At 42.6% G+C, this 72,089-nt stretch overlaps 3 protein-coding genes across 3 annotated transcripts in view; all 3 read right to left on the bottom strand.

Annotated features, from left to right (window-relative positions):
• Window positions 1–12,656: 12,656 nt before the first annotated feature.
• Window positions 12,657–13,661, bottom strand: LOC110288222 (olfactory receptor 2A12-like). Its single transcript, XM_021154625.1, has one exon. It carries the CDS (start codon window positions 13,659–13,661, stop codon window positions 12,657–12,659), a length of 1,005 nt encoding a protein of 334 aa, XP_021010284.1.
• Window positions 13,662–34,081: 20,420 nt separating this feature from the next.
• On the bottom strand, window positions 34,082–35,068 carry LOC147004223 (olfactory receptor-like protein OLF3). The gene has a single exon (XM_085838408.1). It carries the CDS (start codon window positions 35,033–35,035, stop codon window positions 34,082–34,084), a length of 954 nt encoding a protein of 317 aa, XP_085694534.1. The 5' UTR covers window positions 35,036–35,068.
• Window positions 35,069–71,899: 36,831 nt separating this feature from the next.
• Window positions 71,900–72,089, bottom strand: part of LOC110293490 (olfactory receptor 2G3-like) — a 984-nt gene continuing 794 nt past the window's right edge. The window contains exon 1 of the mRNA XM_021161322.2: window positions 71,900–72,089. This exon is cut by the window's right edge and continues 794 nt beyond it. Within this exon, the coding sequence (XP_021016981.1) occupies window positions 71,900–72,089 (190 nt within the window).

Below are 72,089 nucleotides of genomic sequence, written 5' to 3'. Positions count from 1 at the left end.
TGGCAAATGGGCTCTCAAGTGGGAGGTGAAGGCAAAGTCTTCACAGTGTCCATCTAGTTGAGCACAGACCAGAGCTCCTAGGACAGAGGTGGATGACTAGCCACAGACCTGCTCTCCTGGGGAGATTTCCCTAGTGTATGGGTGTGGGAGGATATGGTGGATGCATTGAAAGGCAGATTGAAACAATGGGAAACTTTTGGTAGACTCTAAGCATTTTAAAGCTAAATATGTTTTGGTTAAAACTCTCTTCTTCTTCTTCTTCTTCTTCTTCTTCTTCTTCTTCTTCTTCTTCTTCTTCTTCTTCTTCTTCTTCTTCTTCTTCTTCTTCTTCTTCTTCTTCTTCTTCCTCTTCCCCTTCTCCTGCTTCTCCTTCTCCTTTTCTTCTTCATCATCTTCTTCTTCCTTATCGTCACCATCTCCTCCTCCTTCTCTCTCTCTCTCTCTCTCTCTCTCTCTCTCTCTCTCTCTCTCTCTCTCTCTCTCTCTCTCTCTTACAGAGTCAGAACTATCAATAAGACAAAAAAGCCACCATTAAATTGGGAAAATATATTTACCAATCCTAAATCCAATAGGGGATTAATAGCCAATATATACAAAGAACTCAAGATGCTGGACTCCAGAAAATCAAATAACTCCATTTAAAAATGGGGTACAGAGCTAAACAACGAATTCTCACCTGAGAAATACCGAAGGGATGAGAAGCACCTGAAAAAAATGTTCAACATCCTTAATCATCAGGGAAAAGCAAATCAAAACAACCCTGAGATTCCACATCACAACAGACAGAATGGCTAAGATCAAAAATTCAAGGGACAGCAGATGCTGGCGAGAATGTGGAGAAAGAAAAATACTCCTCCATTGCTAGTGGGATTGCAAACTTGTACAACCACTCTGGAAATCAGTCTGGTGTTTCCTTAGAAAATTGGACATAGTACTACTGGAGGATCCAGCAATACCTCTCCTGGCATATAACCAGAAGATATTCCAACTGGTAATAAGGACACATGCTCCACTATGTTCATAGCAGCCTTATTTATAATAGCCAAAAGCTGGAAAGAACCCAGATGTCACTTAACAGGGGAATGGATATAGAAAATGTGGTCCATTTACACAATGGAGTACTACTCTGTTATTAAAAACAATGAATTTATGAAATTCTTAGGTAAATGGATGGATCTGGAGGATATCATCCTGAATGAGGTAACCCAATCACAAAAGAAGTCACTTGATATGCACTCACTGGTAAGTGGCTATTAGCCCAGAAACTTAGAATACCCAAGATACAATTTGTAAAACACATGAAACTCAAGAAGAAGGGAGACCAAAGTGTACATACTTTGTACACTTAGTACATTCTCCTTAGAATGTACACTTAGTACATTCTCCTTAGAATGGGGAACAAAATACCCATGTACGGAGTTACAGTGACAAAGTTTGGAGCTGATACAGAAGGAAGGACTATGAAGAGACTGCCACATCCGGGGATCCCTAACATAATTAACCACCAAATGCCGACACAATTGCATATGCCAGCAAGGTTTTGCTGACATGACCCTTATATAGTTGTCTCTTGTGAGGCTATGCCAGTGCCTGGAAAATACAGAATTGGATGCTCACAGTTATCTATTGGATGGAACACAGGGCCCACAATGGAGGATCTAGAGAAAGTACCCAAGGAGCTAAAGGGGTCTGTAACCCTATAGGAGGAACAGCAATATGAACTAACCAGTACCTCCTGAGCCCATGTTTATAGCTGCATATGTAGCAGAAGATGGCTGAATCGGCCATCACTGGGAAGAGAGGCCCCTTGATATTGCAAACTTTATATGTCCCAGTATAGGGGAATGCCAGGGACAAGAAGGGGGAGTGGGTGGGTTGGGGAGCAGGACGGGGGAGGTTATAAGGGACTTTAGGGATACCATCTGAGTTGTAAGTGAAGAAAATATCTAATAAAAATTGTTTTAAAAAAGAAAATAAAAAGGAGAGAGTCAGAGACAAAAACAGAGACAAAGAAAGACAGAGACTCAGAAAGGCAGAGACTCAGAAATAGGAAGAGACACTAAGTAAGAGACACACACACAGAGATGGACTGACTCACTGACTGACTGACTGACAACAGTACAGAAAGAGAGACAGATACAGACAGAGCTTTAAATAGATAGAAACAGAGGAAAATAATTTGGTCAAGTCTTTATTGACTTGCCTGTCCTACAAGTCTGTGTCTTCCTTTATAATATCCAACTAAGCCTGGTGATACACATCATCAGTCCCAGCATTTTGAAAGCAAAGACAGCCAGATTATGAGTTTTAGACCAAAAATTGGGCTACCTGGCAATACTCAGTCTCAGGAAGAAAAAAAAAAAACAGAATCCTACCCCTGGATTGCTGAAAATGAGAATTTGGAGTGTAGCATCACCCACAGAGCAAGACAACCAGCTCAAGCAGCCTGAGATACATCTCACAGTCAAAACCAAACTGTCCATCCAGCTGTCCTCCTACATGTTGGAAGGCTTCACTGTTCGCATGGCTATGGCTTTCAGCCTAATGCACGATCTTTGAGCTCAGAACAATATTGTATCTTTCTGTCTAGTACTGACCTAGAGCATGACAGGAAACAAACTGTCAGGCTAAGTTACATGTATAAAGGAGGAAGGAAGAGGAAGAGGAAGGAATAAAGGGCATGAGGGTGAAGTAGACCAGGGTTAAGGAAGAAGAAAAGGCAATAAGGGGCAGGGTTGCAGATCTATGGTATCAGGTACCCAATCGAAAGGAGTGTCTGGCTACTTCTGATATTCAGTTTCACATGATGCCTGCATCCTACCAGGAAGTCCAAGACTAGTGACCAACTTACCACTCATGGGTCCAACTAGGTGTCAATGAATGGTTGCTTCTTGCTCTTGTGGAAGTGACTAACCAGGAAAACCCCTAAACAACTGGATCCAGAGGTGTGATATTGTAGGCAGCCAAGAATGCAGAACATATCCAAGGTTTCTGACAGTTCAGCCAGCTGAGTCTCCAAGTGGTTTAGGTTTGTTTTCTGAGGATGGTGAACTTGGCAACAAACTGAGTCTCAGACTTGTCAACCTTTTCCCTGTGGTACAAGCTGCAGTGACTTTATGATCCTGCCTTCTCTCTTAGCCTTCCCAGGTGAGTTGGGAAAGTGACATTTCTGTGCCCAGTAGGGATTCCCTGAATGCTCTCAACAAGCACACTCCTTGGAAGAGACTCTTGGGGGTCAGAGCAGGAGAAAACATCAGGCAAATGGAAGGAATGATGACCTTCATTTTAGACCTAATTGGTGAAGATGCACAGCTCAGGGCAAAGGAGGTGAAAGAGTCACGGCCTGACATTCTCAGTCACTGCCCAGACCCTCCCACACTCCCAGCGATACCATGTTTAGTGTCACCTCTATTCCTTCCTCAATTGTGTATCCAGGACCTGAGCCAGGACGGCCACATGGGCATTTAAGGGTTCTCCATGACAAGTCATCACTGGTGGTCAGCAGTGCCAGTGCCCTAATGGCTGAGTAAGGAATCTCACCCAGGGAATTATAGTCCTTTAAGAACATACTGAAAATTGGTATCCAGATATATCTTGTTCTCGAGCATTCTCACTTAAATTCACTGTGTCCCTGCCTTGGCTCTCTCTTCTGTAAACTGCCAACAGTTGCCTCTTCCAGTCTGGGGTTGCTGGGAGAATTAAGTTTGCTTATGCTGGGTACTTGGAACTATTACTCCTGAGATTCATAGGTGAGAAACAAGTTTCATAAAGTTGAGCTAAATTTACATGAAGCTTTAATTAAAACCTGGCCAAGTAAAAAGAATTCTAGACACATCTGTTTGTATCAGGAACTGACTTTATGGTTACTGATTGCATCTGAATCCAGTGATGAAGATGAGGTCACCCATAAGGGACAGGGACCAACAGCAATCACCATACATTCCTAGCATCCACCTGCTTTACCTCCCACCTCTTCCTTCGAGAGGTTATATCTCAGCCTAAATAAAAGGAAGACCCTCTTGACCTTTCCTCTCTCTTCGTTCGTTCCCCCCACCCTTCATCTCTGTTGCCCCCTTTGCCCATTTCTCCCACAATAAATCTGTATCATGTGGAGCTGTACTGGCTTGGTGTGGTCTCTCCCAACACAAGCCAAGTTTCTAACACAACATCGGTGCCTAGACCCCCAGCTGTGCCTGCCAGTAGCTGCTTTGGTGGTCTAGGTGACTGGGCATTGGCAGGGCCTGTGGCCAATAGACCATCACTGAGACTGCGACTGTGGCTTCCTTTTGTGTATGGGTTCAGACCTCTGCTTTCCTGCCACCTCTGCACTCCATGTGGATTTCTGACACCACAGCTGCAGACCACTGCCACCTGCTGCTGTGGGACTCACAGACTTCCAGAAGAGCTGCTGCTGCTGCTGCTGCTGCTGCCACTGCAGGACTTATGAACTTCTATCAGGTGAGCTGCTAATACTGTGGTCCACCACGTGGGCTAGCTTTTGCCATGTGGGTTATTCAGTTAAGTGGGCCCACACCAACCATACAGTTTCATGTTTCCCGCTACCAGACTGCTAAATTTCTCAAACAAACATCAGCATATTAGAAGGTTTTTCCTCAAGACCATCCAGAGACTGTCCCACCTGGGGATCCATCCCATATACAACCACCAAACCCAGACACTATTGTGGATGCCCACAAGAGCTTGCTGACAGGGGCCTGATATAGCTTTCTCCTGAGAGGCTCTGTTAGTTTCTGACAAATACAGAAGTGGATGCTCACAGCCATCCATTGCACAGAGCACAGGGTCCCCAATGAAAGAGCTAGATAAAATCCCCAAGGAGCTGAAGGGGTTTGCAGCCCCATAGGAGGAACAACAATATGAACTAAACAGTACCCCCAGAGCTCCCTGGGACTAAACTACCAACCAAGGAAAACACATGGTGAGACTCATGGCTCTAGCTGCATATGTTGCAGAGGATGGCCTAGTTGGTCATCAATGGGAGGAGAGGACCTGTGAAAGTTCTATGTCCCAGTCTAGGGCAATGCCAGGGCAATTGAGCAGGAGTGGGTTGGTTGGTGAGCAGGGGATGGGGGAAGGGGATAGGGGGTTTTCAGAGGGGAAACCAGGAAAGGGGATAACATTTGAAATGTAGATAAAGAAAATATTTAATTTTAAAAAGGAGGTTTTTCCTCCAATTGTCTGGGAGAACCCAGATTTCTCAAAAATGGCATGGTCAGCCTTTATGGGTAAAGGGATTGGTATTCCGTGGCTGTGGTCCTTATGATCATCTTCCTAGCTGACATACAGATGGGACTTCAACCCTTGGGTGATTATCCCCTCAAAAGCAGACTCCAACCCCCCGCACTCCCCCACTCTCCAGGCTCTTGCAGCAATTCAGGAAACCCTAGGCATAGGTATAGATACTTTCTGGCAAGTCTTAGATTCACTGTAGCCTCTAGAAGGTCTAGGTGATGGCTTGGACATCTAGCCTGGCTGAAATTTCATTACTGAGTTTTTCTTAGGACATCGGTATGAATAATACAATAACTCCTCAATCAGTGCTTTGTTGTCTTTGAACATACCTCCAGATTCCCCACTGGAATGTCTCCTGAAAAATCTCAAATCTCTGAAGTTAATGCCCGACTTGAGACCATCAAAACTAGTACACCTCTGCAATAATGTCTGGATTCAGTACCCATTAGACAATATCTCCAAATGGCCACTTAATGGCACACTAGGTCCAATTATTTTACCAGCTCTTCATACATACTGTAGGCAGTCTGATAACTGGGAACGAATAATCATCAAGTTTTTGGTGCCCAGAAAGGAACCCAAGAATCAAGGCCCCTGTGATGGCTTACAATAGTTAATAGTTATTAGTTCTTCTATCTAGGAGAAACCTGCAAATGAGAATGGGTCCAATCATTTATTTCAACGTAGGTCTCCCTTTTGTGATTTTTAAAATTAGGCCATATTATAATCCTGAGTGTTTTGTATATAAACAATAACTATCTTTTAGAGGCATAAAACACCTTTTTATTCTGCATAGAACAGGCCAACCCTGCGATTCCACCTCACACCAGTCAGAATGGCTAAGATCAAAAATTAAGGTGACAGCAGATGCTGGCGAGGATGTGGAGAAAGAGGAACACTCTTCCATTGCTGGTGGGATTGCAAGCTGGTACAAACACTCTGGAAATCAGTTTGGCGGTTCCTCAGAAAATTGGACATAGTACTGTAGGACCCTCAAGGGGAGACCCTCACTCAAGTCTCAGGGATCTCGAGCCCAGAAAGCCACAATAGTCAAGCTTGCTGCAAACACACGAGGTTTTAATGGCACACAAACCAGCATGCTGAGGTCGAGACCCATACACCACACAGGGGTAGAGGAGTCTGACCCCAACCCTATTTTCCAGCAGGCTTATAAAGGCAAAAACCAGAACCTCTGGGGAGGATCCGAGAGGAAATAGGGGAAGTCTAGGGACGGATATTTACTTCAAGGCACCTGGGACATTGAAACATTTTGTGGTTGTTTTTCCCAAAAGTTCCGGGGAATTAGGCCATCTCGCTTGGGGCCGGGACCCATGTTCTCGGGGCAGTCATTATTTTTTTTTTACTCTTCAGTACTACTGGAAGATCCAACAATATAACAGTTTCTTGTGTGACTCAGTTTGCCGAAATAGCTACAGCTTAGCAGTGTTAGCCAAAAGAAGGCTATTAGACATACATTCATAAGTAAGTCTCTGTTATCCTGACTTATAGGAGGAGAGACCCTTTGGCATACTTCTTAAATAGGTGATTGTCATAAGATAGGAATATCCCAAAATCTGTTATTCAGCATTTGGTGATCACAGCTGTGGCCCAAATTCTTTAGCCTTTTATCTGTCTATTTCTCAAGATTATATATCTATATAGAAATTATAAGAAAAATATATTGAAATATAAAATGTTCCTTTGCCTTCTATATTTGAATATCTTAAGAGGTCTTACTTTTAAAATATTCAGTTTTTTATTTATTTTTTCTATAGAATTCCACTGTCTCCTCTTTAAAAGTTTAAAGTATCTTATCTGTGTACTTGGCAATATCAAAATGAAGAATCTTTTTTATTTCAAGCGTGAACATAGAAGGTATAACCATAATGCACATGAGACAACATCAAGCTCTAACAATGCCAACAATCAAATGCCCAATATTTGCAATTCATTCACTGTACTTTTGGGCTTTTCGAAGCAACCTGAGGGGATAGATGTTGAAGAAGCCCAACTCACATCTCAGGATTTGGGCCTGGGCCTGCCAGCTCCCCTGGACCTATCCCACCAGGGCCAGATCTACTTTGCTTCCCAGGTGAGGTGTAGGGATCACTCTCCTGCTCTCATGACCTTGGGAACAACTCTCCTTTTCCCACAGGCTGGGAAAGGAGAGAGGGGCAAGGGAGGGCATCATTCTTGTGCTGATGTCACAGTAGGGCAGGATAAGGCTGGAGCCAGATCTCCCCTGTTCGTGCCCTTGTTGGAGGCTCACCCATATCCCTGTCACCATGGCCAGCTCTACTGTGCTGCCCATTAAGGGACAGGGCTGCATTCTCACACTCCCGTCATCAGGGCACCTCTTATGAACCCACCCACCCAGTCCCAGCTCTCCCAGGATGCCCAAGGCAAAGGGGCAGGAACAGCTCTCCCAAGTTTGATGACCAGCAATGGGCAGGGCTAGCTCAGAGCAGTGCTTGGACATCCCCATGGGCTTTTGTGGTAATATGGGTCTGTGATAATATCTATCTGTGATAAGACCACTGACCTGGATATGGTCCCCAGAAGTCTGAGTCTAGATATCATCATAGCCTTGGCTGGTTGAACAGGCTTCCTCTATCTCCTGTTCTTCACAGCTGTCGATCACTTTCTGTTTCTTTTCCACAGTGTACAAACCCCTGGGCTTCACATTCTCTCCTGACTCTCTTCTACAGCTCCATATTCCCTATCTTTCCACCATTTTTACTCATCTTACGGGTGCCTGCCACTGGTACCTGGGTGGCTTTTTTCCAGCCAAACCCAACAGATTTTTTTAAGCATAGAAACGTCATATAATACTTTTAGGCAGCTAGGTGAAACAAGTAATCCCTTTAGCTATTCTGCTTTGCTTTTTTTTCCTATCACAACACTTGACCCCAGATATAGAGACTTCAGCTGGTTATATTGCACCCTCAGCCAGGAAACAGACAGACATATTCCAATGCTCAGGCCAAACTCTCCTTTTCAGATCGTCTAGGACCCTATGCCTGGGTTGCTATGGTGGTTTAGATGTCCACATGGTCTAAAGAATGGGAATACTTTGCCCCCAGTTATTAATACTGTTTGGATAGTTTCAGGAGATGTTGCTTTAATGGAAGAACTGTACCACTAGGGGCAGAAGTTTACAAGTCCATCATCATTCTTAGTGTACACTCATTGTTGGGGTACAAGATGTCAGCCCTTAGCATCCTGGTCTAGTTGCCATGGGTCCACTCTGCCATCACAGCATTTTATTTCTCTGGAAAAGATGATGACACCCACAATCAGGATTGGTCACACCTCATCAGTTAACCATTTCAGGAAAAGTCTCATAAACTGCCCCAGAGGCATTTTTCTACAGTGGTTCTGAATGCAGCCAGGTCAACAGTGAAGATGGCCATGGCCAGCCATGAGAGGATGACCAGTGAAGGAGGATGGCAGGTGTCTGCAGAAAATGTCATCCCATCCCCTGGAATGTTCAAACCCTGTCCTGTTGAAGAACATTTCTGCGTGAGAGAACATGTTCACATTATTTTCCTTTTTTGGTACTGACTGTCATCTTTCATGAGTATTTCATGCATATTTCAAGGTAACTGGATCTATTTAATGCCAATTGTTCCCTAAGTTCACCAGTACCCACCCACAACTGCCTCCTACCTTGTGGACTTTTAAAAACTCCACTTGGTCTAATTTATGCTGGCCAACTAACATGATTGTAGGGCCATACGTTGGAGCTTGACAATATGACAGGTGTCATTTCTCTGAAGAAATCTGACTCTAACTCCCCTAAAACTTATCAATTGTCTAGAGCAGATCAGTTAAGACTAGTGAATCAAGGGACCACAGTGAATTCTTGACTAAGTCTTGTGAAAGCAACCACAGCTGCTGTGAGATATGGGTTCAGCGTCCTGTAGTGTCCAAAATACATTGCTTTGCCTTAGTCTTCTGCAACCTCTGGGTCATAGAGTCTTTCTTTACAATAGTTTGTTAGTTTTTGGTGGAAGGTGACAAAAATCTATCACTGTGACAGAATACTCAACAGCATTTCTCTACACTTTGACTACTAGATTTTCTGTGTTAACCAGCAACCATTACACAAAAAAAACTTCCTCGGAGGAGGTCTGGGAGCTGCACTTAGCTATGGGCATAGAGATCCAGGAAGGAGTTTTACACATTTCAAGATAGCAGAATAACCATAGTAAATCACTAATGAGCCTATGTGCCCTCATCCATCGACTTCTAAGAAGACTGTCTATATCTTACTCCCCATACTCATTCACACCATTTTTCAATTGTGCTCTGTAGACATCCATGACCATATAACCAACCCACAGACCAGAGTGAACTAGTCAATATTAACCCTCATCTGTTAGCCCGTTATCCCTCCAAAACAAAGAGACACCAAAATATCCTGCACAGTGTTCTGTCCCCTGAAAGGCTTTCTCTTCAAGACTGTCCTCAGGCAAATCCAAGACACACAACTCAAAGCTCAAGCTATCCACTTTCAGGTGCAGCTGGCACATCATACAGAATGTTCTGTAACCAGCATGAGTTTGTGCCTCTCCTCAATCCACTGTAGGGATCTGACCATAGAGAGAATCAGTTCAGACTTTGGAGGAGATGTAGCATCAGTAAGCCACTTGGGCATCTTTCTGTAGCAGTCTCCCTGGGTTTACAATGACTGTTAGAGTTAACTGTGTTTGTACACTGGCATTCTCTGGTGCACACCTCTATGTACCAGCTTTGGGACCTTATATGATAAATTACACCTAACTCATCATGGGCAATGGTAACATGTGGTCATGTAATGCCTTCTGATTTCTTCAATGCTAGAAAGCCTATCATTAAGATGCCAACACATCCTGAAGTTCCCTAAAAATTTTATGTAACTCTATCATTCTCCTAGTTCCCACTTTTTTGAAATTGCCAAATCCAAATGTCAATGGAAGTTGCAAGCACCTCAAAAGAGGCAAACAATCTTGAGAGAAGAAGATTGAAGTGCTCCTTCCTGATTTCCAGTTTCAAAGGCATGGCAACCACGCAGGAACGGCATCAGCAAAATGTTCACATGGCATTTAGTAAACTGAATATAACACTACAGATCTTGTAATGACACACACCAGAGTATTATTGACCACAACATTGGTTGAGCAATTAAAAGTTGTAAGGCCTTTTTATTGATGGTCAGACCAAGAGTGAGCTTGAGCCTCTGAAGTACCTCCTGATGCTCAAATTCAGAGGTACAGTTTTTAAAAGCAAAACCCATTGACATAGATCATGGTTAGACGATGATCAGAGGAACCTTGAATTTCTTTTTCCTGAAGAGACTTGCAGGCATTTTAGACATATCTTGACAACATTTTGGTCAATACATCTGTCCTATAGTCAAGGACATGAAAATCTTAGATATGTGGGTAAGGCAGATGTGATGGATATTGGGAGGAATAGAATATGGATAACTAGGTAAACAAACATGAAATGTAGTTACAACAGGATAGCATTATGTTAGTCATATCAATATAAGCTCTGAAGTGTATTGTCAACCAATAAGAATCAAGGATGTAAATATCACTCAATGAGACAAGTGTTGTTGTCAAGAGGCAATGATAAGAAAATGTATATCCCTACACAAAATGATGAAGTTGAACCCTGGCCACATACTGTACACAAAATGAATCAAAATGTGAGTAAAACATCTAAAATATAGTAGAATATTTTATGAATGTGCATCAGGTAATGACATGTGGACTATATTCCAAGAGACAGATGTAAAATTGGTGGAGAAGGATTTTTACCAAACTGAGACCTCTGTGATACAAAGGACATTGTTCAAAAGCTGAAATATCAGCAGGTCTTGTGTCATAAGCACATAATAATAGTAACTTGGAGGTGGAGACTGGAAGAATTGAAATTCAAGGCTATTTTTAGGTACAACAACAGATTGGAAAAGGATCTTTACCAATGCTGAATCTGATAGCTGACTAATATCCAATATATATAAAGAACTCAAGAAGCTGGACTTCAAAAATTCAAATAACCCCATTAAAAAGGGGGTCCAGAGCTAAATGAAGAATTCTCAACTGAGGAATACTGAAGCCCTGAGAAGCACCTGAAAAATGTTCAACATCCTTAATCATCAGGGAAATGCCAATCAAAACAACCCTGACATTCTACCTCACACCAGTCAGAATGGCTAAGATCAAAAACTCAGGTGACAGCAGATGCTGGCGAGCATGTGGAGAAAGAAGAACATTCCTCCATTGCTGGTGGGATTGCAAGCTTGTGCAACCACTCTGGAAATCAGTATGGCAGTTCCTCAGAAAGTTGGACATAGTACTACCAGAAGATCCAGCAATACCTCTCCTGGGCTTATACCCAGAAGATGTTCCAACCGGTAGAAGGACACATGCTCCACTATGTTCATAGCTGCCTTATTTATAATAGCCAGGAGCTGGAAGAACCCAGATGTTCCTCAACAGAAGAATGGATACAGAAAATGTGGTACATTTACACAATGGAGTACTACTCGGCTATTAAAAACAATAAATTTATGAAATTCTTGGGCAAATGCATGTATCTGGAGGATATCATCCTGAGTGAGGTAACCCAATTACAAAAGAAGTCACTTGATATGCACTCAGTGTTAATTGGATATTGGCCAAGAAACTTAGAATACCCAAGATACAATTTGCAAAACACAAGAAAATCAGGAAGAAGGAAGACCAACATGTGGGTACTTCATTCCTCCTTAGAATAGTGAACAAAATATCCATGGAAGGAGATACAGAGACAACATTTTGAGCTAAGATGAAAGGATGGACCATCTAGAGACTGCCCCACCTGGAGATCCATCCCATAATCAGTCACCAAACACAAACACTATTGCATATGCCAGCAAGATTTTGCTGAAAGGACCCTGATATAGCTGTCTCCTGTGAGGCTATAACAGTGCCTGGAAAATACAGAAGTACATGCTCACAGTCAGCTATGGATGGAACACAGGGCCCCCAATGAAGAAGCTAGAGAAAGTACCCAAGGAACTGAAGAGGTCTACAACCCTATAGGTGGAAGAACAATACAAACTAACCAGTACCCCCACAGCTCATGTCTCTAGTTACATATCTAGCAGAAGATTGCCTAGTCAGCCATCTTTGGGAAGAGAGACCCCTTGGTCTTGCAAACTTTATATGCCCCAGTACAGGGGAACGCCAGGGCAAAGAATTGGGAGTGGATGAGTAGGGGAGCAGGGCTGGGGGAGGATATAGAGGTCTGTTGGGATAGAATGAAACATAAATGAAGAAAATATCCAATAAAACAATTGAAGGAAAAAAAAGCAAAGGCACTGTCTCTTTTTAAACAAACACCATTTTATCCAAAGTTTATCTAAGAATTCACCATTGTGGTCCACCGGTCCTGTCATAAAACATCACCTTGAGAAATGCCCTCTTGATGTCCTTGTTTCTAAGACTATAGACAACAGGGTTGAGCAATGGTGTAAAAGCAGTATAAAAGAGTGAAATCTGCTTGTCTCTTTCAGAAGAGCTGTTAGAGTTGGGTCTCATGTAGATGTAAGTAGCAGGAAGATAGAAGAGTGTAACCACAGTCAGGTGGGAGGCACAGGTAGAGAAAGCCTTGCAGCGGCCCTGGGTGGACTTGATCTTGAGAATTGCCTTGGCAATATGAATGTAGGAAGCCACAATGAGGGAAATTGGAGTAACAACCACAAAAACACTCAAGACCAAGTCCACCATCTCTACAAAGTGAGTATCCATGCAAGCCAAGCTACGTACTGACGGTCCTTCACACAAGTAGTGGTTGACCCTGTTGGGCCCACAATATGGCAGGCTCATGGTGAAGAAAGTATTCAATAAAGAGGAAAAGAAACCACAGATCCAAGACCCTGCTGCCAACCGTATGCACAGGCCCCAGTTGAGGATGACAGTGTAATGCAGTGGATAGCAAATGGCCACATACCGGTCATAAGCCATCACAACAAAAATCATGCACTCAGTTATACTCAGGGCACCAAACACAAACATCTGCAGCCAGCAGCCAGCAAAGGAGATGATCTGAGAGTGAGCAAGAAGATGCACCAACATCTGGGGCATGGTGGTGGTGACATAGCTCATATCCAACAGGGAGAGGGTACAGAGGAAAAAGTACATGGGAGTATGCAGCTGTGTGTCCAGGCAGACCAGCATGATGATGAGCCCGTTGCCCAGGACTGAGCTCAGGTAGATGAGAAGAAAGACAATGAAGAGGATGCTGTTGGTTGTGGGATCACTGGAGAAGCCAATCAGGATGAACTCAGAAACCCAACTTTGGTTTTGTCCTAACATCCTCCACATGGTAGAGACTGTAAAAGAATCCATTATTCCATGTGTTACCTTACACATGCCAGCAGTAGAGGCAGAAAGGGAAGATACAGACTCAGGAGATGGTTCAAACATGAAGCACTGATGCTGTTCCAGGGTACCAGACAGCTCAAAGCTATCTAGGCCTACTTCTCAGGAGACTGATGCCCAGCTCTTACCTCAGCAGTCCAGACACACACTTGGTGCATAAGCATGCATATACACAAAATCCATATACATAAAATGAAACACAATTGTTTTTATTCAAAAATAAATAAAGACTGGAATGTGGCTTCTGAGCTCTGTGATCAGTTCCTGTACACTCTTCTCACATTACTGAAGCTCCCACTGGCTCAGTTTCTTCAGCTATCTAATGAAGCTGATTACAGTCATGGCTTGGGATTATGATGAATATCTGAAGCATCTCACGTAACTCCTGGAAACACCATACAACACATTACAGATCACATGTTGTCTCTCACACTCGATCTGTCTCTGGGAAGGCAAAGAAAGGGGATCCCTGAGTGAGTTGCCTAGTGACACTGAAATGATGTGCACTGGGTTCAACTGAGAGACCCTACCTCAATGAAGGAAGAATCCCATGTCAGACTCCAAACACACTCACACACACTTACACCGACACACACATGCACACTTTTGCATACACTTATACACACACACAGCCAACCACACACACATACACACCAAACATATGCAAAAAAGAGCAAACAAACAGATGAAGCAAAAAGTACCTGTGTGAATTAGACACAGGCCCTCACACATACAGACATAATAGTAAGGATAGATATGTTTGCATGTAATATGCTGCAGACATTGTAGTCTTCTCAGGGAATGCTGGTGGATCCTGACAGTATTCACACTGGAGAATCCTTTCTTCCTTTTTTACATCCATTTCCTCTACCCACTAAAAAGTCAATTCTGGACATACTGTAGATTTGAGTGGTAATTCTACAAAAATTAAATGTTTAGAATCAAACCTGATAAATATACATATCATATTAGGGTATGACAAGGTAAAATGTCTTTAAGAGAACTTTCCATGGAGGAAAAAAATAACGGTAAGCAATAAAACCAAAAACGATGTACTCAAAATATTTGTAAAAAGACTTAAAAAACAGAACATCAGACCCTCCAGGAGAACAGAGAACACTACTGAAGGCAGTTCACGGAGGCAGCTCTCTATTGGGCACTGATGAGGGTAAGAGGTTCTCAGCACCATCACTCATCTGGACATTGCAGAGGACACTACAGAGCCATGAGGCTCACATCCCCACACACCTACCAGCATGGCTGCAGTAACCCATGTCTAGTATTAACAGGGGTAACTAGATCCAATGAGGGATAAAATGAAAGTGAACACTTTAGTGGTGCTTGGCTGTGCTCCATAAGGTTCAACACATTCAATGCATTGTCCAACAATACAAATAGTAAGTATAATTCTGAAACAATATGTAAGCACATAGACATATACAAATATATGACCAAGGAATGACATGATAAGGAAATTTCCAAACACTACTCTAAATAGTCTGAAGTAGGGCTCCCCTCATATGCTGATGAGAAAGACAGTGCTTAAGGCAGGAGTTGCTTTTGATAGGTATAGAAACATGAAAGAGTCATGCAGCCATCCCCAGGCTTCACTTTCTATGTCCTGATCCTTTCCCCTGGCCAGTCAGTGCTCGTCACCATCACAGCTGTCCTTTTTTCACCCAGGTCAGAAGACCATCTTCTCCTCTGGTATTTTTGTATCTGTTTCCATGTGACCCCTACCTCTAAATTTTCCTTCTTCGATGTAGTTTTTCTTTTTTTAATTCAAATAATAATTCAGGGGCTGGAGAGATGGTTCAGCAGTGAGGAGCACTGACTACTCTTCCAGAGGACCTGAGTTCAATTCCCAGCAACCACATGGTGTCTCACATCCATCTATAATAGGATCTGATACTGCCTTCTAGTATGTCTGAAGACAGAGACAGTGTATTCGTATTAAAAAAAATAAGTCTAAAACATATCTTACCAACTTTTGTTTTGTGCAATGTACTTTAACCTTATTCTTCCCCTCCCCCACTTCTCCCAGATCCTCAACACTGAGCTTCATGTTCTTTCTCCTCCCAAATTCTCTTTCAAAACAAAAGATAAAAAAGAAAAAAGAAACAACAAAAATTTACAAAACAAACAAAACCAACAACAACAAAAAATACCTACAAGAAAGAAACCAGCAAGCAAATAAAACAAAAGCAATGCCATGGAGTCACTTATTGGTTTGCCAGCTTCTCCTGAGGATGTGGCTTACCTTCGGGTGTGATTGATATACACAGTGAGACTCTCCTGGAGAAAAATATCCTCCTCATTCCTAGTGGGTATCAATTATAAATAAGTTCTTGTTTAGGGGCAGGATTTTGTGTCCACGTTCCTCTCTCAGGGCTGGGCATCCATCTGCCTCAACTCATTATTCATTAGACTGCTACAGGATTTATTCAAGAATTTTCAAGCTGGTCCTATATGGCCCAAGCTGAAAGACTTTTAATAGCTCTGAAGCCCCATCATTTGAGGCAGACATACTGCTCATTCTTAACCTGCCTGCTCTGTGAAGACTAAGCCTCAGGATGCAGCTCTCTCCTCCATTTCCCCTGTCTCCAGGCACAAATCTCCATGCAAGGACTCTGTGTGTTCTGTACATCTTTGCTTCTCTCCCACCTTAGGGCACAGCTCTGCCAGGAAGCCTTCCCTTCTGTGCTACCACCTTCCAACCCTAACCCAAGTAGGATACATCCTGTATTTCCTGTTCATTGGCTGGTTACAGTCTGAAGAATCCTAGATGAGTCTTTCTTCCTCTCCTATTGGCTAAGTTCCCAGACTGCTAATAAAGAATTGTTTAGAGTAGGGTGTGACTGATTGGATGATTTCCTAGCCTTTGTAATAACAAAATTAACTAATATTAATTTTGAATAATTTCTATATACCAACAATAGTTCCCCTAACTTTAGGCTAACATAACAACACACTGAAAGAAGTGTATCATTTGTGTGTTGTAGGTTGAAACGTAAGGACTGGAAAGGAGAGTTTGCTCCAGATTACAATATTGACCTGAGAGAAGTGGGAGGTTAGGTGGTCCAGCCTTAGAGCCTGGCTCTCAGTCACTGCCTTCTCTGCTCTGGCAAACAGGCTCCAATTGGGACATGAAAATTGTAGCCCTTAGTGTCCTCTAGTTGTGCTCATTTGATTCAACACAGATCAGAGCTCCTAGGACAGAGATTGTTGGCTACCTACAGAACAGCTCTCTTGGAGAGATTTCCTTCTGGTTTGAGTGTGGGAGACCCTGGAGTGTACTGAAAGGTGAAGAATCGAAGGGTAGAGTATCTGAGGTGGGGTCGCTGCAGCATGGGAAAATCATTTAGTCATCAACAATACTTTATATATTATACTTTATATTTTCCCAGCTGAGTAGCCTCAGATTTAGCAAACAGTGTTCCACCAGGGCTGCTGGGACAAATCTATTAGCACAATACTGCTACACATGGTACTGGTACACATACTGGTACACATGGTAGCCCCAGCCTACAAAGCCAGCATCTGGAAGGCTTAGAATTAGTAGTCTAAAGAAATTCTATACTATGTCATGAGTTTGAGGTCAGGTTATGCTACAGCAGACTTACATTGCCTCACCTCCAAAATGAAATAATCATGACCATGATCGTGGCCACAAAGAGCATCAAGTCGTGTCTCTGTGCTTTGGGGAATTATCTTCAGAGTCACTGACCTTCACTGCTCTCTTGTGTATAGGGGTTTTGCTTGGCTTGAGATCTTTGAGCTCAGACCTGAGCATTTTTTATTTATCAGAATGATTTGAAACAGACAAACTCTCTGTAAATATTCATTAAGATAGTAATGGGAGGAAGGAGGAGAGAAGGGTGAGAAACAGAAGAAAGAAGAAAATGGGGGAAGACACCTGGGAGCTAGAGAATTATGCATAGAGGAAAAGAATATGTATGGCTTGCCTGCTACTCACTTGCAGTCCATCGTATGTCCGAACTCCACCCACAAAACAAACACCAATGACCATCTTACCACTTGTAAATCCAGGGATGTGTCACTCAGTGGCTTTTTCTTGCTCTTAAAAGAATAAGGCTAAGGGTGAATTTCCCCCAAAGGAACAGAGTTGAGAAGGGCAGCATGATAGGCAGCCCAGACTCCAGAACAATGCCAAGTTGCTATGGAGTTTGAGGGACTGATTTTCTCAAATCCTTTACAAAGACCAGGCAACCCAGGCATCTGAAGATGGTATCTATAAAATCCTGATTAACAAAGGCAACCTCAGACATCTTCACTTCATCACAGTGGGACCAGCAGCTGAAGTTTTATGATCCAACCTTCTCCTTTAGCTTCCCAGGAGAGCACAGAAAGGCTCATTTCTGTTCCCAACAGGGATTCTAAGATGATTCTCAGGATGATGGCAATGAGCACGCTAAGGGTGGGACCCTTGGGAGGCAGAACAGAAGAAAACAACCCATGGGTGAGGGGGTGGTGACCTGTTCACTTTTCTAGGCTAACTAGGGAATACACATCGATCAGAGCACAGCAGATGGAACATGATCCCTTGATACACAAGTCAAGAACACAAGGTCTAATTGTGCTTCCTTTTGCTGTCCAAACTTGGAGCCCAAACTCTGATGAGACTATGTTTGATTCACACTCCTCTACCTTCCTTAACAACTTTGGGCAAAACAAACTCCTTCCTCCCTGCTGTATATGTAGCCAGTTACCCAGCCACTCTGGTGCCTATGAAGAGGTCACAACAATGACTAGAGAGTAGCTTTCAGAAAAAGACAATTTCTTTCTCAGGCAGAGGTCCCAGTGTGGTTTCCAGCATGCAAATGGAAACTCACAACCATCTATGTCATGAGTCATAGAGGATCTGGTAGCTTCTTGTGACTTCCCCAGGGCTCAGGCATGTGTGTGGAGTTGGAGACAACATGCTCATACACATAAGCAGAAGAAAAAGAGTCAACCAGGAAACATCAACATGGAAGTCGACGTGACATTCTCATGACACTGTACAGAGAAAACTCTCCAAAGAGCTCATGTCTCTTGGATGCAAATAATAATTGGGGACCAAAAAAAAAAAAAAAATGAAACTGCTCGGGCAGTTGTCTACACAGAATGTTATCTTTTTAAAAATTTTTAATATTTTTTTATTACGTATTTTCCTCAATTACATTTCCAATGCTATCCCAAAAGTCCCCCATACCCTCCCCCCCATTTCCCTACCCACCCACTCCCATTATTTTTGGCCCTGGCGTTCCCTTGTACTAGGGTATATAAAGTTTGTGTGTCCAATGGGCCTCTCTTTCCTGTGATGGCCAACTAGGCCATCTTTTGATACATATGCAGCTAGAGACAAGAGCTCCGGGGTACTGGTTAGTTCATAATGTTGTTCCACCTATAGGGTTGCAGATCCCTTTAGCTCCTTGGGTACTTTCTCTAGCTCCTCCATTGGGAGCCCTGTGATCCATCCACTGGCTGACTGTGAGCACCCACTTTTGTGTTTTCTAGGCCCTGGCATAGTTTTACAAGAGGCAGCTATATCTGGGTCCTTTCAGCAAAATCTTGCTAGTGTATGCAATGGTGTCAGTGTTTGGAAGCTGATTATGGGGTGGATCCCTGGATATGGCAATCTCTAGATGGTCCATCCTTTCGTCACAGCTCCAAACTTTGTCTCTGTAACTCCTTCCATGGGTGTTTTGTTCCCAATTCTAAGAAGGGGCACAGTGTTCACACTTGGGTCTTCATTCTTCTTGAGTTTCATGCATTTAGAAAATTGTATCTTGTATCTTGGGTATCCTAAGTTTTTGGCTAATATCCACTTATCAGTGAGTACATATTGTGTGAGTTCCTTTGTGATTGTGTTACCTCACTCAGGATGATGCCCTCCAGGTCCATCCATTTGCCTAGGAATTTCATAAATTCATTCTTTTTAATAGCTGAGTAGTACGCCATTGTGTAAATGTACCACATTTTCTGTATCCATTCCTCTGTTGAGGGGCATCTGGGTTCTTTCCAGCTTCTGGCTATTTTAAATAAGGCTGCTATGAACATAGTGGAGCATGTGTCCTTCTTACCGGTTGGAACATCTGCTGAATATATGCCCAGGAGGGGTATTGCTGGAACCTCCGGTAGTACTATGTACAAATTTCTAAGGAACAGCCAGACTGATTTCCAGAGTGGTTTTACAAGCCTGCAATCCCACCAACAATGGAGGAGTGTTCTTCTTAATCCACATGCTCGCCAGCATCTGGTGTCACCTGAGTTTTTTCTCTTAGCCATTCTGACTGGTGTGAGGTGGAATCTCAGGGTTGTTTTGATATGCATTTCCCTGATGATTAAGGATGTTGAACATTTTTTCATGTGCTTCTCTGCTATTCGGCATTCCTCAGGTGAGAATTAATTGTTCAGTTCTGAGCCCCATTTTTTAATGGGGTTATTTGATTTTCTGGAGTCCACCTTCTTGAGTTCTTTATATATATTGGATATTAGTCCCCTATATGATTTAAGATAGGTAAAGATCCTTTCCCAATCTGTTGGTGGTCTTTTTGTCTTATTGACGGTGTCTTTTGCCTTGCAGAAGCTTTGCAGTTTCATGAGGTCCCATTTGTCAATTATCAATCTTACAGCGCAAGCCATTGCTGTTCTATTCAGGAATTTTTCCCCTGTGCCCATATCTTCAAGGCTTTTCCCCACTTTTTCCTATATAAGTTTCAGTGTCTCTGGTTTTATGTGAAGTTCCTTGATCCACTTAGATTTGACCTTAGTACAAGAAGATAGGAATGGATCAATTCGCATTTTTCTACATGATAACAACCAGTTGTGACAGCACCATTTGTTGAAAATGCTGTCTTTCTTCCACTGGATGGTTTTAGCTCCCTTGTTGAAGATCAAGTGACCATAGGTGTGTGGGTTCATTTCTGGGTCTTCAATTCTATTCCATTGGTCTACTTGTATGTCACTGTACCAGTACCATGCAGTTTTTATCACAATTGCTCTGTAGAAAAGCATTAGGTCAGGAATGGTGATTCCACCAGAGGTTCTTTGATCCTTGAGAAGAGATTTTGCTCTCCTAGGGTTTTGTTATTCCAGATGATTTGCAGATTGCACTTTCTAATTTGTTGAAGAATTGAGTTGGAATTTTGATGGGGATTGCATTGAATCTGTAGATTGCTTTTGGCAAGGTAGCAATTTTTACAATGTTGATCCTGCCAATCCATGAGCATGGGAGATCTTTCCATCTTCTGAGACCTTCTTTAATTTCTTTCTTCAGAGACTTGAAGTTTTTATCATACAGATCTTTCACTTCCTTATTTAGAGTCACGCTAAGATATTTCATATAATTTGTGACTATTGAGAAGGGTGTTGTTTCCCTAATTTCTTTCTCAGCCTGTTTATTCTTTGTGTAGAGAAAGGCCATTGATTTGTTTGAGTTAATTTTATATCCAGCTATTTCACTGAAGCTGTTTATCAGGTTTAGGAGTTCTCTGGTGGAATTTTTAGGGTCACTTATATATACTATCATATCATCTGCAAAAAGTGATATTTTGACTTCATCTTTTCCAATTTGTATCCCTTTGATCTCCTTTTGTTGTCGAATTGCTCTGGCTAGGACTTCAAGTACAATGTTGAATAGGTATGGAGAGAGTGGACAGCCTTGTCTAGTCCCTGATTGTAGTGGGATTGCTTCAATCTTCTCACCATTTACTTTGATGTTGGCTACTGGTTTGCTGTAGATTGCTCTTATCATGGTTAGGTATGGGCCTTGAATTCCTGATTTTTCCAAGACTTTTATCATGAATGGGTGTTGGATCTTTTCGAATGCTTTTTCCATATCTAACGAGATGATCATGTGGTTTTTGTCTTTGAATTTGTTTATATAATAGATTACGTTGATGGATTTCCATATATTAAACCATCCCTGCATTCCTGGAAAAAAACCTACTTGGTCAGGATGGATGATTGCTTTAATCTGTTCTTGGATTCAGTAGGCGAGAATTTTATTAAGGATTTTTGCATCTATATTCATAAGGGAAATTGGTCTGAAGTTCTCTATCTTTGTTGGATCTTTCTTGGTTTAGGTATCAGAGTAATTATGGCTTCATAGAATGAGTTGGGTAGAGGTCCTTCTACTTCTATTTAGTGGAATAGTTTGTGCAGACCTGGAATTAGATCTTCTTTGAAGGTCTGGTAGAACTCTGTACTAAACCCATCTGGTCCTGGGCTTTTTTGACTGGGAGACTATTAATGACTGCTTCTATTTCATTAGGGGATATGAGACTGTTTAGATCATTAACTTGATCCTGATTTAACTTTGGTACCTGGTATCTGTTCTGAAATTTGTCCATTTCGTCCAGGTTTTCCAGTTTTGTTGAGTATAGCCTTTTATAGAAGGATCTGATGGTGTTTTGGATTTCTTCAGGATCTGTTGTTATGTATCCCTTTTCAATTCTGATATTGTTAATTAGGATGTTGTCCCTGTGCCCTCTAGTGAGTCTAGCTAAGGGTTTATCTATCTTTTTGATTTTCTCAAAGAACCAACTCCGAGTTTGGTTAATTCTTTGAATACTTCCTCTTGTTTCCACTTGGTTGATTTCACGTCTGAGTTTGATTATTTCCTGCCGTCTACTCCTCTTGGGTGAATTTTCTTCCTTTCTTTCTAGAGCTTTTAGGTGTGTTGTCAAGCTGCTAGTATTTGCTTTCTCCAGTTTCTTTTTGGAGGCACTCAGAGCTATGAGTTTCCCTCTTAGAAATGCTTTCATTGTCCCATAGGTTTGGGTATGTTGTGACTTCATTTTCATTAAACTCTAAAAAGTCTTTAATTTCTTGCTTTATTCCATCCTTGACCAAGGTATCATTGAGAAGAGTGTTGTTCAGTTTCCACGTGAATGTTGGCTTTCTATTATTTATGTTGTTATTGAAGATCAGCCTTAGTTCCTGGTGGTCTGATAGGATGTATGGGGCAATTTCAATATTTTTGTATCTGTTGAGGCCTCTTTTGTGTCCAATTATATGGTCAGTTTAGGAGAAGGTACCATGAGGTGCTGAGAGGAAGGTATATCCTTTTGTTTTAGGATAAAATGTTCTGTAGATATCTGTTAGATCCATTTGTTTCATAACTTCTGTTAGTTTCATTGTGTCCCTGTTTAGTTTCTGTTTCCACAATCTGTCCATTTATGAAAGTGGTCTGTTAAAGTCTCCCACTATTATTGGGTGAGGTGCAATGTGTGCTTTGAGCTTTACTAAAATGTCTGCAATGAATGTGGCTGCCCTTGCATTTGGAGCATAGATATTCAGAATTGAGAGTTCCTCTTGGAGGATTTTACCTTTGATGAGTATGAAGTGTCCCTCCTTGTCTTTTTTGATAACTTTGGGATGGAAGTCGATTTTATTCGATGTTAGAACGGCTACTCCAGCTTGTTTCTTCAGACCATTTGCTTTGAAAATTGTTTTCCAGCCTTTCACTCTGAAGTAGTGTCTGTCTTTTTCCCTGAGATGGGTTTCCTGTAAGCAGCAGAATGTTGGGTGCTGTTTGTGTAGCCAGTCTGTTAGTCTATGTCTTTTTATTGGGGAATTGAGTTTATTGATATTACAAGATATTAAGGAAAAGTAATTGTGGCTTCCTTTTATTTTTGTTGTTGGAGTTGGCATTCTGTTCTTGTGGCTGTCTTCTTTTTGGTTTGTTGAGGGATTACTTTCTTGCTTTTTCTAGGGTGTGATTTCTGTCCTTGTATTGGTTTTTTTCTGTTATTATCCTTTGAAGGGCTGGATTCGTGGAAAGATAATGTGTGAATTTGGTTTTGTTGTGGAATACTTTGGTTTCTCCATCTATGGTAATTGAGAGTTTGGCCGGGTTAAGTAGCCTGGGCTGGCATTTGTGTTCTCTTAGTGTCTGTATAATATCTGTCCAGGATCTTCTGGCTTTCATAGTCTCTGGTGAAAAGTCTGGTGTAATTCTGATAGGCCTGCCTTTATATGTTACTTGACCTTTCTCCCTTACTGCTTTTAATATTCTACCTTTATTTAGTGCATTTTTTTGTTCTGATTATTATGCGTCGGGAGGAATTTCTTTTCTGGTCCATTCTATTTGGAGTTCTGTAGGCTTCTTGTATGTTCATGGGCATCTCTTTCTTTAGGTTTGGGAAGTTTTCTACTATAATTTTGTTGAAGATGTTTGATAACCCTTTAAGTTGAAAATCTTCATTCATGGAAAATTCATCAACTCCTATTAACTGTAGGTTTGGTCTTCTCATTGTGTCCTGGATTTCCTGGATATTTTGAGTTAGGATCCTTTTGTGTTTTGTATTTTCTTTGATCATTGTGCCAATGTTCTCTATGGAATCTTCTGCACCTGAGAGTCTCTCTTCCATCTCTTGTATTCTGTTGCTGATGCTCGCATCTATGTTTCCAGATTTCTTTCCTAGGGTTTCTATCTCCAGCGTTGCCTCACTTTGGGTTTCTTTATTGTGTCTACTTACCTCTTTAGGTCTAGTATGGTTTTGTTCATTTCCATCTCCTGTTTGGATGTGTTTTCCTGTTTTCTTTAAGGACTTCAACCAGTTTGGTTGTGTTTTTCTGTTTTTCTTTAAAAACTTGTAACTCTTTAGCAGTGTTCTCCTGTATTTCTTTAAGTGAGTTATTAAAGTTCTTCTTGATGTCCTCTACCTTCATCATGAGATATGCTTTTAAATCCAGGTCGAGCTTTTTGGTTGTGTTGTGGTGCCCAGGACTAGTTGGGGTGGAAGTGCTGTGTTCTGGTGATGGTGAGTGGTCTTGATTTCTGTTAGTAGGATTCTTACATTTGCCTTTCGCCATCTGGTAATCTCTGGAGCTGTGCAGAATACACCAGGGTGGATTATTGACTGTCTTGTGCAGGCAACCACAGCTGCTGTGAGATATGAGTATCGAGTCCTCTAGTGTCCAAAATACATTGCTTTGCCTTAGTCTTCTACAACCTCTGGCTATTACAGTCTATTGCCCGCCGCTTTTGTGTGTCCCCCTGGTAAGAACACGCTCAGGGCAACCGGAATCTTCTGCAGTACAAACTTTATTGCTTACCCCATCAGGAGCCAGTGGAGAAAGGAGCCAGAGAGAGAGAGAGATATGGCGGAGCCCCCTCCCTTTTATGGAGGACTGTCCTCCGCCTCGGACGTGTCACTCCCTGATTGGCTGCAGCCCATCAGCCAGAGTTGTCGCCACGGGAAAGGCAGAGCACATGGCGTGGAAAGCTACCCCGGCACATGCGCAGCTTGCTTGTTTACTACTTAGAACACGGGTGTCAGTGCCATCAGCGCCATCTTGTAATGGCAAATGTGAAGGCGGCTCCTTACATCTCCCCCTTTTCTTTTATATAAGAGCAATAGGCCACCCATAATAATGAGAGTGGAGATAGAGGTCAAATCCCCAGTGTGTAAAATAGGGGCTTTACACAAAACCTCCTCCCAGGCTCATCACCCAAAGGGGTCTTGGTCCGCTCCCGTGTCGTTTTTCCTGGGGGAAGGACACTTGGACACTCAACCTTCTTGAAAGATGACATGTCTCCCTAGAATAGGCTCATATATGCCACAGAGCCCTTCTACTGCAGTGCTTAGCCATGCAACTCTCTCGGGCTGCTGAAGCACACTCACTCTATCCCGTGCAATGAGACTAGCCTCGTGGGGTGCAAGAGCTGAGTGGCCAGCGACCTATTGCTTAAGCATAGATAACCATATATCAGGGGAAGCACCATGTTCTAGTGCTGCAAGCGCCTGGGAAATAACCACCATGTCTCCTCTAGTTTGGGCCTTAAGCTTACAGACCAATCAGAAAAGCAACACTAATCCACAGCAAAGAACAGCTCCAAATAATTCCACCCCCACCCATTCTTTAAAGAAGGAAAATGTTGAAAAGATAGTCTTTAGGTCAGGGACAGGTCCAAGTGCGTGGGGCAAGTCTCAATTTTCAAAGGGTCTGTTCAAATTTAGCCGTCCAATTCTGTATCTCCCAACACTGCTTTCCCTTTGTTGTCGTCACACTGGACATCACCAAGACGAGGGACATCAGTATTCCCTTGGTCAGTCTGGATTTTTCGGGTGAGTCTTTCTGGTATCCAAAATGGGTTGTCTTCATTCTGTGGAAAAACACAAACAGCTCCCCTGGATCTTATCAAAATAGGATCCGGGCCTTTCCATTTGTTATTTAAAACATCTTTCCATTTAACCATCTCATTGGGCCTATCTGGCTCTGAACAATGTCGTTCAGCCGTGGTATGGCCATGAGAATCAAGATTTAAAAAATTGAGTGTAAAGAGTGCTGTAGACACAGACACTCTTGGTACTCGGGGAAAAGCCTCCTCGACTCCCCCTTTCTGTTTTATTAGATGGAAGTCCAGTCAGGTGGGTCACATCCATCTGACGGCAGAACTGTTGGAATTTTTGAGATGTATAAGCTGGTCCATTATCAGTCTTAAGGAGTTTGGGTTTTCCCCAAGCACTCCATGCCTCAAGGCAATGTTGAATCACATGTGAGGCCTTTTCTCCAGTTAAAGGAGAGGCAAACATGATGCCAGAGCATGTGTCAATGGACACATGGAGATATTGAAGTTTTCCAAAGGAAGAAACATGTGTAACATCCATTTGCCAGACCTGTAGAGGTCGAATACCGCGTGGGTTAATTCCCACATGAGGAACTGGCAAGAACTCACAGCAGCTTTGACATTGAGTAACAATGTCACGGGCTTCTTTTCTCATCAAGGAGAAACGGCGGCGTAATGTTTCAGCCGTCACATGAAAATTGTTATGAAAATTTCTTGCAGCCTCTATCGGGGATGTTAGGGCAGCAGCCACCACTTTAGTGGCTTTATCTGCCAAATCATTCCCCAGAGCCATGGGGCCAGGTAGGCCTGAATGGGCTCTAACATGAGTAATATAAACAGGAAATCTTCTAGATAACAAAACTAATTGTATCTGCTGAAAAATATTGGCAACTTTACTGGAAGGCTTAATCACTCCAGCCACTTCTAAAAAATTGAGGGGTTCTAAAAAGGTTTTTAAAACTTCTAAAACCACTAAACATTCTACCACTTGAGGTGAATTTTCATTATATTGTTTGGATACTACTTCACCATTAGCCACATAGGCACCTATGCCAGTTTTTGATCCATCAGTATATACCACAACCCCATTTTTAAGTGGGTTTCTTACTGTTATTTGTGGAAACACAACAGATTGATTTTCGGCGAACTGTAAAATTGGATGTTTTGGATAATGGTTATCTATTTGTCCTGAAAAGGAGGTAACTAAAACTGCCCAATCATTAGATGTGGCTGCCAAGGTCTGAACCTGTGCAGCGGTATAAGGTACAATTAAAAGATAGGGATTTCGTCCAAAATGGGTGATCGCTGCTTTTAGGCCTTTAAGGGCGAGCTGTGCAATTGCATCAGGATACCAATTTATTATTTTAGCTGGAGATACATTTGGATGGATCCACAACAATGGCCCATTCTGCCACAAAACTGCGGTTGGCAATTGTGCTGTCTTAAAGACACATAAACTAAAAGGCTGCGAATCCTCAATACGTTGTAATTGTGCATTCTGTAAGGCATCTTCCACCTTTTGTAAGGCCTGGCTAGCAGCTAGAGTAAGAGCCCTAGGGGAGGAGATATGAGAATCTCCTTCTAAAATATCAAACAAAGGCCTTAACTCAGCGGAAGGAATCTTCAAAAAAGGTCTGAGCCAGTTAATATCCCCTAACAGCTTTTGAAAATCATTTAAGGTATGGAGGTGATCTCTTCTTATCTCTACCTTTTGGGGCACAATTTTATTTGGGGACACCACAGAGCCCAAAAATTGTCCTGTATCAGAAATTTGGACCTTTTCTGTGGCTATCTGTAAACCCCACTGACTTAAAGTCTTAAGTAGAAAAGGATATGCCTTTTGTAGTATGGTAAGGTTTTTATGGCATAGAAGGATGTCATCCATGTAAAGAAGCAAAATTAAAGAGGGGAATTGTTCCCTCACTGGCAAAAGAGCTTCTTGCACATAAAGTTGGCACATTGTAGGACTATTGGACATTCCCTGTGGTAAGACCTTCCATTGATACCTCTTATCAGGTTCCATGTGATTAATAGAGGGGATGGTAAAGGCAAATCTGGGCCTATCCCTTGGACACAAAGGTATAGAAAAGAAACAATCTTTAATATCTATAATAATTAAATTCCAGCCACGTGGTAAGGCGGAAAGTACAGGGAGACCTCTCTGTACGGGGCCAAATAAGTTCATTTGCTCATTAATGGCTCTGAGGTCATGGAGCAGTCTCCACTTTCCTGACTTTTTCTTAATTACAAAAATTGGAGTATTCCAAGGTGAGGTAGATGGTTCAATATGGCCCAGTTTTAATTGTTCATTTCCTAACCCTTTTCCCTCTTTATAACCCATCTTTGCCATGATATTTCTTACTTTAACCGAACACCCTCCCGACGGGGCATTCTCATTGGACAAAACAAGGCCCAAATGCTGCATAATATCCCTCCCCCAGAGGTTAACCGGGAGTGGGAGCACATAAGGTATGAATTTTCCTCGCTGCCCCTCGGAGGATTCCCATGTCAAGGCAACAGAGCTTATAGTGGGACATGATTGATATCCTAGGCCCTGTAATGAATGAGATGACTCTGTGGTGGGCCATGCTTTGGGCCACCAATGTGTAGAGATTATACTTTTATCTGCTCCGGTATCAAGGATGCCTTCAAACTCTTTTCCGCTGATCTTAAGGCGGGGCTTAGGTCTATCATTCAAAGATACAACCAAATAGGCAGAATCATTTCCAGAGGAGCCCATTTTCTTTGTCTCAGGTCCTGCAGATTTCTCCCTGGTATTATCAGGGAGGAGTAGCAGCTGAGCTATCCTATCTCCTTTACTAATAGAAAAAACGCCCTTAGGGCTTGAACACAGGACCTGTATTTCAGGGGAATGTTGACAATCCATAACTCCAGGGTGGACTACTAAGCCCTGCAAGGTGAGTGAACCCCGGCCGAGAATAAGGCCCATGGTTCCAGGGGGCAAAGATGGTATAGGCTCCACCGGCACCGGCTGAATACTCATTTGAGGCATTAGTAGGAAATCGGAGGTGGCGCGCAGGTCCACCCTTGTGGGTCTTCCTGGGTCGCCTCTCTGACTGCTTCCTGGGTCCTGACAAACCGGTTCCCATATCTTTGAGGGCCCTGGGACCGAGGGCCTGATAGCCCATTTTTTTGACACATCAGCTGATTGGTTATCAGGTGGGGGAAGGAATCTGCCCTTTATATCCCTCACAGAGCAACACTGGTCGGCTCTATGATAGCCCTTGCCACACTTAGAGCAAAGAGTGAGGGTCCCCCCCTTTTTGTCTGGAGCTCTACAATCTTTCTTAAAATGCCCAGGCCTCCCACAGTTAAAACATGTCCTCCAATCATTTCTGCCTATGAAGCGTTTTTGGGATTGGAGGATGGCAGCCGCTAAGCCTGCATTGGTGAGAGGTCCCCCGAGCTCTCGACAAACCCTGAGCCAATCCTGTAAGCCTTTATTCTTTCTTGGGGCTATGGCCGTTCGACACTCCTGTGTGGCTTGCTCATAAATGAGCTGTTCTATCAGAGGTGAGGCTTGCTCTGAATCTCCAAAAATACGCTCTGCTGCCTCTGTCATTCTGGCCACAAAGTCTGAGAAGGACTCCTGGGGTCCCTGGATGATCTTGGTTAATTGTCCAGTGGCTTCACCTGTTCCGGAGAGCGCCTTCCAGGCCTTAATAGCCGCGGAGGAAATTTGGGCATAAGCTCCCCAGTGATAATTTGTTTGATCAGCGGTATAAGCTCCCTGACCCGTTAACAGGTCAAAGGTCCAATCTCTCTGCTCTGGAGTCAAAGCGGCAGCATTTGCTCGGGCCTGAGTTTGTGCAGCCTCTTGCCATAGTGCTCTCCATTCCATATATTTGCCCATACTGGGGAGAGCGGCTTTTGCAATCATTTGCCAGTCGGCAGGAGTTAGTGCCATGCCAGCAAGCCTGTCTAACTGCACCAAGGTAAAATTAGCATTGGTTCCATATTTACGGACCGATTCAGCAAGCTCTTTAATCTGTGTATAATCTACCGGAGCGTGGACACGCCCACCCTCGGCTCCTTCAAAGACCGGAAATGCCTGTTGTATCTTCCTTTGTTCCTCTCTTGGAATGAACGAGTCTGCGCACTGCCTCTCTGCGCAGGGCTGACGCACTACGCAGGGCGGGGGCTCCGCATAGGGCGGAGGTGCACTATGACCCTGAAGCCGACTGCCCTGAGGCCAAGCAGCAAGCTGGCCTTTGCCAGTCGCTTTTGGCTTTTTTCTTGACCTATAAGCTCGCATTTCTCTCTCATAATAAGCTGCTTCCTCCTCCAAGTCTGTTTCCTCAGAAGGGCTAATTTCTTCATCTGATTCACAGCTATTAAGAACTGGCTCCTTAAACTCATCTCTTTTCTCCTCTTTCCTTCCAATCTCTCCCCAGGTATTTTTCCCTGACATTAACTTTTCTTTTTTCCTTTGTTTTTTCTCCTCTTTCCTTCTAATTTCTCCCCAGGTATTCTTCCCTGACATTAACTTTTCCTTGGGTTCAAGACCCGTGGAAAGGCCTGTATACTTATTTCGCGCGCCATGCTTTCTCTTTTTTCCTGCTCTCTCTCCCCGCTTTACTTCTGATAGACTGTCTTGAATTTCGTTCAGAATTCTCCACCCTGTCTTAACCGCTTGTTGACATATGAAAAGAAATAAAAAGGCTTTTAACACTAGAGAAAGTTCAAGACCAGACATACCTTGTAAAGCTGTAACTCGCGTCCCATCCCAGCAGTTCTGGTTCTGCTCCGTTCCCCAGCTGAAGAGTTCTGAACCCATGCCGGATCCTTCTCAACAGTCTGTTTTGTGGGAACACTTCATTATCACAGTTCCCCAGCTGAAGAGTTCTGAACCTACACCGGGTCCTTCTCAACAGTCTGTTTCCGGGAACACTTCACTAACCGCTCCTTCTCCGTGATGCAGTAGCTCGCGGGTTCCGGCACCATTTATTGCCCGCCGCTTTTGTGTGTCCCCCTGGTAAGAACACGCTCAGGGCAACCGGAATCTTCTGCAGTACAAACTTTATTGCTTACCCCATCAGGAGCCAGTGGAGAAAGGAGCCAGAGAGAGAGAGATATGGCGGAGCCCCCTCCCTTTTATGGAGGACTGTCCTCCGCCTCGGACGTGTCACTCCCTGATTGGCTGCAGCCCATCAGCCAGAGTTGTCGTCACGGGAAAGGCAGAGCACATGGCGTGGAAAGCTACCCCGGCACATGCGCAGCTTGCTTGTTTACTACTTAGAACACGGGTGTCAGTGCCATCAGCGCCATCTTGTAATGGCAAATGTGAAGGCGGCTCCTTACAACAGTCTTTCTCTATAATAGTCCCTCAGTTTTGGTAAAAGTGGCAAACAAAATCTATCACTTGTGATTGAGCACTCCATAGACACTTCTCTGTACTCTCACTGGTAGATTGTCTCTGGTAACTAGCAACCACTGCACAAAGAAACTCCTCTGAGGAGGTCTGGGAGCTGCACTTATCTATAGGCATAGAAGACAAGAGGGCAGTTTCACACATGTCAGGTTAACACAATAACTGTAGTAGGTTATTGACTTTCACCCATTGACTTTTAAGATGATGGTCTACATCTCATGTCCCATACTCATTCACTCCATTTTTTCCAACTGTGTTCTATAGACATCCATGACCATAACCAACCCACCAACCAGAATGCACTAGTCAGCCCTTTATCCCTCCAGATCAAGGAACACCAGAATGTCCTGAAGAGTGTTCTACCCCTGAAAGGCTTTGTCTTCAAGACTGGCTTCAGGCCCACCCAAGATACACAACACAGTGCTCAAGCTATCCACTTCCAGGTACTGTGGGCACAGTATACGGAATGGTCTGTAACCAGCATGAGTTTATGTCTCTCCTCAGTCCACCATACAGGAACGCCCATAGAGAGCATCAGTTCTGATTATGGTGGGAATATAACAAAAGTAAGCAACTTGGGCTATTTTCTCAATCAATCTTCCTGTGTTTATATGGACTGTTAGTTTTAACTGTGTCTGGACACTGGCATTCTCTGGTGTATACCTCTATGTACCACCTTTGGGACTTTGTATGATAACACCTAGCTCATAATGGGCACTGATGACATGTGGTCATATAATGCCTTCTGGTTCCTTCAGTGCTACAGTTCCTATGGTTAAGATATACTAACTTTTCCTACAAATTCTTTGTACCTCTACCATTGTCCTAGCTCCCAGTTTTTTTAAATTACCAATGGATCCTAAATTTCAACGGAAATTGCAAGCAATCCAGAAGAGACAAAAACAATCTTGAAAAAAGAAGATTGGAGTGTTCCTGATCTCCAATCTCAAAGCCATAGCAACCAAACAAGAATGACATTAGCAACACGTTCACATGGAATTTAATAGACTGTTTCTGACACTCCAGACCTTGTAATGAAACACACAAGAGAGTTGTTGACAACCATGTTGATTAAACAATTAAGAGTTGTAAGGCCTTTTTATTGATAATCAGACCAAGAATAGACTTGAGCCACTGAAGAACCTCTTGGTGCCTAAATATAGGGATACTAATTTGAAATAAAAAACCACTGAGCTAGATCAGAGTTAGAAGATGGTCAAAGGAAGCTTCAATTGCTTGTCCCTGAAGAGAATCATAGGCATTTTAGACACATCATGACAATTATTTTGGTCAACACATTTGGACTATAGTCAATGACATGAAACTCTCAGATCTGTTGGCAAAGCTGATGTGGTCATTGTAGTGAGGGAGCTAGAGAGTAGATAACTGTGTAAACAAATGAAGTCAAACAGAATAGCATTATGTTAGTCATATCTCTATAAGCACTAATCTGTATTGTCAACCAATAATAGTCAGGGATGTAAATATCATGCAATGAGACAAGGACTGTTGTCAAAAGGCAATGATGTGACAATGGATAAAGGATTAAATTGGACCCTGGCTATATACTGTGCACAAAATGAATCAAAATGCAAATGAAACTTTAAAAACATAATAGAATTTTTCATGAACTTTCATCAGGAAATGCCTTCTGGAATATAACCCATGAGACAGAGATAAAGTGACTGAGTTGGATGTAAACAAAGTGAGACTCTGTAATATGAAGGACATCATCCAGAAACCAAAATATCACCAGGTCTCACATCGTAAGCCCAAAATCACAGTAATGGCAGGTGGACACAAGAGATTCAAGATTATTTTTAGGTACATTGAAAATTTGAAGCCAGTATGGGAAGAGTTAGACCTTCTAATAACATAAACCCACAAATGAATAATAAATCCTAACTATGAATGGATTGTCTTCACTGTCACCCCAAACATGATTGCAAACATATTATAAGCAGGAAATCATTAGGGAAAGACTAGTTCATGCCTGTATCACAGAAGAATTAGCGGATTGGCAAGACAAGAACTACTCTAGAGCTGATAGGCAAAGGGTACCCACCACCTCCGTGTAGAAAAGGACGAGGATCAGCAGTCACAGGGGAGATGTGTCCTCAGATGCTGGATGTCACCTGCAGCAATAAATGGTATTTCTGCCATGAAATCTAGCTCCCTTAACTTCCATATGATCGTACAATGCAGACTTCATGTTTAACCATAGACAGCATTAAATTTAGGCAGGAAGTTTGGTCTCTTGTCTGCATCCCTTCTGTTCCACACACCATTGCTTTAATTTTAAAATATGAAAACCTGTGCTGCATTACTTAGCCTACAGCACATCAGCCTGTGCTGTGTCTATTACAACATCACTAACAACATGTTTCCAGCTGGCTTACATGTATGCAGTTGCCAGTCAGAAAATACGTCAGGTTGCAAAACTGCTGCTAATTTTTCACTTGTCTGTACAGGAACAGTACACACCAGTCCAGTGTCACATGACTTTCATTGCTTCTCTGTGGAAGTAAAGTAAATCCCAACATCTTGTTGTCAGGTTGGACCATGATGCTCCTTGCCAGAACAATGCATGCAAAGACATGGTGATCACTACTGAGAAGCTTAGGTTTAAAGGTTTTATCCACTATTCCTTCCCTTCTGTTAATGATGGATGGATCTCAGCCTGACTACACAGGAGACTTATAATCTACCACTAATGAAAGTGAGCCCCAAGGGAGTCCTTGCATACAGAATCAGTAATATTTATGTTTTCTGTTTAACTGTGGTATAGTCACCTATCAATACAGCACGCTGTCTTTCAGGAATGTTGTCCTAAGTTATTAAGTTGTATGTTGTATAAAATGCACAATTTTGCCCACATAAAACAAATGCAGTTTCAATATTAAGCAAAGAACATTTTATTCAAAGTTTATCAAAGGATCACCATCCTGGTTCAATGGCACACCTGCCATAACCCATCACCTTGAGAAATGCCCTCTTGATGTCTTTGTTCCTCAGACTATAGACCACAGGGTTGAGCAATGGTGTAAAAGCACTGTAAAAGAGTGAGATCTGCTTGTCTCTTTCAGGGGAGTAGCTGGAATTCGGCCTCATGTAGATGTAACTGGCTGGAGCATAGAAGAATGTGACCACAGTCAGGTGGGAGGCACATGTAGAGAAAGCCTTGCAGCGGCCCTCTGTGGACTTGATTTTGAGAATTGCCATGGCAATACGAATGTAGGAGGCCACAATGAGGGAAATGGGAGTAACAAACAAAAGGACACTCAAGACCAAGTCCACCATCTCAATGATGTGGGTATCCATGCAAGCCAATGTACGCACTGAAGGACCTTCACATAAGTAGTGGTTGACCCTGTTGGGCCCACAATATGGCAGACTCATGGTGAAGAAAGTGTGCAATAAAGAGGAAAAGAAACCACAGATCCAAGACCCTGCTGCCAACCGTATGCACAGGCCCCAGTTGAGGATGACAGTATAGCGCAGTGGATAGCAAATGGCCACATACCGATCATAAGCCATGACAACAAAGAAGGTGCACTCAGTTATGCCCAGACCACCGAACATAAACATCTGCAGCCAGCAGCCAGTAAAGGAGATGGTCTGAGAGTGAGCAAGAAGATGCACCAACATCTGGGGCATGGTAGTGGTGACAAAGGTCATATCCAACAGGGAGAGGGTAGAGAGGAAGAAGTACATGGGAGTGTGCAGCTGTGTGTCCAGGCAGACCAGCATGATGATGAGCCCGTTGCCCAGGACTGAGCTCAGGTAGATGAGAAGGAAGACAATGAAGAGGATGCTGTTGGTCGTGGGGTCACTGGAGAAGCCAAGCAGGATGAACTCAGAGACCCAACTTTGGTTCTGCCCTGGAATCATCCAAAACAATAGTTCTGTTAGAGAATTCCAGCCACCTATGTAACACCTGATATATGATAGCCCTGAAAGATGGAATCTACAGATGCTGGAGTGCTGGGGTGTTTACTCTGAGCAAACTGCTAAGTTTCTGTACACTCTACCCAAGTTGCTTAACAACCCCCTCAGTCTTTTCATCTGTAAAATGAGGCTGATGATACTCATGTCTTGGCACTATTATGACTATTTAAAGTATCTCACGTAACTCTGGAAACACTACATAACCCATCATATGTCCTGTGCTGTCTTATACACTCATTTCACTCCATTGTGTACATTGACTAGTTCACTCTCACCCATTCAAAACTAGGTCTCTCAATAATTACTAGACCTGAAGTGGCCTTCAACCTTGTAGAGCCTGTGTCCTGTATATAACTTTCCTCTTCTCATACCAAGGAATCCTTTACTCCTGACCAGCTGAGATGCAACATAAGCCTTCATCAACAGAGGTCAATGAGTGGCCCTGAGCTGCACCAAGTGAAGCTACTATCATTTCTTTTCCCATGAATTTGAGTCCTCCCTTCCTGGTCTTGAAAGGTAGTGGACATGCCAGGACTGGCAGTGTTTATTTCCATGGTCTCACTGGACCAAAACCCAGCATGACAAGTGACACAATGTTCCCCCTCTGCCCCCACGGCAACTGTACTCATGGCACTTTCAGCCTGCACTGCCTACAGCTCTTAGTAAGCTGTGTCTACAGTCCAGCCCTGACCACACGCTAGGCAATGCTAGACAACACGCTGTTCATTAGAGTCTGAATCTCTGTTCAGATTACACAGGCTCTATAAGGTGGGGGGACACATCTGTCATCCCAGCACATGAAGAGGTAGAGGAAAGACAATCAGCAGTTATTGTGTAGCCTGGGCCACATAATGGGTTTGTATTTAAGTTGAATTACATGAGGCAATATAAATAGTTAATTTCTAACACTAAAAATAAATCAATGCGGGACAAGAACATGGCTCATCAGGAAAGTTGGCCTGAGTCAAGCCAGATGGCCCTATTGCAATCTGTGAAGCCATGAGATAGAAGAAGTTGGATTCCCTCATGTGCTGGGGGAAGCACTTAACAGCACTTAAGGACACACAGGCCCACACACGTGCACAAACACACACACACACACACACACACACACACACACACATCATTTTCAAAATCTAGATTAATCAAAAATATACAGTACAAAAAAATCCAGACACAGACCAGCACACAGTCAAATGTTTTTTGAAGCAAGGCATTCTACAGTGGCCACGAGCCACCATAGTGTCTCCAAATAATGCTGGTCGATTGTGTGTGTATTCATTCATGGATTTGTATCTAAGTAACTCTCCTATATGCCTCACACCCTCATCCCTCTGAACAAACAGGAATCATTTCCAGGTCTGCCACTCATTTAAACTACGGTAAAAAAACAACCAATTTCAGAAACAAAAGCAAAGGCGTATTTCTATCCTTAGTGGGTAAGCAAAGATTCCCGTAATAGGGCACAATGAAGTAGTTTCCCCAGAAGAAAAAAAGCAATAAATTAGATAGTATCAAAAAAGAATTACTCCAAAGATTCTTACAAGGAATTATATGTAGAGGAGCCTTACAAGAAAACATAATATCCAACAGCAAATGAAATAAATAAATAAATAATAAATTCATTAATGTAAAGGATATTTCTGCAATGTGGCTATCTCAGTGAGCCCTGAGAAGCTTGAGACCACAGTGTAAACAGTCACATAGGCTCCTGTCATCCCTGAGGCTTCCTACACCACTCACCTACCAGAATGACAATAGTAAACCCCCCATGCTCTACTCACTGAAGACTTCAACCACAACACACAGCTGTCTCCTCCATTCCTCTCTCTACACTCTCAAGTCTCTATGCAAAAGCTCCTGATACCCTGGACACCTCTGCTCCTCTCAAACTACAAGGCAAACAAGTAACATTTCACTATGGAGTAAGGGCCAACACTTGCCCAGTGATGCCCACACAGCAGGACTCAGCTTGGCCAGGAAGCCTTGCCTGCTGTGCTGCCATCTCCCAGACCCAACTCAGGTAGGATAAATCCTGTACTTCTTGTTCATTAGTCAGATAAAATCTGAAGGCTCCTAGAGGGGTCTTCCTTCCTTTCCTAGTAACTGAATTCTCAGACAAGTAAGAACAAACTATCTATGGTAGAGTACAGCAGCATGTTTGTTCCCCTACCTTTGTAATAATAAGACAACTAATATTAATTTTGGGTAATTTGTATATGCCAGCCATTGTTCTACTAGCTTTAGGCTAACATAACATCAATTCACTGGAAGAATGATTTGACTCATGTGCTATATATAGAAACCTAAGGTCCAGAGAGGACACTTTGTTCCAAATTACAAGGCTGCCATGGGAGAAGTTGGAGTTTGGATGATCTGGCGTCAGAGCCTGGCTCTCAGTCACTACCTTCTCTGCTCTGGCAAATGGGCTCTCAAGTGGGTGGTGAAGGCAAAGTCTTCACAGTGTCCATCTAGTTGAGCACAGACCAGAGCTCCTAGGACAGAGGTGGATGACTAGCCACAGACCTGCTCTCCTGGGGAGATTTCCCTAGTGTATGGGTGTGGGAGGATATGGTGGATGCATTGAACGGCAGACTGAAACAATGGGAAGGGATTTGGTAGATTCTAAGAGAGAGAGAGAGAGAGAGAGAGAGAGAGAGAGAGAGAGAAAGAGAGAGAGAGAGAGAGAGAGAGAGAGAGAGAGAGAGTCAGAACTATCAATAAGAAAAAAAGGTCACCATTAGATTGGGAAAAGATTTTTACCAATCCTAAATCCAGTAGGAGATTAATAGCCAATATATACAAAGAACTCAAGAAGCTGGACTCCAGAAAATCAAATAACTCCATTTAAAAATGGGCTACAGAGAAAACTAAACAAAGAATTCTCACCTGAGAAATACTGAAGGGCTGAGAAGCACCTGAAAAATGTTCAACATCCTTAATCATCAGGGAAAAGCAAATCAAAACAACCCTGAGATTCCACCTCACAATAGACAGAATGGCGAAGATCAAAAATTCAAGGGTCAGCAGATGCTAGCGAGAATGTGGAGAAAGAAAAATACTCCTCCATTGCTAGTTGGATTGCAAACTTGTACAACCACTCTGGAAATAAGTTTGGTGGTTCCTCAGAAAATTGGACATAGTACTAACGGAGGATCCAGCAATACCTCTCCTGGCATATAAACAGATGATGTTCCAACTGGTAATAAGGACACATGCTCCACTATGTTCATAGCAGCCTTATTTATAATAGCCAGAAGCTGTAAAGAAACCAGATGTCCCTTAACAGGGGAATGGATATAGAAAATGTGGTCCATTTACACAATGGAGTACTACTCTGTTATTAAAAACAATGAATTTGTGAAATTCTTAGGTAAATGGATGGATCTGGAGGATATCATCCTGAATGAGGTAACCCAATCACAAAAGAAGTCACTTGATATGCACTCACTGGTAAGTGGTTATTAGCCCAGAAATTTAGAATACCCAAGATACAATTTGTAAAACACATGAAACTCAAGAAGAAGGGAGACCAAAGTGTACATACTTTGTCCCTTCTTAGAATGGGGAACAAAATACCCATGTACGGAGTTACAGTGACAAAATTTGGAGCTGATACAGAAGGAAGGACTATGAAGAGACTGCCACATCCGGGGATCCCTAACATAATTAACCACCAAATGCCGACACAATTGCATATGCCAGCAAGGCTTTGCTGACATGACCCTTATATAGTTGTCTCTTGTGAGGCTATGCCAGTGCCTGGCAAATACAGAATTTAATGCTCACAGTTATCTATTGGATGGAACACAGGGCCCCCAATGGAGGAGGTAGAGAAAGTACCCAAGGAGCTAAAGGGGTCTGTAACCCTATAGGAGGAACAGCAATATGAACTAACCAGTACCTCCTGAGCCCATATTTCTAGCTGCATATGTAGCAGAAGATGGCCAAATCGGCCATCACTGGGAAGAGAGGCCCCTAGGTATTGCAAACTTTATATGCCCCAGTATAGAGGAATGCCAGGGAAAAGAAGGGGAAGTGGGTGGGTTGGGGAGCAGGACGGGGGAGTGTATAAGGGACTTTAGGGATACCATTTGAGTTGTAAGTGAAGAAAATATCTAATAAAAATTGTTTTGAAAAAGAAAATAAAAAGGAGAGAGTCAGAGACAGAGACAAAGAAAGACAGAGACTCAGAAAGGTAGAGACTCAGAAATTGGAAGAGACACAAAATAACAGACACACACACAGGTGGACTGACTCACTGACTGACTGACTGACAAGAGTACAGAAACAGAGACACAGATACAGACAGAGACTTAAATAGATAGAAACAGAGGAAAATAATTTAGTCAAGTCTTTATTGACTTGCCTGTCCTACAAGTCTGTGTCTTCAACTAAGCCTGGTGGTACAGATCATCAGTCCCCGCATTTTGAAAGCAAAGACAGCCAGATTATGAGTTCTAGACCAAAAATTGGGCTACCTGGCAATACTCAGTCTCAGGAAGAAAAAAAAAAACAGAATCCTACCCCTGGATTGCTGAAAATTAGAATTTGAAGTGTAGCATCACCCACAGAGCAAGACAACCAGCTCAAGCAGCCTGAGATACATCTCACAGTCAAAACCAAACTGTCCATCCAGCTGTCCTCCTACATGTTGGAAGGCTTCACTGTTCTCATGGCTATGGCTTTCAACCTAATGCACGATCCTTGAGCTCAGAACAATATTGTATCTTTGTGTCTAGTACTGACCTGGAGCATGACAGTAAACAAAATGTCAGGCTATGTTACATGTATAAAGGAGGAAGGAAGAGGAAGAGGAAGGAATAAAGGGCATGAGGGTGAAGTAGACCAGGGTTAAGGAAGAAGAAAAGGCAATAAGGAGCAGGGTTGCAGGTCTATGGTGTCATGTACACAATCAAAAGTAGTGTCCAGCTACTTCTGATATTCAGTTTCACATGATGCCTGCATCCTACCAGGAAGTCCAAGACTAGTGACCAACTTACCACTCATGGGTCAAACTAGGTGTGAATGAATGGTTGCTTCTTGCTCTTGTGGAAGTGACTAACCAGGAAAACCCCTAACCAACTGGATCCAGAGGTGTGATATTGTAGGCAGCCAAGAATGTAGAACATATCCAAGGTTTCTGACAGTTCAGCCAGTTGAGTCTCCAAGCAGTCTAGGTTTGTTTTCTGAGGGTGGGGAACCTGCACAACAAACTGAGTCTCAGACTTGTCAACTCTTTCCTTTTGGTACAAGCTGCAGTGACTTTATGATCCTGCCTTCTCTCTTAGCCTTCCCAGGTGAGTTGGGAAAGTGGCATTTCTGTGCCCAGTAGGGATTTCCTGAATGCTCTCAACAAGCACACTCCTTGGAAGAGACTCTTGGGGGACAGAGCAGGAGAAAACATCAGGCAAATGGAGGAATGATGACCTTCATTTTAGACCTAATTGGGGAAGATGCGCAGCTCAGGGCAAAGGAGGTGCAAGAGTCACGGCCTGACATTCTCAGTCACTGCCCAGACCCTCCCACACTCCCAGCAATACCATGTTTAGTGTCACCTCTATTCCTTCCTCAACTGTGTATCCAGGACCTGAGCCAGGATGGCCACATGGGCATTTAAGGGTCCTCCATGACAAGTCATCACTGGTGGTCAGCAGTGCCAGTGCCCTAATGGCTGAGTAAGGAATCTCACCCAGGGAATTATAGTCCTTTAAGAACATACTGAAAATTGGTATCCAGATATATCTTGTTCTCGAGCATTCTCACTTAAATTCACTGTGTCCCTGCCTTGGCTCTCTCTTCTGTAAACTGCCAACAGTTGCCTCTTCCAGTCTGGGGTTGCTAGGAGAATTAAGTTTGCTTCTGCTGGGTACTTGGAACTATTACTCCTGAGATTCATAGGTGAGAAACAAGTTTCATAAAGTTGAGCCAAATTTAAATGAAGCTTTAATTAAAAACTGGCCAAGTAAAAAGAACTCTAGACACGTCTGTTCGTATCAGGAACTGACTTTATGGTTACTGATCCCCTCTGAATCCAGTGATGACGGTGAGGTCACCCATAAGGGACAGGGACCAACACATCTGTTGCCATGGCAATCACCATACATTCCAGCATCCACCTGCTTTACCTCCCACCTCTTCCTTCCAGAGGTTATGTCACAGCCTATATGAAAGGAAGACCCTTTGACCTGTTCTCTCTCTTCTTTCTTCCCCCCCCATCTCTGTTGCCCCCTTTGCCCATTTCTCCCACAATAAATCTGTATCATGTGGAGCTGTACTGGCTTGGTGTGGTCTCTCCCAACACAAGCCAAGTTTCTAACACAACATTGGTGCCTAGACACCCAGCTGTGCCTGCCAGTAGCTGCTTTGGTGGTCTAGGTAACTGGGCACTGGCAGGGCCTGTGGCCAATCGACCATCACAGAGACTGCGACTGTGGCTTCCTTTTGTGTATGGGTTCAGACCTCTGCTTTCCTGCCACCTCTGCACTCCATGTGGATTTCTGACACCACAGCTGCAGACCACTGCCACCTGCTGCTGTGGGACTCACAGACTTCCAGAAGAGCTGCTGCTGCTGCTGCTGCTGCTGCTGCTACCACTGCAGGACTTATGAACTTCTATCAGGTGAGCTGCTAATACTGTGGTCCACCACGTGGGCTAGCTTTTGCCATGTGGGTTATTCAGTTAGGTGGGCCCACACCAACCATACAGTTTCATGTTTCCCGCTACCAGACTGCTAAATTTCTCAAACAAACATCAGCATATTAGAAGGTTTTTCCTCAAGACCATCCAGAGACTGTCCCACCTGGGGATCCATCCCATATACAACCACCAAACCCAGACACTATTGTGGATGCCCACAAGAGCTTGCTGACAGGGGCCTGATATAGCTTTCTCCTGAGAGGCTCTGTTAGTTTCTGACAAATACAGAAGTGGATGCTCACAGCCATCCATTGCACAGAGCACAGGGTCCCCAATGAAGGACCTAGATAAAGTCCCCAAGGAGCTGAAGGGGTTTGCAGCCCCATAAGAGGAACAACAATATGAACTAAACAGTATCCCCAGAGCTCCCTGGGACTAAACTACCAACCAAAGAAAACACATGGTGAGACTCATGGCTCTAGCTGCATATGTTGCAGAGGATGGCCTAGTTGGTCATCAATGGGAGGAGAGGACCTGTGAAAGTTCTATGTCCCAGTCTAGGGCAATGCCAGGGCAATTGAGCAGGAGTGGGTTGGTTGGTGAGCAGGGGATGGGGGAAGGGGATAGGGGGTTTTCAGAGGGGAAACCAGGAAAGGGGATAACATTTGAAATGTAAATAAAGAAAATATTTAATTTAAAAAAGGAGGTTTTTCCTCCAGTCGTCTGGGAGGGCCCAGATTTCTCAAAAATGGCATGACCAGCCTTTATGGATTAAGGGATTGGTATTCCGTGGCTATGGTCCTTATGATCATCCTCCTAGCTGACATACAAGATGGGACTTCAACCTTTGGGTTACTATCCCCTCAAAAGCCGACCCCCCCCCCATTCTCCAGGCTCTTGCAGCTATTCAGGAAACCCTAGGCATAGGTATAGATACTTTATGGCAAGTCTTGGATTCACTGTAGCCTCTAGAAGGTCTAGGTGATGGCTTGGACATCTAGCCTGGCTGAAATTTCATTACTGAGTTTTTCTTAGGACATCGGTATGAATAATACAATAACTCCTCAATCAGTGCTTTGTTGTCTTTGAACATACCTCCAGATTCCCCACTGGAATGTCTCCTGAAAAATCTCAAATCTCTGAAGTTAATGCCCGACTTGAGACCATCAAAACTAGTACTCCTCTGCAATAATGTCTGGATTCAGTACCCATTAGACACTGGCTCCAAATGGCCACTTAATGGCAAACTAGGTCCAATTATTTTACCAGCTCTTCATACATATTCCAGGCAGTCTGATAAATGGAAAAAAGTTCCCTATGCTCAAGACTTTACCCATCTTTGCTCCAACTCCTCCCTGTGTTCTTCTTGTTCCCCAACCCAACTTCTCTTAGCCATGAAACTTCCACCAGATGATGCTACAACCCTTGTTCCAGCTAATGAACTGCCTCCTTTTCACCAAACACCTGGTTCCATACCTCCAAAAACCCAAACCGCCTCCTCAGTTTCTCCTTCTCACCAGGTTAACCCCAACCCGACTAGGTCCACCTCTCCAGACCCCTCCCCTCCTCCTGTGACAGCTGCATGTCATCTAATTGCCCTGCTGTGGCACCTACCTTCAGCCCTCCCATCACCTGCTCTAAGATCACAGCCAAACTCCCAAGTATTTCACCCCCAAGGAACACCTGACCCCGCATCAATCCTTCCTTTAAGGAAAGTTTCTGGGGTAGATGGCGTTGCCAGAGTTCATGTCCCTTTCTCACTGGGTGAACTTTCTCAAATAGAAAGCACACTGGTTTCCTATACCTCTAACACCCCTGATTTTATTAAAGACTTTCAGTACATTACTTAACCTTATAGCTTCACTTTCCAGGATGTACATATGATCTTCACTAATAATTCACTTCCTGATGAATGCAGGTGAGTTTGGGAGCAGGCAAGAACACACACAGATTAAATTCATCAAACAGGTAGAACATATCCAAAAGGATCTGAGGCAGTACCTGACAAAGATCCTCAATGGAATTATAATTCTCTACCCAGGGATAGTTTCATAACTGTTGTGTCCAGCCAGCAGATCACAGCCTGGGTTCTAGCCTGGAAAGGCATTTTGGAAACCTGTAAGAGAAGAGGGGCTAGGCGGCGAGAGAAAGAAATGCAGCTAAGACAGGCATTCTGATCAAAGCTCAATTTTACTGTTCTGCACGCAGTTATGAAGCAGGGGAAGGGGCCCAATTCCCGCCAAATAATCCCGGGGACCAGTAGCAGGGTGACCACGTGTATGGCTCCAAACAGCAAAGGGGCAGGTTCCAGCAGTGGGCGTGGCAGACCGATTGAGTGGGAAGCTCCACCCCTGAGCAAGCAGGTTTCAGGCTGGGGGAGGGGAGACTACACATAACCTGTCTCTTGGCTGGTCTCTGCAGGTCAGTCTTAAAACCAGTAATTTTTGAAACCTCCCCGACAAGAGGTCATCTGGGACAAACAGGAAAACCCATCTCAATTTTTAGAACCCCCCACAAAACCTTTATTACAATACACTAATCTGGACCCTGAAAACTCAGAATGTAAGAAACTTCTGGTGACCTACTTCTTTTCCCAGAGCTACCCTGACCTAAAAAGCCAAACTTGGAAAGCTGGAGAGGGGACCCCTAACTCCACAGGGAGAAGTTTTAGTGCTGGCCTTCAAGGTGTACCATGAGAGACATGAAAAAGCTAACAGACAAAAATACTATATGCTGGCAAAGGCTGTCCAACCAGCCCCTGTATCTATTATCCTATCTAAATATTATGATCTCTTTGCTTTCTTTCTCTTTGACCAGACAAAAGATGATTGCAAAAAAAAAAAAAATGGCCAGACAAATATGGGAGCTGCCCATCTTTGTCTTGTCAGATACATATGCTAGGATAACGAACCGATCAATTTTATCAACAATGCAATATACCCTTTTTCTACATACAAGACCCAGGGAATTCCAGTTCCTATTACAGAATTACCAGCCAATGTTTGCAGAGGAGCCTGATGCAAATGTTTACCAAGTGGACCCTGAGGGTGGAAGTCAACCACACCCCAAAATTGATAATGCCCCTAGACAACAGGAAGCAGTTTAAGAGACTTGACTCCCCATTTCCCTTTCACCACCAGTTTCACCCTCCCTGCCTTTTTCTTCTCTTTATGATAAGAAAAAGGGAGCTATGTTGGTATCAGGAACTGGCTTTACTGTTATAGGTTAGCTCCGAATCCAGTGATAATGGTGACTTCACCTGTAGGCAACAGGGATCCACTCACTTGTTGCTATGGCAGTCGCCATATATTCCCAGCATCCACCTGGATTACCTCCCACCTTTACCTGCTAGTGGTTTTGTCATGGCCTAAGTAAAAGGCAGACCCTCTTGACCTTATCTCTCTTTTCTCTCACTTTTCCCCCTTCATATCTGTCGTCCCCTTTCCCCACAATAAACCTCTCTCATGTGGACCTGTACTGACCTGGTATGGTCTTTCCAGACATGAGCCACATTTGTAATACTACATTGGTGCTGAAACACAGGAACCACTAGACCCAGTTGTGCATGCTGTGTCTGTTATGGATACCTATTTAACTGGGAACAAATAATCATCAAGTTTTTGGTGCCCAGAAAGGAACACAAGAATCAAGGCCCCTGTGATGGCTTACAATAGTTAATAGTTAATAGTTCCTCTATCTAGGAGAAACCGGCAAATGAGAATGGGGGCCAATCATTTATTTCAACTTAGGTCTCCCTTTTGTGATTTTTAAAATACGGTCATATTATAATCCTGAGTGTTTTGTATATAAACAATAATTATCTTTTATAGGCATAAAACACCTTTTTATTCTGCATAGAGCAGGCCAACCCTGAGATTCCACCTCACACCAGTCAGAATGGCTAAGATCAAAAATTAGGTGACAGCAGATGCTGACAAGAATGTGGAGAAAGAGGAACACTCCTCCATTGCTGGTGGGATTGCAAGCTGGTACAACCACTCTGGAAATCAGTTTTGTGGTTCCTCAGAAAATTGGACATAGTACTGTAGGACCCCCGAAGGGAGACCCTCACTCAAGTCTCAGGGATCGCGAGCCCAGAAAGCCACAATAGTCAAACTTGCGGCAAACACACGAGGTTTTAATGGCACACAAACCAGCATGCTGAGGTCGAGACACATAAACCACGCAGGGGTAGAGGAGTCTGACCCCAACCCTATTTTCCAGCAGGCTTATAAAGGCAAAAACCAGAACCTAGGGGGAGGATCGGAGAGGAAATAAGGGAAGTCTAGGGACGGATATTTACTTCAAGGCACCTGGGACATTGAAACATTTTGTGGTTGTTTTTCCCAAAAGTTCCGGGGAATTAGGCCATCTGGCCTGGGGCCGGGGCCCATGTTCTCAGGGCAGTCATTATTTTATATTTTACTCTTCAGTACTACTGGAAGATCCAACAATATATCAGTTTCTTGTGTGACTCAGTTTGCCAAAATAGCTACAGCTTAGCAGTGTTAGCCAAAAGAAGGCTATTAGACATACATTCATAAGTCATTATCTGTTATCCTGACTTATAGGAGGAGAGACCCTTTGCCATACGTCTTAAATTGGTCATTGTCATAAGATAGGAATATCCCAATCTCTGATATTTAGCATTTGGTGCTCACAGCTGTGGCCCAAATTCTTTAGCCTTTACCTGTCTATTTCTCAAGATTATATATCTATATAGAAATTACAAGAAAAATATATTGAAATATGAAATGTTCCTTTGCCTTCTATATTTGAATATCTTAAGAGGTCTTACTTTTAAAATATTCAGTTTTTTATTTATTTTTTTTTATACAATTCCACTGTCTCCTCTTTAAAAGTTTAAAGTATCTTATCTGTGTACTTGGCAATATCAAAATAAAGAATCTTTTTTATTTCAAGTGTGAACATACAAGGTATAACCATAATGCACATGAGATAACATCAAGCTCTAACAATGCCAACAATCTAATGCCCAATATTTGTGATTCATTCACTATACTTTTGGGCTTGTCGAAGAGACCTGAGAAAAGAGATGTTGAAGAAGCCCAACTCACATCTCAGGATTTGGGCCTGGGCCTGCCAGCTCTCCTGGACCTATCCCACCAGGGCCAGATCTACTCTGCTTCCCAGGTGAGGTGTAGGGATCACTCTCCTGCTCTCATGACCTTGGGAACAGCTCTCCTTGTCCCACAGGCTGGGAAAGGAGAGAGGGGCAAGGGAGGGCATCTTTCCTGTGTTTATGGCACAGTAGGGCAGGATAAGGCTGGGGCCAGATCTCCCATGTTCGGGCCCTTTGTGGAGGCTCACCCACATCCCTGTCACCATGGCAAGCTCTACTGTGCTGCCCATTAGGGGACAGGGCTGCATTCTCCCACTCCTGTCATCAGGGCACCTCTCATGAACCCACCCACCCAGACCCAGCTCTCCCAGGATGCCCAAGTCAAAGGGGCAGGAACAGCTCTCCCAAGTTTGATGACCAGCATGGGGCAGGGCTAGCTCAGAGCAGTGCTTGGACATCCCCATGGGCTTTTGTGGTAATATGGGTCCGTGATAATATCTATCTGTGATAAGACCATTGACCTGGATATGGTCCCCAGAAGTCTGAGTCTAGATGTCATAATAGCCTTGGGTGGTTGCACAGGCTTCCTCTATCTCCTGTTCTTCACAGCTGTCGATCACTTTCTGTTTCTTTTCCACAGTGTACAAACCCCTGGGCTTCACATTCTCTCCTGCCTCACCTCTACAGCTCCATATTCCCTATCTTTCCACCATTTTTACTCATATTACGGGTGCCTGCCACTGGTACCTGGTGGCTTTTTTCCAGCCACACCCAACAAATTTTTTTAAGCATAGAAAGTTCATATAATACACTTAGGCAGCTAAGTGAAACAAGCAATCCCTTTAGCTATTCTGCTTTGCTTCTTCTTCCTATCACAACACTTGACCCCAGATATAGAGACTTCAGCTGGTTACATTGCACCCTCAGCCAGGAAACAGACAGACATATTCCAATGCTCAGGCCACATTCTCCTTTTCAGATTGTCTAGGACCCTATACCTGGGTTGCTATGGTGGTTTAGATGTCCACATGGTCTAAAGAATGGGAATACTTTGCCCCCAGTTATTAACACTGTTTGGATAATTTCAGGAGTTGTTGCTTTGATGGAAGAACAGTACCACTAGGAGCAGAAGTTTACAAGTCCATCATCATTCTTAGTGTACACTCATTGTTGGGGTACAAGATGTCAGCCCTTAGCATCCTGGTCTAGTTGCCATGGGTCCACTCTGCCATCACAGCCTTTTATCTCTCTGGAACAGATGATGACACCCACAATCAGGATGGGTCAGTCCTCATCAGTTAACCATTTCAGGAAAAGTCTCATAAACTGCCCCAGAGGCATTTTTCTACAGTGATTCTGAATGCAGTTAGGTCAAGAGTGAAGATAGCCATGGCCAGCCATGAAAGGATGACCGGGGAAGGAGGATGGCAGGTGTCTGCAGAAAATATCATCCCATCCCTGGAATTTTCAAACCCTGTCCTGTTGAAGAACATTTCTACGTGAGAGAACATGTTCACATTATTTTCCTTTTTTGGTACTGACTGTCATCTTTCATGAGTATTTCATGCACATTACAAGGTAACTGGATCTATTTAATGCCAATTCTTCCCTAAGTTCACCAGTACCCACCCACAACTGCCTCCTGCCTCGAGGACTTTTTAAAACTCCACTTGGTCTAATTTGTGCTGGCCAACTAGCATGATTGTAGGGCCATACATTAGAACTTGACAATATGACAGGGGACATTTCTCTGAAGAAATCTGACTCTTAATCCCCTAAAACTTATCAATTGTCTAGAGCAGATCAGTTAAGACTAGTGAATCAAGGGACCACAGTGAATTGTTGAGTAAGTCTTGTGCAAGCAACCACAGCTGCTGTGAGATATGAGTACAGAGTCCTGTAGTGTCCAAAATACATTGCTTTGCCTTAGTCTTTTACAACCTCTGGCTCTTACACTCTTTCTTTACAATAGTCTGTTAGCTTTTGGTGGAAGGTGACAAAAATCTACCACTGTGACAGAACACTCCACAGCATTTCTCTACCCTTTGACTACTAGATTTTCTGTGTTAACCAGCAACCATTGCACACACACACAAAAAAATCTTCCTCTGGGGAGGTCTGGGAGCTGCACTTAGCTATGGGCATAGAGATCCAGGAAGGCAGTTTTACACATTTCAAGATAGCAGAATAACCATAGTAAATCACTACTGAGCCTATGCGCCCTCATCCATCGACTTCTAAGAAGACTGTCTATATCTCACTCCCCATACTCATTTACACCATTTTCCAGTTGTGCTCTGTAGACATCCATGACCATATAACCAACCCATAGACCAGAGTGAAGTAGTCAATATTAACCCTCACCTGTTAGCCCTTTATCCCTCCAAAACAAAGAGACACCAAAATGTCCTGCACAGTGTTCTGTCCCCTGAAAGGCTTTCTCTTCAAGACTGTTCTCAGGCAAATCCAAGACACACAACTCAAAGCTCAAGCTATCTACTTTCAGGTGCAGTGGGCACATCATACAGAATGTTCTGTAACCAGCATGAGTTTGTGCCTCTCCTCAATTCACTGTACAGAACTGACCATAGAGAGTTCAGACTGTGGAGGAGATGTAGCATCAGTAAGCCACTTGGGCATCTTTCTGTAGCAGTCTCCCTGGGTTTACAATGACTGTTAGAGTTAACTGTGTTTGTACACTGGCATTCTGTGATACACACCTCTATGTACCAGCTTTGGGACCTTATATGATAAATTACACCTAACTCATCATGGGCAATGATAATATATGGTCATGTAATGCCTTCTGGTTTCTTCAATACTAGAAAGCCTATCATTAAGATGCCAACACATCCTGAAGTTCCCTAAAAATTCTATGTAACTCTATCATACTCCTAGTTCCCACTTTTTTGAAATTGCCAAATCCAAATGTCAATGGAAGTTGCAAGCACCTCAAAAGAGGCAAACAATCTTGAGAGAAGAAGATTGAAGTGCTCCTTCCTGATTTCCAGTTTCAAAGGCATGGCAACCACGCAGGAACGGCATCAGCAAAATGTTCACATGGCATTTTGTAAACTCAATATAACACTACAGATCTTGTAATGACACACACCAGAGTATTATTGACAACAATGTTGGTTAAGCAATTAAAAGTTGTAAGGCCTTTTTATTGATGGTCAGACCAAGAGTGGGCTTGAGCCTCTGAAGAACCTCCTGATGCTCAAATTCAGAGGTACAGTTTTTAAAAGCAAAACCCATTGACATAGATCATGGTTAGACGATGGTCAGAGGAACCTTGAATGGCTTTTTCCTGAAGAGACTTGCAGGCATTTTAGACATATCTTGACAATATTTTGGTCAATACATCTGTCCTATAGTCGAGGACATGAAAATCTTAGATATGTGGGCAAGGCAGATGTGATGGATATGGGGGGGGGGATAGAAGATGGATAACTGTAAGCAAACATGAAATATAGTTACAATAGGATAGCATTATGTTAGTCATATCAACATAGGCACTGAAGTGTATTGTCAACCAATAAGAATCAAGGGTATAAATATCACTCAATGAGACAAGTATTGTTGTCAAGAAGCAATGATAAGAAAATGTACATCCCTACACAAAATGATGAAGTTGAACCCTGGCCACATACTGTACACAAAATGAATCAATATGTGAGTGAAACATCTAAAATATAGTAGAATATTTTATGAGCATGCATCAGGTAATGACATGTGGACTATATTCCAAGAGACAGAGGTAAAAGTGGTCAAGATGGATTTTTACCAAACTGAGACCTCCGTGATACAAAGGACATTGTTCAGAAGCTGAAATATCAGCAGGTCTTGTGTCATAAGCACATAATCATAGTAACTTGGAGGTGGAGACTGGAAGATCTGAAATTCAAGGCTATTTTTAGGTACATTGAAAATTCCAAGCAGCATGGGATGTGTAAAACCTTCTCTTGATATAAACATATGAATAAATATTAAATATTAACTATGAATGGTTTTTATTCAGTGCCCCCCCCCCACTAAAGAAAACATGGCTAAAGAAGACAATCAGAAGGGACACATCATTATGGAAAGAAGAGCTCAAGCCCTTGAAGAATTTGCTAATTAGCCAGTCAACAGCTACTCTGGAGCTGATACTCACCACCTCAGTGTAGAAAAGACCCAGCATCAGCCATCACAGAGGATACTTGTCCTCATATGCAGCATGTCACTTGCAGCAAAAGCTAGGACATCCTTGATGAAATGCAGACCCCTTAAATTCCATTTAACCACACAATGAAGACTTCAGCATAGACTACATTGAATATAGACATAAACTTTGGTGTCTGGCTTTCACCCCTTCTGTTCCACACACCATTGCTTTAATTTTAATAATGACATCCTGTGCTGCATTACTTAGCCTACAGCACATCAGCCTCTACTGTGTCTATCACAACATCACTAACGACATGTTTCCTGCTGGCTTACATGTATGAGGTTGGCTTCTGGTAAAGTGCAGCAGGCTGCAAACTCTTACTTTCCCACTTCTCTTTACCGGGAGTGTACACACCACACCACTGTCACATGACATTCATTGCTTCTCTGGGGAAGTAAAACAAATCCCAACATCTTGGTGTCAGGATGGACCACAATGCTTTCATTGGAAAAGTATGTGTGCAAAGAGAGGCTGATCACTATTGAGAAGATTACGTGTGGTAGGTTTTATCCACTATTCCTTCCCTTCAGTTATAGATGGATGGATCTGAGCCTGACTACACAAGGTGACTTGCAATCTACCACTGATAAAAGTGAGCCTCCAAGGATGCCTTTGGATGTAGAGCCACTAATATAACAGTTTCTGTTGAACTGTGGTAGTCATTTTATCAATGTTACATGTTCTCTTTTAAGAATGGTGTCTCTAGTTATTAAGTTGTATGTTGGATCAAATGCACAATGTTGCTCACATAAAACAAAGGCACTGATCTGTTCCAGTTGGGGCCAGCCCTGCCATCTTTCAACTGAACCCAGTGGAGGCTCCCAAAAACCCCAGAGGACTTTCCACACCGCAGGACCTCAGGATCAACTCGGGATCACAGGTGAGTGGAATGCAACATCAGCTCCAAAGAATCTCGGAGGGTCTTGTGCCAGCAGGAACAGGGACAAAGGAACCCCACCCAACCAGAAGATGGGATCCTTTCTGGTAGGGGCCAGCCCCACCATCTTCTGTGTGAACCCGGCCGAGGGCATCAAGGGCACCAGAGGATTCTCCACTACACAGGACCCCTAGCACACCCAGGACCTTGTGATCACTGGACTGTGGGTGAAAGAAGCAACAGAGCTTCATCGAAAGAGTCCCTTCAGGCCTTCATCCTCAGTCAGAAGGCAGAGCTGAGATTCGGATCCCTGTGCACCTTCCTTGTCAGAGGAGAGTCTGCCTACAAGGAGGGGTCTGACTCCAGGACTCAAGAGGTGGATCAGAGCTCCAGACTTCCAGACACCTGCCCTGCAAGAGGAGAACTTGCCTGCAGATAGTGCTCTGACCACTGCGGCTCAAGTAAGAGTTGGACTACCAGGAGTGCTGACAGAGCCTAAAAGAATCACAGGAGCATTAAGCTCCAGCCAGAGACAGCTAGAACATTAACACCATAGATCACCAAATGGCGAAAGGCAATTGTAAGTGTCTTACTAACAGAAACCAAGAACACTGGGCATCATCAGAACCCAGTACAACTACCACAGCGAGTCCTGGATACACCAACACACCCGAAAAGCAAGACTAAGATTTAAAATCATATATCATGATGGTGGTAGAAGATTTTAAGAGGGGCATTAATAACTCACTTAAAGAAATACAGGAGAACACTGCTAAACAGGTATAAGACATTAATCCCTTAAAGAATTGCAGGAAAACACAACCAAATAGGTGATGGAATTGAATAAAATCATCCAAGACATAAAAAGGGGAGTAGACACAATAAAGAAAACCCAAAGTGAGGCAACGCTGGAGATAGAAACCCTAGGAAAGAAATCTGGAACCATAGATGTGAGCATCAGCAACAGAATACAAGAGATGGAAGAGAGACTCTCAGGTGCAGAAGATACCATAGAAAACATTGAAACAAAAGTCAAAGAAATGCAAAATGCAAAAGATCCTAACACAAAACATCCAGGAAATCCAGGACACAATGAGAAGACCAAACCTAAGGATAATAATTATAGAAGAGAGCAAAGATTCCCAACTTAAAGGGCCAGTAAATATCTTCAACAAAATTATAGAAGAGAACTTCCCCAACCTAAAGAAAGAGATGCCCATGAACATACAAGAAGCCTGCAGAACTCCAAATACACTGGACCAGAAAAGAAATTCTTCCCGATATATAATATTCAGAACAACAAATGCACTAAAGAAAAGAATGTTAAAAGCAGTGAGGGAAAAAGGTCAAGTAATATATAAAGATAGACCTATCAGAATTACACAAGACTTCTCACAAGAGACTATGAAAGCTAGAAGATCCTGGGCAGATGTCATACAGACCCTAAGAGAACACAAATGCCAACCTAGGCTACTATACCCAGCAAAACTCTCAATTACCATAGATAGAGACCAAGATATTCCATGACAAAACCAAATTTACACAAATCCAGCCCTACAAAAAAATAATAGATGGAAAACACCAACACAAGGAGGGAAACTACAACCTAGAAAAAGCAAGAAAGTAATCTTTCAACAAACCCAAAAGAAGATAGCCACACAAAAATAATTCCACCTCTAAGAACAAAAATAACATGAAGTAGCAATCTCTTTTACTTAATAATCTTGTTGGTTTGTTTTGGTTTGTTGTTTTTTTTTTTTTGTTTTTTTGTTTTTTTGTTTTTTTTTGAGACAGGGTTTCTCTGTGTAGCCCTGGCTGTCCTGGAACTCACTTTGTAGATCAGGCTGTCCTCAAACTCAGAAATCTGCCTTCCGTTGCCTCCCAAGTGCTGGGATTAAAGGTGTGTGCCACCACCACCCAGCTTTACTTAATAATCTTAAAATCAATGGACTCTACTCCCCAATAAAAAGACACAAACAGACTAGATACGGAGTTAGGACCCAGTATTTTTCTGCAAGCAGGAAACGCACCTCACTGACAAAGACAGCCACTACCTCAGAGTAAAAGGTTGGAAAACAATTTTCCAAGAAAATGGTCCCAAGAAATAAGCTGAAGCAGTCATTCTAATATTGAACAAAATCAACTCAATAGCAACAGATGTATGAAAGTTGGAGTCATAGACAGATGCACTTAGCACTTAAAATGAGCAGAATGCATAGAAACAAACACTTATCCAGGACTAATAGGCTCATCTGGGTCTTTTGTTGTTCCGTATCAAATTGAAGATTTTCTATTTATGTGAAGAATGAGATGAGGACGTTGACTGTGATTTCATTGAATCAGTAAATTGTTTTGGTAGGAAGGTCTTTTTTCACAATGTTAATTCTACCACGCTATATGCTTGGGAGGCCTTCAAATTCTAGTATGTTTCATAATCTCTTTCTTTACACATTTGAAGTTTTCATTATGGAAAATTTTTACCTCTTTTGTTATGTATATTCTAAATATTTTATTTGATTTGAGAAACTGGGAAGAGGAGCATGTCCATGATGTCTTTCTCAGCGTGCTTGTTACTCACATGTATTAAGACTGGTAAATTTTGTAAGTCAATTATGTATCATAACACTTTGCTAAAATTATTGATAATTTCTACAATTTTTCTAGTCAAATTTTGGGAATATTGGGTATAAGATAATATAATCTTCCATTGAAAATAAAAAATTAAAAGCAGGGGAAAAGAAAACAAATGATTGATAGAAGGCAGAAATAATTCTATTGTGCTTTTTGGCTCATTTTAAAACTCAAATGATGGCTAAACATGTTACTGAGGCATGAGTTATTTTAGTTTGTTACCTAGTTTCAACCTGCTGGACTAATGCTCAAGTATGCAAACCAGCCTACTAATATGCTGAATCAGTTGTTGGCTCTCAGCTCACTGGCAGCTTCTTGCCCACTCAGCAACCTGGCAGTTATATATCCTTTCTTCACCATCTTGCCAGAGCTTGTCTTGAAACAGCTTTTTCTATTCTTCAACAGTTAAAACAGAAACCACAGCTTGTCAGAGTGCACAGAACCAGGAAGTCCATCACTAACTTCAGGATCCATGCTGGGGAAGTCCAGTTTGTATTCAGAGCTTTGATCCCTGTGTCCTTTTACTGGTATATATTTTAGGGAAGCAATGAAGTATGAGCGTACCATTCTCAGCATGTTAGAGCTCACTGAGCCCCTACAGATGGGGGAGGCAGCTGTGGATGAAACTCCCATCTTGAAAAGAATCCAGCCAGGAGCTAATAGCTATTACATAGTTTGGTCGATGTTTTTCTTAACATTCATTTAAGCCATGTCCTGAATTTTAATGCTAAAAACCCTATTTGTGACCTAGGTAAGGGGAGATTTGCCATAGCAGCTAGAAAACAAGTTTCAGCCCTGGATTTTTCCATGAAGAAACATGTTACTTAACTGATGTGTCCAAGGTGGGGTGGGGTGGGGTGGAGGTGGGGTGGGGTATGGGAAGGAAGAGCAAGATTTGGGATGAAAAGAAAACAGTAGATACATAAGAAGTCCATAATCAAACTCAGGACAGAAAGAATGGCTTCCGGTATACGCAAATATTTATTAAACAAACAAAAAAATCAGAAGCTTAAAAAAAAAGACATGGAGATATACAACATGGCAGCAGTCACATGATAGGAATGTTACTTTAATTCCAGCACTTGGGAGGCAAAGGCAGGAGGATCTCTGAGTTCCAGGCCAGCCTGATCTACAGAGTGAGTTCTAGGACAGCCAGGGTTGCACAGAGAAATCCTGCCACCCCCAAAAACAAACAAACAAACAAACAAAAACAAAAAAGGAATGGCACTTGATAGAGTGCAAAAGGTCCAACTCTCACAGAAAGGATATTTGGGATCCTGAAAAAGAAAGAGACAAAAGAGAAAAATTTAGAAGAAGGGACATGTTATATCATTCTGAGTGATAAAACTGTACATATCATTTTTATTTCCTCAGATGAAATTGTCATGTCAGGGGTTTGCTGCCGAACACACTCACTTTTCAATCTCTTTCTGAACTCTGGCTGACTAATAATTCAGTTGTTCTGGCCCAAATGATTGAACCTTGATTGTCTCAGCTTCATGCTGAATTGCTCTGCTTGGTCTCAAACTAAGTCTGGCAGCCTGTTCTAATCTTCAGCTCCTTCTCATTCTCTGGCTCATTCTGACTTTACCTCTAAGCTGTCTCTGTAAAATGTCCTAGGAAAACTGTCTCCCTTTAACTCTGCCTCTCTCTCTTTCTCTCTCTCTCCCCCAACTTCCCCCACTGGTCTAGCAAGTCTCTTTCCTGTGCTGTGAGTTGGGCATATCCTATCTCTGACACATTCTGTCAAATCTTTCCCTGATTCATCATTTGTCTGCCACTCAGCTAGACATCAATTTCAAACATGGTTGCATCCATCTACAAACTAACTTTACCTTCAGTGTTAGGAATTAAAGATGTGCACTAAGGGCTTGTCTTTATTGTAGGCAAAGAGATTAAACAAGTTTCATTCCAAGTGGGTCACACAGTCCTTGACGATATTTGGATGCTAAAATTAAAATTCCTCTACAGAGTGAGAACTCAAAAAAGAAGGCATACATGGTACAGCCTCATGGCTGCTCCTAGGGACTTCACACCCTAGTATTTTTAATGACAGCATCAACAAGAGAGAGTCTAACATTTCTGTACCTGCTCATGCCCAGATAATGGACAAGAACCCGGAAGACATGAGCAACTTGACAAAAGGTCACTCAGCTAGTGAATGGTGGAACCAACTCCAGGGCCTGGTCAATTGCCTCTTGGGTGAGACAGACTTTGTCGTGTCTATTGACACAATTAAACACATGTTTAATTGTATGAGTTCAAGCAAATGACTGGACTTGGGCTGTAACCAAAAATCTCTCCTGCAGCTTGAGCTGGACCTGATCCACAGTAGTCCTGAGATTATCCAGAGGTCAGCATGAAGGAGAAGTCAAACTTAAGAAGTTTCATTCTGCACCAGGCCACAGGCCTGAAGGAGAAAATGGTGAGCTTTGAGAAATGTGAAGCCAGCAGATCCTTACCTCTTACAACCAGGGACTCCCTAATTGGCCCCCAGATGACAATGCCTCATTAATGGACCACAAAAGAATTGGCTTATTTCAGAAGATGAGTACTTCAAAAGGTTTTCCCAATTTGTGTTTTATATGTATAATGTTTTTGTACCTTGTGAAAGTTTACCATTGTATTATTCAAATGCTGATTTCTCTGCTCTCCTACCTTGTATAAATCCAGAGAATCTCCTGTCTCAAGTTTGTGTAAGCAATTCTTTTTTTTTTTTATTACATATTTTCCTCAATTACATTTCCAATGCTATCCCAAAAGTCCCCCATAGCGCCCCCCATTTCCCTACCCACCCATTCCCATTCTTTTGGCCCTGGCATTCCCCTATATTGGGGCATATAAAGTTTGCAAGTCCAATGGGCCTCTCTTTCCAGTGATGGCCGACTAGGCCATCTTTCGATACATATGCAGCTAGAGACAAGAGCTCCGGGGTTCTGGTAAGTACATCATGTTGTTCCAACAATAGGGTTGCAGATCCCTTTAGCTCCTTGGGTACTTTCTCTAGCTTCTCCATTGGGAGCCCTGTGATACATCCAATAGCTGACTGTGAGCATCCACTCCTGTGTTTGCTAGGCCCCGGCATCGTCTCACAAGAGACAGCTATATTTGGGTCCTTTCAGCAAAATCTTGCTAGTGTATGCAATGGTGTCAGCATTTAGAAGCTGATTATGGGATGGATCCCTGGATACGGCAGTCTCTAAATGGTCCATCCTTTCATCACAGCTCCAAACTTTGTCTCTGTAACTCCTTCCCTGGGTGTTTTGTTCCCAATTCTAAGAAGGGGCACAGTGTCCACACTTTGGTCTTCATTCTTCTTGAGTTTCATGCGTTTAGCAAATTGTATCTTATATCTTGGGTATCCTAAGTTTTGGGCTAATATCCACTTATCAGTGAATACATATTGTGTGAGTTCTTTTGTGATTGTGTTACCTCACTCAAGATGATGTCCTCCAGGTCCATCCATTTGGCTAGGAATTTCATAAATTCATTCTTTTTAATAGCTGAGTAGTACTCCATTGTGTAAATGTACCATAATTTCTGTATCCATTCCTCTGTTGAGGGACATCTGGGTTCTTTCCAGCTTCTGGCTATTATAAATAGGGCTGCTATGAACATAGTGGAGCATGTGTCCTTTTTACAGGTTGGGACATCTTCTGGATATATACCCAGGAGAGGTATTGCTGGATCCTCCGGTAGTACTATGTCCAATTTTCTGAGGAACCGCCAGACTGATTTCCAGAGTGGTTGTACAAGCTTGCAATCCCACCAACAATGGAGGAGTGTTCTTCTTTCTCCACATCCTCGCCAGCATCTGCTGTCACCTGAATTTTTGATCTTAGCCATTCTGACTGGTGTGAGGTGGAATCTCAGGGTTGTTTTGATTTGCATTTCCCTGATGATTAAGGATGTTGAACATTTTTCAGGTGCTTCTCTGCCATTCGGTATTCCTCAGGTGAGAATTCTTTGTTCAGTTCTGAGCCCCATTTTTTAATGGGGTTATTTGACTTTCTGGAGTCCACCTTCTTGAGTTCTTTATATATATTGGATATTAGTCCCTTATCTGATTTAGGATAGGTGAAGATCCTTTCCCAATTTGTTGGTGTTTTTTTTGTCTTATTGATGGTGTCTTTTGCCTTGCAGAAGCTTTGCAGTTTCATGAGGTCCCACTTGTCAATTCTCGATCTTACAGCACAAGCCATTGCTGTTCTATTCAAGAATTTTTCCCCTGTGCCCATATCTTCAAGGCTTTTCACCACTTTGTCCTCTATAAGTTTCAGTGTCTCTGGTTTTATGTGAAGTTCCTTGATCCACTTAGATCCACTGACCTTAGTACAAGGAGATAGGAATGGATCGATTCGCATTCTTCTACATGTTAACAACCAGTTGTGCCAGCACCATTTGTTGAAAATGCTGTCTTTCTTCCACTGGATGGTTTTAGCTCCCTTGTCGAAGATCAAGTGACCATAGGTGTGTGGGTTCATTTCTGGGTCTTCAATTCTATTCCATTGGTCTATTTGTCTGTCACTATACCAGCAATTCTTACCACTTATTGTGTGCCTTGTCAATGAATCTTGGTCACACAATGGCTGACAGAAGACAGAATAGGGAGGAAGGTTATATCAGGCAGTGGAGGAGACAGAAAAGAATTTCAGGTCAAGATGAGGAAGACAGGGTCTGAGAAGACACCATGAAAATAAACATCTAAAGCCAAAGAGCCAGATCAATAATAATGTTGATTCAGGTATGAAAGAATGACTGGGAGGCTTAGAAGATAAGGTAGATCCTATAACTTCTCAGCTATTGAGGTGCAGCCTGAAATAAATCTTGTGTTCACTGTGTGTTGTAGGGGACTAGCAAAGATAAAGAAATACATCTGCCTGATTAATTCTATTATTTACACTTATATTAAAATAATTCATTTTACAGTGTCTGAAGAAGGAGGTGACAACAACCATGACAAGCAGTGAGGGATGGCCAGGGAAAGGCTGACAGGTGTCTGCAGGCAGTGCCATTCCATCCTTTTATTTCTTCACATCCTTTCCTGTTGAAGACACCTTTGATGCAGATGCACATGGACAGAGACATCTTAACATGCTTTCCCATTTCTAAGAAGGACACTCACAGATCTCTCCACACTCATTCTCTCCAATCTTACAACTATAGTCCATGGGTGTTCATGACCATGTAACCCACCCATGACTCACAATGACAGCATCGATATAGACTCTTATCTGGAAGACATTTCTTCTTTTGTTTTTTAGTGAAAGAATGAATGAATGAATTAACTAATTAATTAATTAAACTCCATATTTTCTTCCCCCCTCCATCCACCTTTCGACTGTTCCACATTCTCTACATCCTCCCCACCCCCTGTCTCCACGTGGATGTCTCTACCCCCCACCCGATCTGTCCTGTAAACTCCCTGGGGCCTCAGTCTCTAGAGAGTTAGGTACATCATCTCTGAATGAACACAGACCCAGCATTCCTCTACTGTATGTGTGTTGGGGGCCTCATATCAGCTGCTGTATACTGCCTGTTTGGTGGTCCAGTGTTTGACTGATCTCAGGGGTCCAGATTAATTGAGACTACAGGATAGCCCTTCTCCTCATCTTCTTTCAGCCTTCCCTAATTCAACAACAGGGGCCAACTGCTTCTGTCAATTGGTTGAATGCAACTATCTCCCTCTGACTCTTTCAGCTGCTTGTTGAGTTTTTCAGTCAGCAGTCATGATAGGTCCATTTTTGTGAGTGCTCCATAGCCTCAGTAATAGTGTCAGGCCTTGAGGCCTCCCCTTGAGCTGGATCCCACTTTGGGCCTGTTGCTGGACCTTCTTTTCTTCAGGCTCCTCTCCATTGCCATCCCTGTAATTCGTGCACGTTAGGGTTTTAGTCTGTTACCATCATGGAAAAAGGCATGGAGCATATATGCAGACATGGGCTAAAAGAGGAAAGAGTTCTGCTACTTGATCAATAGCCAGCAGAAAGAGACTACATATTATACTCATGGACTGTGAACATATATGACTTCAGAGTCATGTGTCTACAGTGACATTCTTCCTCTGACAAAGCCATACCTCTTACAATTAGCCCATGCCTCCTAATAGTACTACTGTCTGTAGGCAACCATTCAAACACATGAATCTATTTGGGGTGATATCTATGTAAACCACCACATGCCACTGCCTGGCACCCATAGGCTTCTAGCCATATCATAAATGTCTTCTGTCCAACTTTCAAAGCCCTCAGAGTCTAGATCAGTCTCAAATTTGTTTAAAAGTCTAAAGTTCAAAGTCTCTTCTGAGATTCATGCAATCTCTTAACTGTAATCCCTTTCAAAATCAAAAAAAAAAAAAAAAAAAAAAACAGACTTCATACTCCAAGGAAACAATGGCACAGTGCCACACCCACTCCAGTGGAGTCTATGTGACAAGTCCAAAAACGTGGCCACAGTCCTGAGGCAAAAAGTTTTACAGAAACTGGTCTTCTGGAGGCCCTTGGCATCCCATAACATGGATGTGGTCCAGATTTGCCCTTGCGATAGTCGGTGCAGGGTTTTGCATGCTTTCGTTCAATATTGTTTTATTATAGGTGCCCCAAGGAATGATTTGACAAATCAACAAGTTAGATTGAACATTGTTTCCTGGCCTCCACTGGTGTCCCAACATCCTAGTCAATCGTTGATCCAAACTTGGGCTTTGAATTTCATAAGAATGTAACTTATTCAGACAAAATGCCTCCAGTGTTGATAGAGAGATAGTGAAAGAAATCAGGCATTGCAGTTTACTGGATAAGAGTTAGATATCTCAGGGCAAGTTCAAGAAAGTAAACTTAGAATGCTCATTACAGGCATATATGGCAGACTACACTACATAATAGAAGAAAGAAGGTGGGTTGTGGTTTAAGAAGGAACTAGAGTACATACTTAGAATAACAGCTGAGTCACTTGCATATACAAGAATTTACAATGGCCTAGAAAGAGGGTGGGTTATACAATAGACTAGAACTGTAACTATGGTTAAGGTTTCAAGCCCTTGCACCTGGCTTCTAAGAATAAGCTGACTTTAGATAGGGCTGATTTTTTATCTCAGTTGTAAAGACTGCCTGGTTCTTGTCAGTTTTCATGTACACATTTTTCTGCTTTGTATAAAGAGTCATTATGCATCAAATGACCGTAAAGTATCTTTGCTGATGTATTACATAACTTCCTTGTTTTCTTCTGTAATGACTACATAAGTCTGATGCTCACTTTGAAAGATTATACTCAGATTAGCACTCTCTTGTGTTCATGTCTGTTTGTCACTTGCCGACTCCTTGCCTACCTGAGTACCAGAACTGAGTCTCCCCGGGTTGAGGGACACTGACCGGAGACACTGCCCATGGCAGCACAGGATATACATTACTGTTCCAAAATGAAGAAAGAATAGGATTGTGAGGAAAATACTGGACTAAATCAAGAGGAAAAAACCAGCTGGGCAAAGTCTAAACTCTGCATCTCCATGTCTGAGGTCAAAATGCTCTTCAGATCTCCAACTCCTTTCAGCTTGGTTGACTGCAACACACTTCTCTCTCTTGAGCGGACTCCACACAGTTAGTAGCTTCCTTGACAGGTATCCCATGACTCTGGCATTTCCAATATCTTGGGGTCTCCAAGGCAATCCAAGTGTCAACTTCACAGCTTCACACAATGACCTTTAAGCTTTGCACAGTGGCCTCTCTGGGCCTCCATGCAGGGATACTCCTGCTACATGCCTGGCCTCGGTGACTTTCTTTAGTCATAAAGTGAGATAGCATAAGCCCTTTCTTTTATTCTTGACCCTAAAGCCAGAAAGAGGTGGCCGAAGCTGCCAAGTTCTGTGCTTCCCTTGTTCTTTGCATCTCTGCTTTCTTAATCCAAAGTCCCAAATTCTAGCTCTCTGTATTTAATAATTTCCTTCACTGCCTAAGCTTAGATATCCTGGAAATTGTTCTTTAGACTGACCTTGACCTCAGGGATCTGCCTGCCTCTGTCCCCTGAGTGTTCAGATTAAATCTCTATGCTACCATACATGGGCCTATGCTTTTCTTCAATTACTTTTCACAAGACAGAAGCTTAGCTGGGTGGGATCTTGCTGTCACTGAGGCCTACAGGCCCTTAATTCATTCTATATCTTTAATCTGTTTGACTCCTTCAGGACAGGATTTAACTCCATTCTACTTCCTGGTGCCCCTTTAACCCTTGTATATTTTCCTTGCCAAGCTTGCTCTCTTTCTTCAAAACTCTCTTCATAAGAGTGAACCACAAAATAGAGTCTAAGCTAGACTGTTTTGTAATTTCCTTTCACAATACAATTAATCTAAATCTCTTTTTCTTAGCCTCAAATTCTTCAGGCAAGGTCAAAATCAGCCACATTCTTCACCAAAATATCACAAGAAAAATCTCTTGATAACATTATAATGTTATCTCCTCCAAAACCTCTTGAGCCAGTCCTGAATAATTTGAGTCAACTTCAGCACCACTGTCTCTGTGCATCTACTAGTATGGCCCATTAAGCCCCACTTAAAACAGTTCACTGCTTTCTTAATCCAAAGTCCCAAATTCCACTTTCCTCCAAACAAAAGCATGGTCATGCTTATCACTGCAAAACCACAGTGTGTTATACCAACTCTCTTCTTAGAGTTTTATTGCTATGAAGAGACAACATGACCAGACCAACTCATAAAACAAAACATTATTTTTTCAATTTTTTATTAGATATTTTCTTCATTTACATTTAAAATGCTATCCCAAAAGTCCCCAATACCCTCCTCCTGCCCTGCTCCCCTACCCAACAACTCCCACTTCTTGGCCCTGGAGTTCCCCTGTACTGGGGCATATAAAGTATGCCAGCAAGATTTTGCTGAAAGGACCCTGATATAGTTGTCTCTGGTGAGGCTATGTCCATGCCTGGCAAATACAGAAATGGATGCTCATAGTCAAAACATTATTTTATATTCAGTTTGTTTGTTTGTTTGTGTGTTTTGCCCTCTTGTACATGTATGTGTACCCTCTGTATAACTAGTGCATTTGGAGATATGAGAGGGTGTTAGGTACATTTCCCTGGAATTACAGTTGGTTTTTACCCAACATCTGAAGGCTAGGAACTGAACCCAGGTCCTCTTCAAGAGCAACAAGGGCTTTCAACCTCTGAATAACCTGTCAAGCACCCAAAATAAAACATTTAATTGAGGCTCACTCATAATCTCAGAGGTTTAGTCCATTATTGTCATGGCCAGAAGTGTCAAGCAGTCAGACATGGCACTGGAGGGGACAAAAGTTCAAAAAAATTTTGATACATAGTTAGCAGAATGAGATGTGTACCATACTGGTGTACCATGAGCATGTATGAGCTTAAACCTCACTGTAACTTTAATTTTTACAAAATCCATTTTTAAAGATGGTTCTTAAATGCTTTAACATACCTTTTAACCCATCACCCACCATAAGTAGTGGAAAGAAAGGATATGGTGGAAGTGGACCTGTTGGAAATGGTTCCTTGGAGCAACTCCTGGCAGTTTTGTCTGGAAATTGGCAGTTCATTCACAAGTCAGCAGCAGCAGCTCGATCCACTTGCAAACATTTCATTGCTATATCAGCAGTCTAGTTCACTAGTGTCAGGATAGCAAACACTAATAGGCAATGGTAGCACTGCCTATCAGAGACAGCCAGCCCTCAGCCTCAGTTCCAGTCAGCAGGAGAAACCAGCAGAAACACTAGAAGTTCTTGGCTGTACCTGTCTCAGGGAAGCAAAGATCAAGAAAGACTCCAGGCCCACAAGTGTTGCACTGCTAGTTCTATAAGCAAGCCTAGCTCACTCTCCAATGAGTTGTATTTATATTACCTCCAAACATCATATGTCCTCCACAGGTCTAGCATCAGCACTTGTATCTGTCTCAGCTGACATCACCCAATCAGCCCAAGTTCCTGGAAGCAGTGACAAGAAACTGCAGCACACCACCCAACGTTTTGTGTTTGTGTGTGTGTGTGTGTGTGTGTGTGTGTGTGTTTCTATGGAATCCCAACAAAGGCAGCTCAACTACACAATGTAGGGAGGGCCAATACATGCCTGTCTTAGGAACTCTGTTTCATGTCACTATGAGAAGTATGACAACAACACTAACACTCGTCCTGAGACAAGGATGAAGAATCACTGATGATGCTTCTGATCATTTTGCTCCCCTCCAGTCATAAAAAAGATTTCAAAGTCAGCAGTTCCATCTTCCTATTCTTTATAACCACGAGAATGAAATTCTTCAGGAAAAAAAGGACTTCTCAGCATGGTGGCTTGAGTAGAAAACTAGAGCCTCCATGTGTTACCTGAAAGCTATAGGCCTATGCATTGCCCCAGGCTCCCATTTCTACCACATTGTCTGGGACACTGGAGGAAGATCAGTCTATCTGTCAGCTAAGAGTAATCCAACTTGGGGATCAGTAGTCAGAGTTAGTCTGTGGATTCTCAAAGCCTTGAGTCTCTGTATAACTGGACAGGGGACACAGATTTGACAGGCTAATAGGTTGGTAATCATGATGATAATCATGACAGAATAAAAAAAAAAGAAACTCACCATGTGAAAAGACAACAGTGGCGCTGCTAACAATTGTAACATCTTACCATGTTCTTCTTACTCTTCTCTCTGAAAGTAACTCATTCAGATCTGCAGCAGTCTGTGTGGGGCATTGTGGTTCCTCCATTCCAGGCAAGGAAACTGAGTGTGGAGTTAGTAATATGACATTTCTACAGACACCAATTTGCATTCTAGGACATAACAGCATGTGGTGACATAAGTAAATATTTAACAACTAACTCTCCAGAAGAATAGAAACATGAGAGAGTAAAGGCAAGCCTATCTTACAAGCCAGTTGGAAAATCCTGCTGCTGAGCCCATGTATCACCTACATGCCTGAAAGCTGAGAGTGTTGTACACAAATTCATTGAGAAGGTTCCTAGTTATGATCCTCATTGATGTGAAAAAATAGCTGACAAGTACCACTCAAAGAAATAAAATATTTATTGAGAGTCATAGTTGAGGGTTGTGGTTATGGAACAGGAATGTCTCTCAGAAACATATTTGAATACATGGTCCCCACTTAGGCAAAATCTTTGAAAAGGATTGGGTGTGTGGTTGTTGAAGGAAGTCTGTGCCTGGAAAAGCAGGGCATGGAGAGTGTCATTTCAGAAGTCCAAATCATACCCAGTTTTCTCCCTTTGTCTCTACCTTATACTTTGAGATCAGATGTAAGATCTCAGCTACTTCTTAGGCACCATGCTTGCCTGCCTGGTGTCAAGGCTCTTGCTATGATGGTCATGGACCCACACTCTGAAATTACAAGTCACCATTAAATACATTCTTCTGTAAGTTATCTTGGTGTCATGGTATCTCTTTATATCATAAAAGGTGTCTGTCTTAGTCAGGGTTTCTATTTCTGCACAAACATCAAGACCAAGAAGCAAGTTGGGAAGAAAAGTGTTTATTCAGCTTACACTTCCATACTGCTGTTCATCACCAAGGGAAGTCAGGACTGGAATTGAAACAAGTCAGAACAGTGAATGGATCTTCTAGCTCAAAGTTCCAAAGTCCTTCCACAGTCCTCCCCAAAACATGGTCAGGATGTCACAGGAATACCCCATTTCTGGTACCAAGATCTGTATTAGTGAGGGTTCTCTAGAGTCACAGAACTTATGGATAGTCTCTATATAATAAAGGAATTTATTAATGACTTACAGTCTGCAGTCCAATTCCCAACAATGGTTCAGTAGTAGCTATGAATGGAAGTCCAAGGATCTAGGAGTTGTTCAGTCCCACACGGCAAGCAGGCGAAAGAGCAAGAGAGCGACTCTCTTTTTCCTATGTCCTTATATGGTCTCCAGCATAAGGTGTAGCCCAGATTAAAGGTGTGTGCCACCACACATTTAATTGCAGATGACCTTGAACTCAGAGATCTCCCTGTATTAATCTTCTGGAATCCATAGCCACTATGACTCAAGGTGTCCATACCAAGATCCAGGTCAGAAATTCCTATCTCCCAGCCTCCAGAATAGGGTCATTGGTGAGTCTTCCAATTCTGGATAGTAGTTCATCCCAAATATAGTCAAGTTGACAACCAGGAATAGCCACTACGGTGTCTGAGATGAGGACTTAGTACAGATGACAGACAAGCCATGCAACAGGAGTGTGAGTCAGTCAGTCACATTATATTCTCAGCCAGAAAGCAGACTGACCAATTCTAATACTCAATACACATTCTTCTTCTCAGACTGTCTGGAACCCTAGTCCTTGGATGATGTGGTAGTTTAATTATGATGTCCCCATAGCCTCAAGAATTTGACTACTTTGCCTGTTATTAACATTATTTGGGTAGTTTTTGGAGGTGTTGCTTTGATGGAAGAACTGTTTCACTAGGGGCAGGCATTGCAGTTTCCATGTCGATCATCATTGTTATTGTACAGACATTGCTACCTGACTGAGATTCAAGATGCCAGCCCTTAGCATCCCGGTCTAGTTGCCATGAGTCCACTCTGTCATCACTGTCTTTTATCTCTCTGGAACAGATGGTGACACCCACAATCAGGATGGATCACCACTCATCAGTTAAACATTTCAGGAAAAGTCTCATGAACTCCCCCAGAGATGTTTTTCTACAGTGATTCTGAATGCAGTCAAGTCAACAGTGAAGATGGCCATGACCAGCCATGAAAGATCCGATGGGGCAGTTGTCTGCAGAGAATGTCATCTTATGTCCTAAAATGTTCAAACCCAGTCCTGTTGGAGAACATTCCTTCATGAAAGGATATGTTCACATTATTTCCCTTTTTTGGTATTGACTGTCATCTTTCATGAGTATCCCATGCACATTACAAGATACCTGAATATGATTCATGAAAACTCTTCAAGTTCAACAGTACCCACCCCAACTGCCTCCCACTCTGTGTGATTTTTAAAACTCAACTTGTTCTAATTTTTGCTGGCCATCTAGCATGGTTGTAGGGCCATGCATAGGATCTTGACAACAAGTAGCCACTCCACTGAAGAAATCTGACTCTTTCCCTCTATAACCTATCAATTGTCTAGAGCAGATCAGTTAAGGGTAGGGAATCAAGGGACCACGGTGGATTATTGACTAAGTCTTGTGCAGGCAACCACAGCTGCTGTGAGATATGAGTACAGAGTCCTGTAGTGTCCAAAATAAATTTCTTTGTCTTAGTCTTCTACAACCTCTGGCTATTACAGTCTTTCTCTATAATAGTCCCTCAGTTTTGGTAGAGAGTGAGAAAAATCTATCACTTGTGATTGAGCACTCAATAGACACTTCTCTGTACTATGACTAGTAGATTTTCTGTGGTAACCAGCAACCACTGTACAAAGAAACTCCTCTGAGGAGGTCTGGGAGCTGCACTTAGCTACAGGCATAGAGAGCCAAGAGGGCAGTTTCACACATGTCAGATTAGCACAATAACTGTAGTAGATTAACCTCTGAGCCTATGAACTTTCATCCATTGACTTTTAAGATGATGGTCTACATCTCATGTCCCATACTCATTTGCTCCAGTTTTTCAATTGTGTTCTGTAGACATCCATGAACATAACCAACCCTCCAACAGAATTACCATGCCTTCCAGTCAAGTCTGCTTGACAGGCTGAAAAAGTCTGAAAGTACTCACTAGGAAAAGAGTTTCAAGGAAACTCACCTCCTGGAGCTTTGATGTTCTCATTCACCCATATACTCATACCCTATTTCCGAGTTAGTCTGGTGTATGGAAAAATTCTGTTATAGTTAAGTCTCCCCAGTGTTCCAAGGTCCTAGAAGCCCCTGAACTTAGAATCCTGTAAGAATGGAGTAAGGAAGTTAACCTATTCAGTAACTAATTAAGCATTACAAAAGAAGGAGCCAGTGGCTTAGAGCTGGTCTACAAGGTGTTTACTAAGGACAGTAGCAAATTGCACCCAAACAAGGAATACCATGAAAGAGCCAGAGAATCCCACTGAGATAGAAATCTTCAGTACAGGCTACATTACATATTAGAAGCAAGTTGATGAATTCTTCTGACAAATGGAGATTCTCCAGTTACTTAAAAAGTTACATTCATATAAGAATTTAGCAAGGCCTAAGAGATAGGGGAGTTGTGATATTGCGTTATTCATGAGGTCTGCTGAGAGCAGAACCCCCTGGTGTTAGCTTTTACAAGGTTCAAAGGTATAGCTCTAGAGTGTGAAATCCTTGCCTGTCACTAAACTGACTCTAGGCAGGACTGCTTTACCTTTATTGTAAACATCTACCTGGTTCCTGTGAATCCTTTTGAAGTCATTTGTTTTGTATCAGGTAACTTCAATGTACTTTGCCTGCTACCCTTTGTATTTTCTGTACTATATAAGATTGATATTCATTTTCTGACAATACATTCAGATTCTACACAATCTCGAGTGTTGATCTGTTGCCAACCGACTCCTTGTCCATCTGCCCTAGAGACCCGTTGCAGACAAAGGGACCCAGAGGGTCTGAGGCACAGAATGCACTAGTCAATATTAACACTTACTAGTAAGCCCTTTATCCCTCCAAATCAAGGAACACCAAAATGTCCTGAAGAGTGTTCTACCCCTGAAAGGCTTTGTCTTTAAGACTGGCTTCAGGGCCACCCAAGATACACAACACATTGCTCAAGCTATCCACTTCCAGGTACCGTGGGCCCAGTATACAGAATGGTCTGTAACCAGCATGAGTTTGGGCCTCCCCTCAGTCCACCATACAGGAATGCCCATAGAGAGCATCAGTTCAGATTATGGTGGGGATATAGCAGCAGTAAGCAATTTGGGCTACTTTCTCAAGCAATCTTCCTGTGTTTATATGGACTGTTAGTTCTAACTGTGTCTGGATGTTGCAGGCCAACCAGCAGCTTGTGAGGAACTGTACAACTGAGATGGCAGCTCGAGCTGAAAGAGAGGAACTAGACGGACAGAAGAAAGAACAGAGGCAAGTCAAATAGGACTCGGATCAAAGCTCAATTTTACTATTCCAACACGCAGTTTATGAAGGAGGGAAAGCAGGGGCCAATTCCCGCCAAATAATCCTGGGGTCCAGTAGCAGGGTGACCACATGTATGGCTTCGGAACAGCAAGGCAGCAGGTTCCAGAAGTGGGCGTGGCAGAACGATTGAGCAGCAAGCTCCATCCTGATGTAAACAGTGGAATCTTAAGGCTGGGTGAGGGGAGGCTACATTTGGACACTGGCATTCTCTGGTATATATCTCTATGTACCACCTTTGGGACTTTGTATGATAACTAACACCTAGCTCATCACTGATGACATGTGGTCATATAATGCCTTCTGGTTCCTTCAGTGCTACAGTTCCTATGGTTAAGACATACTAACTTTTCCTACAAAGAATTTGTACCTCTACCATTGTCCTAGCTCCCACTTTTTTGAAATTTCCAGTGGATCCTAAATTGCAATGGAAATTGCAAGCACTCCAGAAGAGACAAAAACAATCTTGAAAAAAGAAGATTGGAGTGTCCCTGATTCCAATCTCAAAGCCATAGCAACCAAACAAGAATGACATAAGTGAAAGGTTCACATGGAATTTAATAGACTGTATCTGACACTCCAGACCTTGTAATGAAACACACACAAGAGAGTTGTTGACCACCATGTGGATTAAGCAATTAAGAGTTGTAAGGCCTTTTTATTGATAATCAGACCAAAAATAGACTTGAGCCTCTGAAGAACCTCTTGGTGCCTAAATATAGGGATACTGATTTTGAAATAAAAATCCACTGAGATAGATCAGTTAGACGATGGTCAGTGGAAGCTTGAATTGCTTGTCCCTGAAGAGAATCATAGGCATCTTAGACACACCATGGCAATTATTTTGGTCAACACATCTGGACTATAGTCAATGACATGAAACTCTCAGGTGTGTTGGCAAGGCTGATGTGGTGATTGTAGGGAGGGAGCTAGAGAGTAGATAACTATGTAAACAAATGAAGTCAAAACAGAATAGCATTATGTTAGTCATAAGCACTAATCTGTATTGTCAATCAATAGTAGTCAAGGATATAAGTATCATGCAATGAGACAAGGACTGTTGTCAACAGACAATGATGAGACAATGGATATCCATACACAAACGGATTAAATTGGACCCTGGCCACATACTGTGCAAAAAATGAATCAAAATGCAAATGAAACTTTAAAAACATAATAGAATTTTTCATGAACTTTCATCAGGAAATGCCTTCTGGAATATATCTCATGAGATAGAGATAAAGTGACTGAGTTGGTTGTAAACAAAGTGAGACTCTGTGATATGAAGGACATCATCCAGAAACCAAAATATCACCAGGTCTTGTGTCATAAGCTCAAAATCAAAGTAATGGGAGGTGGACACAAGAGATTCAAGATTATTTTTAGGTATATTGAAAATTTTAAGCCAGTATGTGAAGGGTTAGAATTTCTAATAACATAAACCAACAAATACATAACAAATCCTAACTATGAATGAATTGTCTTCATTGTCACCCCAAACATGATTGCAAACAAATTATAAGCAGGGCATCATTAGGGAAAGACTAGTTCACGCCTCTATCACAGAAGAATTAGCTGATTGGCCAGACAAGTGCTATTCTGGAGCTGATAAGAGAAGGATACCCACCACCTCCGTGTAGAAAAGGATGAGGATCAGCAGTCACAGGGGAGACGTGTCCTCAGATGCTGCATGTCACCTGCAGCAATAATTGGGGTTTCTGCCATGAAATCCAGCTTCCTTAACTTCCATATGACCACACAATGCAGACTTCATTATGTTGGACCACAGACTACATGGAATTTAGGCAGGAAGTTTGGTCTCTTGTCTGCACCCCTTCTGTTCCACACACCATTGCTTTAATTTTAATAATGAGAACCTGTGCTGCATTACTTAGCCTACAGCACATCGGCCTCTACTGTGTCTATTACAACATCACTAACAACATGTTTTCTGCTGGCTTACATGTATGCTCTCCTTGGCAGAAGAATGTGTGCAAAGAGACAGTGATCACAATTGAGAAGCCTAGGTTTTAAAGTTGTATCGACTATTCCTTTCTTTTGTTAATGATGGATGGATCTAAGCATGAATCATAAGGAGACCTACAATCTATGACTAATAAAAGTGAGCCCCAAGGTATCTTTACATTTAAAATCACTAATATTTATGTTTTCAGTTTAACTGTAGTATAGTCATTTATCAATACATCATGCTCTCTTTCATGAATGTTGTCCTTAGTTATTCAGTTGTATGTTGTATAAAATGCACAATTTTGCTCACATAAAACAAATGCATTGTCTCAGCATTAAACAAAGAACATTTTACCCACTGTTTATCCTGGTCCACTGGCACACCTGCCATAACCCATCACCTTGCAAAATGCCCTCTTGATGTCTTTGTTCCTCAGACTATAGACCACAGGGTTGAGCAATGGTGTAAAAGCACTGTAAAAGAGTGAGATCTGCTTGTCTTGCTCAGGGGAGTAGCTAGAGTTGGGCTTCAAGTAGGTATAAGTGGCTGGA

Source organism: Mus caroli, unplaced genomic scaffold (genome assembly GCF_978045245.1).
Source record: "Mus caroli unplaced genomic scaffold, Mus_caroli_1 scaffold_6, whole genome shotgun sequence".
NCBI classification, from domain to species: domain Eukaryota; kingdom Metazoa; phylum Chordata; class Mammalia; order Rodentia; family Muridae; genus Mus; species Mus caroli.
This window is presented reverse-complemented; position numbering and strand designations above follow the sequence as displayed.

Bases quoted from the DNA above. Each gene is read 5' to 3' on its own strand.
- LOC110288222 (XM_021154625.1), bottom strand. From the start codon at position 13,661: ATGTGTAAGGTAACACATGGAATAATGGATTCTTTTACAGTCTCTACC.
- LOC147004223 (XM_085838408.1), bottom strand. From the start codon at position 35,035: ATGATTCCAGGGCAGAACCAAAGTTGGGTCTCTGAGTTCATCCTGCTT.